The sequence below is a fragment of the Rhinoraja longicauda genome, chromosome 1 (genome assembly GCF_053455715.1).
Source record: "Rhinoraja longicauda isolate Sanriku21f chromosome 1, sRhiLon1.1, whole genome shotgun sequence".
Lineage (NCBI taxonomy): Eukaryota > Metazoa > Chordata > Chondrichthyes > Rajiformes > Arhynchobatidae > Rhinoraja > Rhinoraja longicauda.
The window spans coordinates 73,574,418-73,646,506 of NC_135953.1; positions in this window are offsets into that span (position 1 = coordinate 73,574,418).

Sequence of the window (72,089 nt, forward strand, 5' to 3'; positions counted from 1 at the left end):
AAGATTGTTCACTGAACACCATGCTGCCAGCCTTTGGATTTCATCCCTGTAGGCTGTCTCATCTCCTCCTGAGATGAGTCCAACCACAGTCGTGTCATCCGCGAACTTGATGATGGCATTGGTGGGATGGGTGGGGGCGCAGTCGTGAGTGTAGAGGGAGTAAAGGATGGGGCTCAACACACAGCCCTGTGGTGAGCCGGTGCTCAGTGTAATGGTGGAGGAGAGGTGAGGGCCTATTTTGACGGTCTGGGGGCGGTTGGTCAGGAAGTCCTTGATCCATTGGCAGATGGTTTGGGAAAATCCAAGGTCAGAAAGTTTGGTGACCAGTCTGCTCGGGATGACTGTGTTAAAGGCAGAGCTGAAGTCTAGGAAAAGCATCCTCACATAGCTCCCCTGGTGTTCAAGGTGGGTCAGTGCAGTGTGAAGAGCAGTGGCGATGGCATCCCCTGTAGGCCTATTTGCTCTGTAGGCAAACTGGTATGGGTCGAAGGTGGGTGGGAGGCTGGTTTTGATGTGCTGCAGGACCAGCCTCTCGAAGCACTTTGTGATGACCGGTGTTAGTGCTACCGGACGGTAGTCGTTAAGGCCGCTAAAGCACAAGTAACTCCATGTTCGTACCTAAAGAACATAGGCCTGCTTTGTGATCCTGAAGATAATGACATGGTGCTTGCAGTTATAAACCCTTTGGGATGTAGATGAATATATGAATTGCACTGAAATAATGGGGAAAGGGTCTGCAGATAAAATAATAAACAAGAAAATAAGAGTATAAACAACCTCGAGAAAAGGATGTTACGCATGAGATCAGGGAAGTTTCTAAATTCAGCTGACGGCAGTGTCTCGATGTATAAAAGATCCTGTTCTGGGGAAGAACAGCGTAGTTATTTCTGCTGTCTTGGGCAATATTTATTCCCAATCAACATTACTAAAAAATGGATTATTTTTTATTCAATCTCACATTGGCAATTCATGGTTCACAGCCCGCCCTGCAATTGGCCGTTTACCCAATTTTGCAGATTGCTTCACAATTCCTGGGGGCTTCCGGCTTCTGAATTTCAGTGGAACAGCCGGCCAACTATCAATTTAGCCAGCTGTCAGACAGGTAATGAAAGAAAATATGTTATGAGTTCTTAATGTGAAATTCAGTAGGTCCTCTGTGTCCCCAGTCTTGACAAATTCCTACCACAGTTTTTCACTCCCCTCTGCTTTGCTCCCTCTAAATATCATTGCTACCACTTCCCAATTCTTGCCTATTGTTTGTAAGTATTTACTCTGAATCTCTCTAAATTAGTTCTGATCAAACAATTTCATGACCATTACACACTCACTTAAAAATTGTTTGGTATCTGTTGTTCATTATCTCTGATTTTGAGAGGACAATGGTTTTATTTTCTTACCAAATATTTGAACAAAAATAATTGTACCAAAGCCATTTGATACTCATCCTCTGTTTTTAGATTATTTGCATCTTTAAATTTTGCCAGTCACTATTAACTGTCCTGTATCATTGCTGCACTGAATGCTTTTGTTTTCTACCTTCTCCAGCATTTTTGCTCCAGCTTAGTGTCAATTTGATATGTTATTTTATTGCGTAACTTCATATTATCACCTCATGGAACTCATATTCTGCTTTATATGCTTTGATGGCACTGTTCTTTCATTGCCAAAGTCCTCATCAAGTTATACTACTAAGTCAGTGCCAGCCATCAAGCATTCATTTCTACACAAATATTTCCATACGCTAAGGAGGCTGACTAATTCACCTCTACCCCTTAGTGGACATTGGACTTTATCTATGGAACTGATGGACTGCGGTACTGAGAACTACAGTGCATTCAGAAAGTATTCAGTCCCCTTCACTTTTTCCACATTTTGTTACGTTACAGCCTTATTTTAAAATGGATTAAATTCTTTTTTTTAATCATCAATCTACACACAATACCCCATAACAAAAAAGTGAAAACAGGTGTTCAAATTTTTTTGCAAAGTAATTAAAAAGAAATAACTGAAATATTACATTTACATAAGTATTCAGACCCTTTGCTTTGACACTCAAAATTCATCTTAGGTTCATCCTGTTTCCATTGAATATCCTTGAGATGCTTCTACAACTTGATTGGAGTCCACCAGTGGTAAATTAAATTGATTGGACATGATTTGAAAAGGCGCACACCTGTCTATATAAGGTCCCACAGTTGACAATGCATGTCAGATCAAAAACCAAGCCATGAAGACGAAGGAATTGTTTGTAGACCGAGACAGGATTGTGTCGAGACACAGATCTGGGTAAGGGTATAAAACAATTTCTGCAGCATTGCAGGTCCCGAGGAGCACAGTGGCCTCCGTCATTCTTAAATGGAAGAACTTTGGAACTACCAGGACTCTTCATAGAGCTGGCCGCCCGGCCAAACTGAGCAATCGGGGAAGAGGGGCCTTGCTCAGGGAGGTGACCAAGAACCTGACGGTCACTCAGACAGAGCTCCAGAGTTCCTCTGTGGAGATGGGAGAACCTTCCAGAAGGACAACTATATCTGCAGCACTCCACCAATCAGGCCTTTATGGTAGAGTGGCCAGATGGAAGCCATCCTCAGTAAAAGGCACATGAAAGCCGGCTTGGAGTTTGCCAAAAGGCACCTAAAGGACTCTCAGACCATGAGAAACAATATTCTCTGGTCTGATGAAACCAAGATTGAACTCATTGGCCTGAATGCCAAGCGTCACATCTGGAGGAAACCTGGCACCATACCTACGGTGAAGCATGGCAATGGGAGCATCATGCTGTGGGGATGTTTTTCAGCAGCAGGAACTGGGAGACAAGTCAGGATCGAGGGAAAGATGAACGGAGCAAAGTACAGAGATCCTTGATGAAAACGTGCTCCAGAGCATTCTGGACCTTAGACTGGGTGGAGGTTTACCTTCCAACAGGACAATGACCCTAAGCACACAGCCAGGACAACGCAGGAGTGGCTTTGTGACAAGTCTGTGAATGTCCTTGAGTAGTCCAGCCAGAGCCCAGACTTGAACGCAATCGAACATCTCTGGAGGGACCGAAAATAGCTATGCATTGACGCTCCCCATCCAACCTGACGGAGCTTGAGTGGATCTGCAGAGAAGAATTGGAGAAATTACCCAAATACAGGTGTGCCAAGCTTGTAGTGTCATACCCCAGAAGACTTGAGGCTGTAATCACTGCCAAATGTGCCCCAACAAAGTATGAGTAAAGGGTCTGAATAGTTATGTAAATGTGATATTTCAGTTATTTCTTTTTAATTACTTTGCAAACATTTCTAAACACCTGTTCTCACATTTGTATTATGGGGTATTGTGTGTAGATTGATGATAAAAAAAAAAGAATTTAATCAATTTTAAAATTATGCTGTAACGTAACAAAATGTGGAAAAAGTGAAGGGGTCTGAATACTTTCTGAATGCACTGTATATTCTGCACTCTGTATCTTCCCCTTTTCGCTATCATACTTGACTTTGACTTGATTCTATGTATGTTCAGTAGTATTTGATTTGATTGGGTAGTATGCAATACCAAACTTTTCACTGTATCGTGGTACACCTGACAATAATAAACCTAAAACTAAAACTAAAACTAAAAGGTGATCTATTTTATTCTACTCGTCAACTCCATCCTCCTTCTCCACTCTCCCGCACTTCTTCAACCTCACAAACCCCTGAATTTCTCCACTCATATACTGTATACTCTAGGCGTCATTTACAGTGGCCAACTAACCTATCAAACCATACACTTTTGAGACGTGGTCGAAAACAGGAGCACCTGGAGAAAACCCACAATGAAAACATGAAAACTGCAAACCGACAATGCTGGAGGCCAGGACTGAATCAGGGTTTCAATAGCTGGGAATAGCAGTTCTACATGTTGCACTTCTGTGCTGCGCTGTTAACCAATTAATGCATACTATCTACATCAGTAGATTCTTCCATTACAAGAATCATATCAATAGAAAGGTGAACAATCTGCATGAAGATTTTGAAGGGACATTATTGAGGATAATACATCTGTTTGTATGTTACTATTTATTGCTACAAATATAAAACAGATAATTCTATTCCTTCACCATCCCAATATGTCAAATATGTCGCAGGGAAATTTTTATGTTGGTGTTGAGATCCTTCATTAATTGGCAAAGTGCATGAGAAAATTCCAGGCAATACATTGGTAGTTTTCTGAGTGGTACAATGGCTGGTAAAGTACATCACAGTGAGATGGAATGAGAAAATGTAGTTCAATGCTTCAGCTGAATAAATAGTAAACCTAAACATAGGTTTAGTGAATGTGAAATCAATCAAAACCGTTAAAATAACAAGCATAGTAAAATCTAGAAATGCCTTAGTCTGATATCTCCCTGCTCAACAGCTGAGCAGTCTTCTTTTTTTCTTCATGCCTTGCATAAAAACTACGTGTAGACAAGTTCTGGAGAGCACGTGAGGTGATCCTGATGTAGGTGGGAGGAAACTGCAGGAAGGGGCACACAGAGAGGAAGATTGAAGAAGACCCCCCCACCCGAAAAGTTGCATGTCCATGTCTCTCCACAGATGCCACCTTACCTGCTGAGTTCCTCCAACACTTTGTGCTTTGCATAACATCCTCAATGGTTCAATGATGCTTTATTTGTCACATGTGTAACTGCACAGTGAAATTCTTGTTACACAATTACACATCCAGACACTGTCATCTTTTAGTGCCATTTCCACATATCCAAAGTCCGGTCTGCCCACGTGCTCAGTCTACTGGAGCAGTTCCCGATCCAGGTGAGCCCTAGGCTACTGCAGGCCTTCTTCTAAGGCCTTCAACCGTATTGACCTATGAACCAACGTCCCTCTCCTTTCCTGGTCATCTTTGTGTCCTGAAGGCACCTCTTGCAGCCGACCTTGAAGGGGCTGGAGGCATTACCCTGGTTCACCCTGCTACTGGCCCTTGCTCCTCACAGCCGACGTCTCCAGCGGCTTTCTCCTGGTACCATGATCCACCGTGCCTTCGGGTCTTCTGAGTGGGTTCCCAGTTCCGCAATCGGCCGAGCCTTCAAGCGGGTTGTGTGGTTGGCCGAGCATTCGGTGAATGCCTCCTGGTGAATCTCCTTTCCAGCTTAATGACATCCTTCTGGTGCTGGACAACCAGAACTGCACACATTCCTCCAAGTATGGTCTCATTAACAACGTGCACCAGTCTCATGATGTCCTAACTTTTGTACCCAGTACTCTTCCCAATAAAGGCAAGTGGGTGAAATGCCATCCTCATCACCCTGATCAACTGAACTGCCACTTCCAGGGAAACATGCACTCCAAGTTCTCCCTTGTCGTCCTCATTCTCTTCCACTTGGATTTCAGTCCATTTAAGTCAATGTTGGTTCTCGTTAGACTGTACCTTCAGCAGGTGTGCAAGCATATTAAGATATGGCCATGAATAGTACATTTCTGCTTTCTTTAAAATTAGATGACATAATTTCACCTTCCCTGCAATATTCATGATATCATCTCCGGAACACTTAGATAACATGGAGACCTACATTAAAAGCTCCTTTTTTTATCAACTATTGTTCTGCCTTCAACACCATAATCTTATCCACACTCATCTCTGAACTCCTGGACCTAGGAATCAGCACCTCTCTGCCTTTAACCCAGCGACCTCGATCAGTGAAGATCGGTGACAACACACCCCTCCACAATAATTCTCAACACCGGTGCCCTGAAAGGCTGCATTCTCATTTCCTTAATATATTCAATAGACAATAGACAATAGGTGCAGGAGTAGGTCATTCGGCCCTTCGAGCCAGCACCGCCATTCAATGTGATCATGGCTGATTATTCTCAATCAGTACCCCATTCCTGCCTTCTCCCCACACCCCCTGACTCCGCTATCCCCTATACACTCACTATCTTACAGCCAAATTTGGCTCTAACTCCATCAACGAGTTTGCAGACACCATTATTGGCGGCTGGATATGAAACAAGGATGAGATGGAGTACAGAAAGAAGATAGTGAACTTAGTAACATGGTATCAGGGCAACAACATCTCCCTCAATGTCAGCAAGATGAGGAAGTGAATTATCAACTTCAGGAAGCATGGTGGAGTATGTGCCCCAATCTGTATCAATGGTGCCAAAGTGGAAATGATTGGGAGTATGGCATGAATATTTCCAATGAACTGTCATGGACCAACCACATTGAAGTGACAGCTAAGAAGCACACCACACCACTATTTACTCAGGATACTGACTCTTGCAACTTTTATAGATGCACCATAAAAAGCTTACTGTTGGATTGCTAGACAGCTTGGTTGGGGAATAGCTCAGATTGCGAAATTGCAGAGAGTTGTGGATGTTGCCCAGTCTATCACACAGACCTCACTCACCACTGTTGGCGACATTCACATTTCATGCTGCTTCAGAAAAGCAGCCGGCATAATCAAAGACGTCCCTTCCCGGTCAATTTTTCTTCTCCCCCCTCCCATGAGAAGATAGCAATCTCCAGCAATTTTTGTTTATATGCCAGTCTGAAGGAAGTACAAAGGTAGAATTCTTATGTGATTCCATGAAGAAATTATCTGATGTTTGCTGAAGAAAATGATTTTTTGTTAGATTTAATATGCTGTGTGGAAACATGCCCTTTGGTCTGTCAGTGATCACTCTGTACATTAGCACTATCCCTACACTCTAGGGACAATTTACAATTTTACCGAAGCCAATTAACCTGCAAACCAGTACGTCTTTGGAGTGTGGGAAGAGCCCAGAGCACCCAGAGAAAACCCAGGAAGTCACAGTGAGAACGTGCAAACTCCGGACAGACAGTGTCCCATCTCTGGCACTGTAAGGCAGCAACTCTAGCGCTGCGCCACTGTGCCGCCCTGTGATCTGAAAGAGTGTTTTGTAGACACCTCATCTAAAACATGAAAGGTTGAAATCAACAAAGATGAACAAGTCAAAATAGAAAGGCGAGAAAGAAAAAATATATTACAAGTTGATGCCATTACACCAGAACTGTGTGAAGTTCAAGAGTAAAGGGAAAGTTTTAATTTGCAGAGAAAACAATGGAGAGAACATAAAGTATGTGTTTGTGTTAGGACAGAGACCAGCAATAATTGAATGAAACAATGTAGTAATCATCCATTATTAAAGAGTCAGTTGTACTGAAGACCCCACATACCGATGCAATGGAATTGTTTTATTAAGATGTTAAAACGTTACTTTAGACCAGCGGTCTCCAAACTGTGGACTCCAGGTGTCTCCAAACTTTGGACCACCAAAGTGGATAACCTCATTTATCCACATTATACTGCATCTGCCATGCATTTGCCATGCTTCTGCCCACTCACCCAACCTATCCAAGTCACCCTGCGGCATTGACAATCTGGGGCCTTAACCCAAAGCTGCACATACTTATCTTGGACAGCTATGGAGTAAAGATTTGGAAATGTGGTGATGAGCTTCTGTACTTGTTCAGAAGTGGCCTGCTGGTTAAATGGGCAGTCCTCTCACTAGCCTCTGACGTGGCTTTCAAATAGACCTGTAAGGATTCAGCAAAGTCATTGTTTTCTCGAATCCCAGTCTGCTCTGGTGGATAGTCCAGATGAAAGATTTTTTCTTTGATGAAAAGCTACAGGCTCTGCGTATGCACAACAATTGCTTTTGCATTATTGTGTTTTCACTGCCAGTTCTTTCTAGAGTGACCAATTTGAATAAGTTCTGCTGCCTTCTCCTATGGATTCCTGTTCGCCTCATTTATCTTGTTCACCTTCATTGATTTATTTCCTTGTTTTTTATCAGTTAACAACCAAGACTCACTTTCACACTTGCGTTTACTTCATACGCAAATATCGCTGGTTCAGATTTATCCCATGTGGATTCAGATAATTATTCCACAGGACATCTACACCAGGTTGACCTTTAGTTCTTTTTCTTGTTCCACTGCATTCTTATTTTGATTTACACAATAATTTTTTTGTCATTTAATCTATTCAGCATCCTATCCTTTGCTCTCCTCCTTTACAGTCTTTCCCTCTCTGCATTTTGTTTTTGTTTTACTTTTGTTGAGCTCACATTTTAAATCTTGTTCCTCTCTCCACAGATACTGTCTGACCTGTTGAATATTTCCAGCAACTTGTGTGTTTCATTCAGATCGCCAGCTTCAGCGGAACATTGCTTTTGAAAGATTTCATTTGCAGTCGGATGATTCTAAATAAAGTGATTGTGAGTATAATCCCAATACTGAGATCATGAAATCGCAGAATAACATAGGTATTCATGATGTAAAAGCATTTTTTTATCACCTATTATGTCTATGTCAGAATTACTGATCTGTGGTAGAGTAACTAAATGGCTATTTGCTGGTTCCAGTAAATTCTTTACATTAATAAATCAATGAACGACAGATTAACCAGCTTCTCAAGAGCATATGTGTAAATGTTGATCATCAGTACAACAATTAAACAACAGGAATAACTTCCATTCACATGGAGACTATAATTGTGATCACATATTATCTTTCCGCTGACTGGTTCGCACACAACCAAAAGCTTTTCACTGTACCTCAGTACACGTGACAATAAACTAAACTAATTTAGAAAAAAAAGTATCTCAAAGAGATAGTAACTTGCCTGGACTGAGGAGTTCACCATTAAATTTAAGTTTGAGTTGAGTTTATTGTTACGTGTACCGAGATACAGTGAAAAGCTTTTGTTGTGTGCTAACCAATCAGCGGAAAGATAATACATGATTACAACCAAACCATTCACAGTGTACAGAAACATGATAAAGGGAATGACATGAATAACATTTAGTGCAAGATAAGGCCGGTATTGTCCGATCACAGATAGTTTGAGGGTCTCCAATGGGGTAGATAGTAGTTCAGGACTTCTCATTAGTTGTGATAGGATGGTTCAGTTGCCTGATAACAGCTGGGAAGAAACTGTCCCTGAACCGAGAGGTGTGCATTTTCACATTTCTGTACGTTCTGGATGAACAGGCACTTGGAGCTTGGTATTTGTAGTTGTAACAGTTGTCACCATAAACAAACAAGCAGGGTAGACCGGATGGAAGAATCTCCATGAAACTCAAATATGTTGCGTTTTGTACCCTTTAGAAACATTGTTGATAAGTGACTGGTGAATGGGAACCCATCAAATGCAACAAAATAATTTCTAGTGAGTCTAGATGGTCAGGCAGCCATCAGGGACCTTCCATGATCATGTTCATAAGATTCAGATAGAGGATATTTGTGTTTCAGTGATGCCAAATAACTCTAAAATGTCCAGAGGTTCTAGTGCCAAAATCCTACATCTCTTATTTCCTTGCATCAACAGGTACTCTTAGGCACCTGATATATTTCACATCTCTCTCTATCTCTCCTTATCCTGATCTCATTGTGGCTAAAGGATCTGAATACTTATGTAAATGTGATATTTCAGTTATTTCTTTTTAATTACTTTGCAAAAATTTCTAAACACCTGTTTTCGCTTTTTTATTATGGGGTATTGTGTGTAGATTGATGATTTTTTAAAAAAATAATCCATTTTAAAATAAGGCTGTAACGTAACAAAATGTGGAAAAAGTGAAGTGGTCTGAATATTTTCTGAATGCACTGTACATAAATGTCAAATCACCTCCTGATGGTTCATTCAGCAGGTGTTTTATTCAGCCATTCACCAGCCCAGGTATCCATATTCTTATAATTCTGACCGTACATAAAATATCGATGATTTATTTAAAGAACTTCACGCTTGCGAAGAACCTCACTATCATTGAGCCAAAGAAATAAGGAATTCCCTGTTAGAGTTGAATTATTTCTATAATACATTAATTTATTTGCCAAGGCTACACATCTGCCATCAGTTTGATTGCTTTATGAAACCCTTTGAGACAAATTGAAAAGTCATTGAAATGAATGGAGTTGTATCTATTTATCTTTCCTTTGAAGAACTCCAAAGTAGCTGATATTTGCTCAAATATCATGAATAGGATTTCCAAGTGTCTTGTACAAATGTTGCCTGGTACAATGACATGCCAACTCCTATCTTTGCCAGCATTCTACTTTCATGTGACAAAATCACTCATATAAACTCATATCATGAGTAATCATATAAGTTAAATATGCATTGTAGTGCAGTGGTCTCTATTTAGATCTACATCTGAGCCATCAGAGGGAAATGGAAATAGCATTGGAGAGCAAGGTCAGCAAACTGAATTTACCAATATCACTTAAAAAGAGGAGTATGTAGGGACATAGGGATTGGCCAGGTAGTAGAACCCTCGGATTGGTTTACGGTCACGGGGTGAGGGAGCGCGGGGTATTTAAATGCCTGGCGCCAAACTGTAGATAGAGATTAGATTAGTGAGCGAAGTTAGTGTAGTCCAAGTAGAAGTGCGTTGCGTTTGTCACGGGTTTTATACCAATAAAGTATTTGGATAATACCGCTCGTTTGGACTCACTACATTGGTGACCTCGAACGTAAGAAGCAAGCAGCAGCATGTCGCAGGCGGGAGCGAGCGCGGGCGAGATTCATCTACCGCCATTCTGGGCCCATCAGCCGCACCTGTGGTTTGTGCAGGCGGAATCACAGTTCCATCTTAAAAAGGTGGAGGAAGACCAGGAGAAGTACCACCACCTGGTGAGCTGTCTGCAGTCAGAGGTGGCTGCGCGGGTCAGCCGATACCTGCTGCGGACCTTCGGCTGGGCCCAGAATCAGCGGGCTCTGAAGCTCCTCCATTTGCCAGACCTGGGGCAGCGGCTGCCGTCGGAGTTGATGTCCGAGATGCTGACTTTGGCGGACTTTGGCGGGCGACCATCAGCCATGCATGATATTTGAAGCGGCCTTTCGGGAGAAGCTACCTGGGGACGTCAGGTTGGTGTTGGCGGACGTCTCTTTTGAAGATCCGGTAGCGTTCGCCGAGAAGGCCGACACGCTCGTTAGGGAGCACAACACCCGAGACGGCTCCGTTAACCGGGTCTCGAGGACCAGCGGCAGTCGGGGGTACGGCCGGGAGAGTGACGCATCGGCCGCTATTTCGCAGTCGGCCCGCCAAGAGAGGGCGGCGGCGCCTGTTCATTGGCAGCGGGCTCGACCAACAGAGCCGGATAGGCGTGGCTGGTGCTCTTTCCATCGGCGGTGGGGCAGCGAGGCATGAAGCTGTAGATCCCCGTGTTCGTTTCCGGGAAACGCCTGGGCCGATCGACTGTAGAGGCAGTCTCGATTGGCCGTAACTACCGCCTCTACGCTACAGATCAGAGTACCGGGATCATTTTCCTAGTGGATACGGGAGCGGTCGTAAGTATTGTGCCCCCCTATGACTGTGAAGTTCGAGTGGGGGAAAAGGGCCCGCCCCTAATTGCAGTGAATGGTAGCACCATCCGTACATACGGTAAAAGGACTATGTCCCTGTCCTTCGAGTCCAGGACTTACCGTTGGGAATTCATTGTTGCGGATGTGGGCCAGGCCATATTGGGTCCAGATTTTCTATGGGCGTTTTCTTTGGTCGCAGACGTCCGAGGGAGGGGCCTGCAGCCCTCGGCTGATGTACGGCCTCGGGGTACTGGACCAGAGGCTTCTACAAGCGCCGCCCCACCCAGCCTAGTTATCCAATCCATTACCACGGCTCCCGGTCAGTTCGATGCGGTCCTAGCCGACTTCCCGCAGCTCCTCGTCCAGCGTTTTGATTCACCTTCGGAGAAGCACGGGGTCGTCCATTTCATCCCAACCGAGGGGCTGCTGGTTTTTGCCCGGGCACGGCACCTCCCACCCGACAAGCTGGCCAGGGCGCGAGAGGAGTTCCTAAACTTGGAGAGGTTGGGAATTATTCGGCCTTCGAGTAGTCCGTGGGCCTCCCCCTTGCACATGGTTTCCAAAGCGTCTGGGGGGTGGAGACCATGTGGTGACTTCCGTCGACTCAACGCGGCAACACGGCCGGACCGCTATCCGATTCCACACATTCAGGACTTTTCAGCTAGCCTGGAGGGGGCGACAATATTTTCAAAAATTGATTTGGTGCGGGGATACCATCAGATCCCGGTCCACCCGCCGGACATTCCAAAAACAGCGACCATTACTCCGTTCGGACTGTTTGAGTGGTTGCGTATGCCTTTCGGCCTTAAAAATGCAGCTCAGGCATTCCAGCGTCTGATGGACCGGGTGGGTCGAGGTTTGCCGTTTGTCTTTATTTATCTTGATGATATTTTGATTGCCAGCCGTTCGGTCCAGGAGCACTTGGTCCACCTCCGCACGGTGTTCCAGAGGCTGCAAGACCATGGCCTGATTCTCCATCCGGACAAATGCCAATTCGGCCTGTCCGCGGTGGATTTTTTGGGTCACCGGGTTACTCCGGCCAGTGCCACTCCTTTACCAGCTAAGGTGGACGCGGTCCGCTCTTTCCCCCGCCCGACTACCATCAAGGTCTTGCAGGAATTCGTGGGCATGGTCAATTTCTATCATCGGTTCGTGCCTGCAGCAGCTCGGGTTATGCGCCCCCTTTTTCAATGTCTCGCAGGTAACCCCACGGAGTTGGTATGGTCCGTAGCTGCGGAGACGGCTTTTGTTGCGGTCAAACAGGCCCTCGCCAATGCACCATGCTGGTGCACCCGCGCTCCTCCGCCCCCACAGCTCTGATGGTGGATGCCTCAGACGTGGCGGTGGGTGGGGTTTTGGAGCAGCAGGTCGACGGTAATTGGCAGCCTCTGGCGTTTTTCAGCAGGCAGCTCTCTCGAGCGGAGCTCAAGTACAGTGCGTTCGATAGGGAGCTCCTGGCCCTTTATTTAGCAGTCCGCCACTTCCGTTATTTTTTAGAAGGCCGTTCTTTCGTGGCCTACACGGATCACAAACCTCTGACATTCGCTTTTGCTAAGGTTTCTGATCCGTGGTCGGCTCGCCAGCAGCGGCACCTAACCCTGATTTCGGAGTTTACGACCGATGTCCGTCATATTGCGGGTAGGCTGAATGCCGTTGCTGATGCCCTGTCCCGGCCGGCCATTCCCTCCGTAGCCGTGGTTGGTAAACAGGTGGATTTCCAGGAGCTAGCGGAGGCTCAGCGCCTGGAAGGGACTGCCGCGGTGTACGCCTCCACAACCTCGGGACTGCGTTTGGAGCAGGTGGCGTGTGGCCCCACAGGTACCAAGTTGTGGTGTGACGTTTCCCTCCCACGCCCTCGCCCGGTGGTGCCTGCAGCTCTGCGGCGTAAGGTTTTTGAGGCCATTCATGGCCTGGCACATCCGTCCATCAGTGCGACTTCAGCCATGGTGGCTGACCGGTTTGTCTGGCATGGCCTGCGAAAGCAGGTGGCAGCCTGGGCACGCGCCTGCATTCCGTGCCAGACCTCCAAAGTCCATCGTCATGTCCAGCCACCATACCAGAGATTTGAGGTTCCCCCCGTCCGTTTTTTCCACATCCATGTGGATTTGGTGGGTCCATTGCCCTATTCTAGGGGTTACACTCACCTACTGATGGTGGTTGATCGGTTCACTCGTTGGCCGGAGGCGCTCCCGTTGTCGGACACCTCGGCGGCCTCCTGTGCACGGGCCCTGGCGTTGCATTGGGTGGCTCGTTTCGGGGTCCCGGCTATTATCACTACGGATCGGGGGGCCCAGTTCACCTCGTCCCTCTGGGCCGCGCTGGCACAGCTGTATGGCTCGCGCTTACAGCAGACCACCGCCTATCATCCCCAAGCCAACGGGATGGTTGAGCGTTTCCATCGGCAGCTGAAGGCGTCCCTCTGTGCTCGCCTGACTGGCTACGATTGGGCTGACCAGCTGCCTTGGGTCCTCCTCGGCATTCGTACGGCCCCGCGGGCTGAGCTGGGCACATCTTCGGCTGAGCTCGTCTACGGTTCGCCCCTGCGGGTGCCGGGCGACATTCTCCCTTCCACTCCCGCCTTGCCGCCATCCGTCACGTCAGTCTTGGGCTCCCTCCGGGAACGGGTGGGTTCTCTGGCTCCAGTCCCGACCTCCAGTCACGGAAGCACAGCAGTTCACGTTCCGTCGGAATTGCGGAGCTGTGATTTCGTGTTTCTTCGGAAAGATTGCCACCGCCCCCCTCTCCAGCCGGTTTACCAGGGCCCGTTCCAGGTGCTCAAAAGAGGGACTGTAACCTTCACCTTGCAGCTAGGAAATCGTCAGGAGCTTGTTTCAGTGTCCCGTCTCAAGCCGGCCCATTTGGACCAGGACCTCCCCGTGTCGGTGGCTCAGCCGCCGCGCCGGGGCCGGCCTGTGGCTGCTCGACTGGTCCCGCCAGCGGCGCCCAGTTTACCACCTCTTGGGCCTCCGCCGCCTATGTTTGGGCCCGGGCTGCCGTTGTTGATCAAGTGCCCCCCGTCACCTACACCCTCCGCTCCAGTGGACCCCCCGTCGCCTCCAGTGGCAGCGTCCACCCCGCCTCCTGTCACGCTGGGGGTATCGGTTTCCCCCCTCCGTACACGTTCTGGGCGGGAGGTTCGGGCGCCCGTGAGGTATGGTTTCGAGGGTTCTGGGGGGGGTCATGTAGGGACATAGGGATTGGCCAGGTAGTAGAACCCTCGGATTGGTTTACGGTCACGGGGTGAGGGAGCGCGGGGTATTTAAATGCCTGGCGCCAAACTGTAGATAGAGATTAGATTAGTGAGCGAAGTTAGTGTAGTCCAAGAAGAAGTGCATTGCGTTGGTCACGGGTTTTATACCAATAAAGTATTTGGACTCACTACAAGTATTTATTTGGGAAAGAAATATGTTCCCTCTAATTCAATTATATTCATGCTGAAATGTTTGTGTAATCTTCCAGATTAAACCTGTCCCTGCAAGAGGACAAATATACATTTTGCATTTGCAGGTTCCCACACAAACTTACAAAGTACCAAGTCACTTTAGATTAAATAATTACTTCTTTAATATATGTAATTAATACAGGATAGCTCTGAGGCCAATTTATCTAGAGTGATGACCCACAAAGGCAGCATGGTGGCACAGTGGGAGATTTGCTGCCTCACAGCGCCTGCAGCACCAGAGACCCAGGTTCAATTCCAACTACAGGTGCTGTCTGTACGGAGTTGTACGTTCTCCTCATGACCGCATGGGTTTTCTCCGTGATCATTGGTTTCCTCCCACATTCCAAAGATATACAGGTATTTAGGTTAATTGGCTTGGTATATGTGTAAATTATCCCTAGTATGTGTAGGATAGTGTTAATGTGTGGGGATCGCTGGTCCAAAGGGCCTGTTTCCGCACTGTATCTCCAAATTAAAATAAGCTAAAAAAGAGCAAAGACGCAAATGATTAAATAATCTGTTTTTCTGATGATGGTTGTGGAAAGAGGTTGACAAGTAGAATGCATGAGGCTTGAGTAAAGAAATAGGCGGCATGGTGGCACAGCGGTAGAGTTGCTGCCTTACAGCGATTGCAGCACCAGAGACCCAGGTTGATCCTGACTACAGGTGCTGTCTGTTCAGAGTTTATACGTTTTCCTCGTGACCACGTGTGTTTTCTCCAAGATCTTCAGTTTCCTTCCACACCAAAGACGTACAGGTTTGTAGGTTATTTGGCTTGGTATAAAGATAAAAGTGTCTATAGTGTGCGTAGGATAGTGTTAATGTGCGTGGATCGCTGGTCGGTAGGTTGAAGTGCTTGTTTCCGTGCTGTATCTCTAAACTAGACTAAATGCAATGATATGCAGAGACAGCAAACACACCAAAGAAATGATGTGTGCATTTCTATTTGATCAAAGCAACCTCATAATCAATCTTTGTACAGGTATATCCTAAGGCAGAGAGTGCAATGGTTTATCATGGCTGATGTTAGGCTCCTGACAGGGATAAATTGACTATTTTAAAATCTGGCCTTCATTTCAGTATGAATGGAAAATTGCAAGCATAAAGATATATGAAACAGAAGAATTACACCAAGTGTAACAGTTCTGGGCGAAAATTAATTTAGGTTTTTCTAAAAATGAAATGTCAAGAAAGTGAATGAAACTTAAGAAAGAAAAATGTGCAAGATCGTAATTATCCCATCTTACACCTCATTCTCCCCAGTGACCCCAGCCACTGGACAATCAGTTACAAACTTGCAAGTAATGATGAGTCAGAGTATGGGAGATCGATCGTCTGTTTCAATATTGCCAGAGCAACAACCTCACTCTCAACATCAGTAAGGCCAAGGAGCTTATTGTTGACTTTAGAAGATGAAGGCCAACGATCCACAGACCTGCGTGTAGGAAGGAACTGCAGGTGCTGGTTTAAACTGAAGATAGACAACAACATCCTTCTCTACAGAGATGCAGCCTGTCCCGTTGAGTTACTCCAGCTTTTTGTGCACGGTGGCGCAGTGGTAGAGTTGCTGCCTTACAGCAAATGCAGCACCTGAGACTCAGGTTCGACCTGACTACGGGCGCCATCTGTACGGAGTTTGTACATTCTCCCCGTGACCTGCGCGGGTTTTCTCCGAGATCTTTGGTTTCCTCCCACACTCCAAAGACGTACAGGTATGTAGGTTAATTGACTGGGTTAAAAAAAAATGTTTAAAAAAAATTGTCCCTAGTGTGTGTAGGATAGTGTTAATGTGCGGGGATCGCTGGGCGGCACGGAATCGGTGGGCCGAAGGGCCTGTTTCTGCGCTGTATCTCTAAATCTAAATCTTCGAATCACAGACCTGTCTTCATTGATGGGTCAATTTATTCACAAAATGCTGGAGTAACTCAGCAGGTCAGGCAGCATCTCGGGAGAGAAGGAGATGCTGCCTGACCTGCTGAGTTACTCCAGCATTTTGTGAATAAATCGATTTGTACCAGCATCTGCAGTTATTTTCTTATACTTCATTGATGGGTCAGTTGTGGAGAGAGTCAACAACCTCAGGTTCCTTGGTGTTCATTTCTCTGAGGATCTGTCCTGGACTCAGCACATTGATGCACTCATAAAGAAAGGCCTTCAACTCCTCTATTTTCTTAAAATATTGAGGAGTTTTGGTATGTCATTGAATACTCTCTCAAACATCTACAGTTGTATGGTAGACAGCATATTGACTGGTTGCATCACAGTCTGGTTGCATGACTGAAATGCCCAGAAATGGATATTATGAAAGGTGGTGGACACTGCCCAGTCCATCACGGGTACAGGCCTCCCCACCATTGAAGGGTTCCATAGGAGGCATGGCCTCAAATACGTAGCCAACACATTTAAGGGCCCACACTACCCTGGTCACGCTCTCGTTTCACTCCTGCCATCAGGAAGAAGGTATAGGGGTTTGTAAACAGTAACATCCAGATTCAGGAACAGCTTCTTCCCAACAGCCATCAAGCTATTGAACACTGCAAACACCAACTAAACTCCAAACCATGAACTGTTTTGGTTGCATGAGGGACTTTGGGCTTTTGTTATGTTTTGCACTAAATATAGTTTTTTAAATTATTTATTGAACTTGTTTTTTTTGCTTGTTTTCTTATGTTATCTATTGATCACGGTGTATACAGACCTGCTTTGCTGCTTTCATTGTTCTGTTTCTTATGAATCTCTTGATTCTTGATCCAATGGATGGTTGGACTATACAAAGTGGGCATAGTTTTATGAAAGGGGAAATATGATGTGCTGGCTCTGGAGAAGGTCCAGAGGACGTTTTCAAGAATTATTCCAGGAATGAGTAGGTTAACCTATGATGAGTGTTTGATGCCACTCGCTGTAGTTTCGATGAATGAGGGGGGACTTCATTGAAACGTACAGAATATTGAAAGGCTTGGATAGAGTGGATGTGGAGAGGATGTTTCCACTAGTGGGAGAGTCTAGGACCAGAGGTCATAGCCTCGGAATTAAATGATATTCTTTTAGGAAGATCAGGAGGAATTTCTACAGTCAGAGGGTGGTGAATCTGTGGCATTCTTTACCACAGAGGCTGTGGAGGCCATCAGTGGATATATTTAAGGCAGAAATAGAAAGATTCTTGATTAGTATGGGTGTCAGAGATTATGGGGAGAAGGCAGGAGAATAGGGTTGGAAGGGAGAGATAGATCAGCCATGATTGAATGGCGGAGTAGACTTGATGGGCCGAATGGCCTAATTCTATTCCTATCACTTATGATCTTATGATAAACAAATATTTGAGTTCTTTGTTGAAGAACTGATAGCCAGAGTCTTTTACCCAGACGAAAGGGCCTGTCCCAGTTAGACGATTTTTAAGGTGACTGCCGGCGACTAGGCTGTCGCCTCACGTTCACCAGGGTGTCGCGGGCGTGGTCGTGGATAGTCTCCAATGAGTCGTAGCAGTTCTCGGGTCGTCGCGGAAATTTTATTCTGTTCGAAATTTTTCGGCGACAGCTGACTTGACGCCAATGATCGTAGCTTGTCGTATCCTGTGATGGGCGCTGTCGTAGGTTGTCGCCAGGTTGTCGCCAGGTGAATGTGGTTGTCGCTGGTGCTGATCCACCTTTTATAAGAATTTTGTTTGTTTGAATAAAGTAAATTTGATGTTTGAAGTTATTGTATTTCAGAGTAGTTTCTCATGGCATCTGTTTCAAATATTTTAATTTCATTTATTTTGACCAATAAAACAAAATAAAACAAAATAAAACAAAATCAAATAATTCAATTTCAGATGCTGGTTAAACCAAAGACAGGCACAAAAAGCTGTAGTCAGGCAGTGGGCCAGGCAGCATCTCTGGAGAAAAGGAATAGGGGACTTTTGAAGAAGGGTCTCGACCCGAAACGTCATCGATTCCTTTTCTCCAGAGATGCTGCCTGGCGCTTTAAATTACTCCAGCTTTTGTGTCTGTCTCAGGTGTATAGGTTAATTGGCCAGTAAAATTGCAAATTGTCCCTAGTATGTAGGATAGTGCTAGTGTATGGGATGATCGCCGGTCGGTGCGGACTCCGTGAGCCAAAGGGTCTGTTTCCACGCTGTATCTCTGAAGTCTTCTTGTCCAAAAATGACCACCTTGCGTAAAGCGGCAAATCTCCATTCTTTCATGGGTCAGGAAAGTGTCGCGGATGAGCACCTTGTGTGGACCGCCGTTGCTGTCGAATAGTTTTTTCTCATGTGTGTTTGTCATGCAAAGTGGCCGAGCAGAGCACGGCAGTCACTTGTGTAGGTGTGTAATGGTCGATTCTAGATGATCTTGGCATATAGCCACCCTCGGGAAATGAAACAAAGACATGCTGCATCCGAGTGATAATTCTATCCGCCCATAATTGTCAAATGGATGAATATTGTGTGAAATGGGAATTGTGTTATCTCCTACAATCCTCGTGCCTTTTTTGTGAGATAGATATACTGACTGGTACCATTATCTTATCGTGGGTCGCCGGTTGTCGTAGCTTGCCTTCGTCTAGGTGGTAGGTTGTCGTAGCTTGCCGTAGGCATTGTCGTGGTCATTGTCGTAGACATTGTCGTAGGGTTTAAAAAATCAAAGGTTTTTCAGCGATCTGCTACGACTTTGACAGTCGCCGGCAGTCGCCTTAAAAATGTCCGAAGTGGGACAGGCCCTCAAGAACCAGAGGATAAGGGTTAATGTGAGGGGAGAAAGATTTAATAGGAGGGGCGATGTTTTTACACAAAGGGTTGTAGGTATATGAAACGGGCTGCTGGAGGAAGTAGTTGAGGCAGATACTATCACAATGTTTGAAAAAGCTTTTGGACAGATACATTGATAGGTTAGGTTTAGAGGGATTTGAGCCAAACAGACAGAAGGGAGTAGATGGAGCATGTTGGTCAGCATGGGAAAGTTAGGCCAAAGGACCTGTTTCCACACTCTCTGACTCTAATTAACTAGGAGCATAGTGTGTCGGAAAGAACTGCAGATGCTGGTTTAAATCGAAGGTAGACACAAAATTGGGAGTAACTCAATGGGACATACAGCATCTCTGGAGAAAAGGAATGGGTGATGTTTCGGGTCGAGGCCCTTCTTCAGACTAGAAGCATAGAATTAGAACTAGAACTATAATATAGTTATAAATGAACCTGTGGATGATATGCATTTTTATTTCAAGATGCATTCAGAAAAGTGCAAGCAAAAGATCATGACACATAGTATTGAGGACATTATAGTTATGGCTAACACACAGAAGAGTTGTCAGCTAAAATTGCCAATGGTAAAGGACATTGTGGCCAGTGAATGTGTGGAGATCAGACAAGATTAATGAAGTCAGTGATCATAGTCCCTGTGACAGTTTGTTGGATCAGTGATCTCATGAAGAATAGGGAGATTGGGAGCTGTATGACCTTAGGGAAGAGGTTAGGAGAGATTGGGAGCTCAATAAATACAGGATGCCAGGAGAGGTCTTAGGGTTGGAAATAGTTTGGGAGTGGATGGCGATGATGCAGTTCAGTGATTGTGAAGGGTCAGAAGGAGATGGTTGTTATTTTAAGTAGTCTAAAGGGGGTTTAAGTGAGGTTAGTGTTGGTTAGGAAAGAGAGTTTGGCAATTATGAAAGGTTGAGGAGATTGGGGGAATTGGTAAGTATATTGGATCAAGGAAAGTTGGGGAAGTGAATGATTAAATCGGGAAAGTTAGGGGAGATTGGAGAAGTTGGTGATCTCAGGTGTCTCTAATAAAGATAATACAATGATTGCAAACATGATTGTGAAAGATCAGGGGGGATAGCAACTGTCAAGTGATTTTAGGGAGTTCAGGGTATCATTGATCACACATCCAAGAGAGATTGCGTTGTGGGGAATGCAAGTGATAACAACAGTTTAGGGGATGAATGTGAGCATCAGTGATTTGAGGTGGAATTTCTAGAGAGACTGTGAAGATGTAATGGTTTACAGAGAAACTTGGTGAATTTTGAGGAAACATTTGTCTTCTCCTTGGCTCACAATCTAGATTGTAATGCCCCCGAGCTTCATGTCTCTCTTGATCTGTTGGGTATAAGGAGTAAACATGAGAAAAGGATAGGAAAATTATTGAAGGATAGAATTCTCATTTCAGGATTTAGTTTTTATTGTTAGAGGTCTGACCACAAAAGGAAGAGGAAAGCAGAGGTATAAACAGTGGACGGGATACCTCCGGGCCTGGTATTAGCACTGCTGCTGCTTCTGCTTTGTAGTAAAGGGCTAGAATTTTTTTAAAAGGTTGAAAGTTGCTGTGGTTACCAAGTAAGAAAGGCAGGCTCAGAATTAGTTGGACAAAAGGCTTATATGCACACAACAAAACCAAACAAAATTCAATGGTGAAAAGTGTGAGGCGATTCATGTATGAATGAAAATTAGATGGCATGTTTTTCAAGAACAGTGTTGAAATAACTAAAAATGTTGCTGAAAGAGACATACGACTCCGAAGTGATATTGTCCAACAAAGGCAGAGCAACAATCAATCCGGTGAAGGGAATACTGAGCTAGATTGCCAAAACAGTAGACCATAATTCAGATGGGCAGATGAAAAAACTCTACAGCTTTTCAATCAGGCTGTAGCTTGAGAACTGTGGATAATTGTGATTCCCAAAAAAACAGTAAGGCAGTGCAGAGACAGACTATTAGGATGATAACCAGGCTCCAGGACTCGTTCACTAAAGGTAAATATTTGCACTTCAGAGATTAAACGTTAGATACTTGAAGTCCTTAAACTTATAGCAAATTACCCTGCTCATTAAACTAGAGATGCAAAGCTGCTAGAAAAGGGCATGACAATGCTGCAAACGAATGGGCTTGACATTTTACCTTGGCCGTTGTGTTAATTTTCAAGGAAACATGCTTTGGAAGCAGAAAACAATGTACTGCTACATTTTGTACAGTGCATTTGGGGCAAGTAATAGAGGATGAATGTGTACATCTGGTGTCAGAGATGGTTCAGTGTGTTGCACAGTTACTCTGGACGAGAGTATTATGCATTCAAATCCTTATCCTTGAGTCTGAGTGAAAATCTAGGGTTACACTCCCATGTAGCATTGGCAGAGACAGTAAACCGAGGTCAAGTCTGTTGTCTTAGGTTGGTACTCATTCATGGAAGACCATTGAAGTTATTCATGATTTTCTGGATTATGCCTATTTACTCAGTCAGTGATCTCTGCCAACCAATATGCTCCTGACACTGAACTCTCTACAGTGGTCATCTTAAAGAACTGGAGAAAATATTACCAAGGACATCTCTACAAAATCCTCCAAATTCACTTTAAAAACAAATAGAGAAGGGTCAGTGTCCCCTTCCAGGCCAACATCCCCAGCAGCATAGAGGCCCTGATTACACTTAAGACCATAAGGCAGAGGAGCAGATTTACACATTCAGCCCTTCAAGTCTACTCCACCATTCAATCATGGCAGACCTGTTTTTCCCTCTCAACCCCAGTCTCCTTCATTTCCCTGTAATCTTTGACACCCTTACTCATCAAGAACCTATCAATCTCCGCTTTAAAAATACCTAATGTCTCACCTCTACTGCCGTCTGTGGCAATGAATTTCACAGATTCACCACCCTCTGGCTAAAGAAATGTCTCCTCATATCCATTCTAAAGCTAAGCCTTTTTGTCCTGAGGCTGTGCTTTCTGGTTCAAGACTCTCCCATTGCTGGAAACACCCTTTACACGTCCGCTCTAACTAGGCTTTTCATTATTCGGTATATTTCAATGAGATCTCCCCTTATTGTTCTGAACTCTCGTGAGTACAGGCCCAGAGACATCAAATGCTCCTCATACATTAACCCAAACATCCCCGGGATTATTCTCGTAAACTTCCTTTCCAATGCCAGCACATCCTTCCCCAGATATGGGGCCACATAAATGCTCACAATATTCAAGCATTATACATTCTATACATTCTAGTTCTACATTCTAGTTCTACATTCTACATTCTAGTTCCCTCTAAATGAATGCTAGCATTGCATTTGCCTCCTTTACCACTAACACAACCTGCAAATGAACCTTTTGGGAATCCTGCACCAGCACTCCCAAGATCTTTTGCACCTCTGAATTTTGAATCCTCTCCCGATTTTGAAAGTAGACTGCGTCTGTATTCCTTCTCCCAAAGTGTATGACCTTGCACTTTGCCACACTGTGTTCCAATTCCCACCTTTTTGCCCGCTCTCCTGACCGGTCCAAGTTATTCTGTGTACTTCCTGCTTCCCGAACACTACTTGCCCCTCCATCTATCTTCGTATCATTCTCAAATGTGACCATAGACCATCCACTTGCTTAGTTATGTTGGACAGCCCATGTTGTTTGACTTTCAAAACAGACACTCAGTTCTGCACTTGTTGAGGGAAGAGATTAGAAGATGGACAGATGAAAAGATTTAAGGATGAGTTCAAATACACCTTGAAATAATGCAACACTCTTCCCATATCTAGAAATCTCTAGCCCATGACCATTCAAAGTGGAGGAGCATTCCAACTGGCATTGGGAACCTTGAAACCAAGCAAAGAGAGCACACAGATGCCTTGCCTCAGTGACTGAAGGCACACATCTCCTCAGCCACGCTGACAGCCATCTTCTGCAGATCTCAAGAAAGTTCTTACAATGGTATAATCATCACCAGAACCAGTGGTCACAGTTTAAGAAATAGGGTTGGCCATTTAGGACTGAGATGAGGAAAAACCTGTTCACCCAGAGAGTTGTGAATCTGTGGAATTCTGTGCCACAGAAGGCAGTGGAGGCTAATTCACTGGATGTTTTCAAGAGGGAGTTAGATTTAGCACTTTGAGCTAAGGGAATCAAGAGATATGGAGAAAAAGCAGGAACGGGGTACTGATTTTGCATGATCAGCCATGATCATATTGAATGGGGATGTGCTGGCTCAAAGGGTCGAATGGCCTACTCCTGCACCCATTTTCTATGTCTTTCACATTCGAACCCACAAAGATCTTGTGCAAATAAGTCATCCTCGATCCCAAGGTACAGCCCAAGCATAATGATTATACAAGCAAAAAACAATATCTGGTCAATATTGTATCACTATTTATTGGATTTTACTGCAATGAAACAACTTACAGCATAATTTATTGACCATAAACTAATCTCTGTTGCATGTTGTGAAATGTGCATTAAAATTCTAGTCTTTACATCTGCAGACAGTTGGTGAGAAAAGGATAGAAGGGGCATATTCTACAGAATTTAAAATTATTCATTTTGATACAAAGAATAAAATGAAAAGTATTCTTTAAAAATGAGATGACCAGGTATTCAGAGTGAGTTTGGAGTCCTTGTAGACAAATCAAAATTGATCTGTAAAAGGGTCTCGACCCGAAACGTTACCTATTCCTTTTCTCCATAGTTTCTCCAGTTTTTTTTTGTCTATCTTTGGTGTAAACCAGCACCTGCAGTTCCTTCCTGCACAAAAATAATAATCTGCAGATACCACAAATAATTAAGAGAGCATATGGCAGTCAGATATTAACATTAAGATACAAGGAGAGTGATTTGAATACATAATAATCATAATAATCAATAATCATATTAATCATAATTATTGATCCAAAGTGTCAACTTTATCATCCCCTTCCCCTCAGAAGCAGCTCTGAAATACTTTGACAGTATTCATGGAATATTTCAACACCTGTCTGCTACTCCTAATTCCCTCATCAAATGGGTTATATTATTGAACTGACTTTGATGGTCACCATGTACCATTCAATCACTTGAGTTCTGTCAGTAGTTAATGGGCCTGGGGAGGCACACTTGGTCTTTGAAATCAAAGTATGGCTGACTGGGTACTGGAACAGAAAGTGATCGCATATAAAGAACATCAGTTGCTTTTAGCTGTGGAGTGTAATAATAGAAACTAATGCAATCGGTTCTCTCAAGAATTATTTTGGAAACCATTAAACTGAACAACTAAAAAAACAACTACCTCTTTCAAATACATTTTCCAGTGGTCTATTTTGTGAGTCTTATGCTTGTTCAACCAATTTTATCCATATTGCATTGTGTAAGGCAAGAAGGACTTCGAAATGAACCAGAGGCACTAATGAAATTCGGAGATTATTCAAGCATGCAGTTGCCTATGCACTTGAGTCTCTTGAAATTGATATTTAATAAATATAGAAATAATGGTTTCAAGGTTTTCATTAAATTCTATCCCTTTGGGTAATCAAGGTCACAACTGCAAAGTTAAAATTTGTTAGCCTTATTTAATGCTATTTGGAATGTCAGAATCTAATAAATGTTGTACATGTCTTCTTGAAAACAATGTTGGACAGTTTGTTAAGTGATAGGAAAAGAATAATATAAGTGCATGTACCTGAAATAGGTAACAATGATGATTCATTTTTAATACATGATCAGAAACTGAGTCTGTGAGAAAATACTGAGCTCTCTCTCTCTCTCTCTTTTTTTTTTTTTTTTCAAAGACTTTATTCAGCACAATCACATGATACATCACATCAAAACCACAATCAGAGGTTACAAAACATCAGGTAATCATTATAATACAACATTGCCTTCATTATTTACAATGCTCTCAACCCCCCGCGGTGACCAGCGTTCACGGAAAGCCTCCATAGTCCCCGTGATCACTGCGTGTTCCCTCTCTAGGGACACGCGCGCACGGACATAGGCCCGGAAGAGGGGGAGGCAGCCGACTCTGGCAAGACCATCGACCGCCCGCTGCCTGGACCCACGAATGGCCATCTTGGCCAGGCCCAGGAGCAAACCGACAGGGAAATCCCACCCTCCTGACCGGCCCTCCCCACTCCCAGCCCCGAGCCCAAACACCAGGATCGTAGGACTGAAATGCAGCCAAAACCTGAGGAGCAACCCCTTCAGATACTCATACAGGGGCAGCAACCTCACACACTCTATGTACATGTGGAACACAGACTCTTCCTCACCGCAGAAAATACAGGCGGCCGGCGAGTCCGTGAACCGGCTCAAAAATTTATTACACACAATGGCTCTGTGCAACACTCTCCACCCCAGGTCCCCGATGTAAAGGGGGAGGACACCCTTGTAGAGAGACCTCCACTGGGGACCACCCCCGCCATCAGGTGGTCTCTCTCTCTCTCTCTCTCTCTCTCTCTCTCTCTCTCTCTCTCTCTCTCTCTCTCTCTCTCTCTCTCTCTCTCTCTCTCTCTCTCTCTCTCTCTCTCTCTCTCTCTCTCTCTCTCTCTCTCTCTCTCTCTCTCTCTCTCTCTCTCTCTCTCTCTCTCTCTCTCTCTCTCTCTCTCTCTCTCTCTCTCTCTCTCTCTCTCTCTCTCTCTCTCTCTCTCTCTCTCTCTCTCTCTCTCTCTCTCTCTCTCTCTCTCTCTCTCTCTCTCTCTCTCTCTCTCTCTCTCTCTCTCTCTCTCTCTCTCTCTCTCTCTCCCTCTCTCCCTCTCTCCCTCTCTCCCTCTCTCCCTCTCTCCCTCTCTCCCTCCCTCCCTCCCTCCCTCCCTCCCTCCCTCCCTCCCTCCCTCCCTCCCTCCCTCCCTCCCTCCCTCCCTCCTCTCCCTCCTCTCCCTCCTCTCCCTCCTCTCCCTCCTCTCCCTCCTCTCCCTCCTCTCCCTCCTCTCCCTCCTCTCCCTCCTCTCCCTCCTCTCCCTTCTCTCTCTTCTCTCTCTTCTTCTCTCTCTTCTCTCCCCTCCTCCCCCCACCCCCCACACACATACTTTCTCTGCCTCTGACCCCCCTCTCTATATATCTGTTTCTCTTTCTCCTGCCTATGTAGCAAATTAGGGAAATAATACTACAAAGAGTATTACAGAATTCAATTAAATGTCACAACTTTAGTAAAGTTCAAGCACTGCATAAAATATGACACCTAATTACAATATTACAATGGAAGAGACCCGGGACAGAAAGGTCTCAGTATGATAATGGGAAGGTGAGTTGAAATAGTTAGCAACCAGAGATCCAGTGGGCCTCGGTGGACCAAGCATAAGGCTTTGGCGAAACAGTCGCAAGTCTATGCTTGGTCTCGCTGATGTACAGGAGGCTGCATCAGAAATATCTGATGCAATAGATGTTAGAGGAAGTGTACGTAGACCTCTGTCTTACCTGGAAGGACTGCTGTAGTCACTGTATGGATGTGAGGAAGGAGGTATAGGTACAGGTGTTTCATCTCCTGTAGTTCCAGAGAAAGTACCTGGGGAGGGGGTGGTTTGGGTGGGAAGGATTGAGTGAACCATGGAATTGTGGAGGAAGTGGTCTCTGCCAAATGTGGAAATGGATGGAGATGGGAAGATGTGACTGGTGGTGGACTTATGCTGGGCGTGGCGATACTGTCGGAGAACCGTTGGGGTGTACGTAGAATATGAGGGGCTGTTCCTACAGTTTGTGTGTGGTCTCACTGTGGCAATGGAGGAGGCCAAGGACATAATGGTCAGTATGGGAAAGGAAACACGATGGTTAGCAACAAAAAGATCCAGCTAGCTTTGACGCAACGAGAACAAGTGTTCAGCGAAACAGTCACCTAATCTACACTTGGCCTTGCCGATCCAAAAGAGGCCAACCTATGTGGCACCAAATACAGTCGATGAGGTTAGAGGAGGTGCATGTGATCCTCTGTCTCATTTGAAAGAACTGCTGGGGTCCCTGGATGGAGATTAATGAGGAGGTATAGGGATAGGTGTTACATAGAAACATATAAACATTGAAAATAGGTGCAGGAGTAGGCCATTCAGCCCTTCGAGCCAGCCATTCAATATGACATTGGCTGATCATCCAAAATTAGTACCCATTCCTCCTCTCTCCCCATGTCCCTTGATTATGTTAACCCTAAGAGCTATATCTAACTCTCTCTTGAATACATCAAGAGTCCTGTGGTTCTGTGTACATGTTCTGTGGTTGCAGGTCAAAGTACTGGCGAGGGTGTGTGGTTTGGGTGGGAAGAGATGGGTGTATCAAGGACTTGTGAAGGAAGAGGTCTCTGCAGCAAACAGAAAGTGGTTAAGATAGGATGATGAAATTTGTGATGGAATCACATTGAAGGTGGTGGAAATGTCAGGGAATGATATGTTGGATGCGGAGGCTGGTGAGATGCAAGGTATGGATCAGGGGACTCTATCCTTATTCCATCTGGGGAGAAGAGGAGCAAAAGCAGAACTGCAGAACACAGAGTTGAAGCGGGTAAGGGATCCATCTACGATAGCAGGAGGAAAATCACGTTTACTAAAGAAAGAGGAACTTGAGTTTGTTTGAGTTTGATTCCAGTATATTGTCACGTGTACCAAGGTATCGTAAAAAGCATTTCAGGTCAATTACTTTTTTTATCAGACCTAGGGTGGCACAAAAGCACGGCAGGCACTGTTGAGGGAGAGGTTGTAAATCTCGGCACCAAGCTATCAGGATCATTATCTCCATCCTGTACACCATCTCATTATTGTTTAGTTATGAGTCAAGTCAAGTCAACTTTATTTGTCACATACATATACAAGATGTGCAGTGAAATGAAAGTGGCAATGCCTGCGGAATATGCTAAAACTACAAAACAGAATAGAATTTATTTTTTAACACAAAAAATAAATTAATACAGTAATTAAATTAGTCCCTGGTGATATGAGAGTTAACAGTCCTGATGGCCTGTGGGAAGAAACTCCGTCTCATCCTCTCTGTTTTCACAGCCTGACAGCGGACGCGTTTGCCTGACTGTAGCAGCTGGAACAGTCCTTTGCTGGGTGGTAGGGGTCCCCCATAATGTTGCTGGCTCTGGATCTGCACCTCCTGATGTATAGGTCCTGCAGGGGGGCGAGTGTAGTTCCCATAGTGCGTTCAGCCGAACGCACTACTCTCCGCAGAGCATTCCTGTCCTGGGCAGAGCTATTCCCAAACCAGATTGTGATGTTTCCGGACAAGATGCTTTCTACAGCCCCAGAGTAGAAGCACTGAAGGATCCTCAGAGAGACTCTGAATTTCCTCAACTGTCTGAGGTGGTAAAGGCGCTGCCTTGCCTTACTCACCAGTACGGCAATGTGTGTTGTCCATGTCAGATCCTCTGTGGTGTGGACTCCCAGGTATTTAAAGCTGCTCACCCTATCCACAGTAATCCCATTTATCTCCAGTGGCGTGTACGTCCTCAGATGTTGAGCCCTTCTAAATTCTACAATCAGCTCCTTAGATTTTGTGACATTCAAGAGGATAGTGGATGTCAGAACCACAAGGCAGCAGTGCTAAGGTATAGTACCATGTCTTTCTTTGGCACAGGGGCGATCATGGAGATCTTAAAGCAGATTAGTGCCTCAAATTGGAGTGGGGAGAGGTTAAAGATTTTCTCAAATACTCCAGCCAGCTGGTCCACGCAGGTTCTAAGGACACAGTCGGGAACTCCACACGGGCTGCTCGCTTTCCATGAGTTCACTATCAGGAAGGCCAATCTGACCGTCAGTACAGGTGCACCCGAGGCTGTCGGTGCAGGGGATGTCACTGAATGTGGAATGCATGTTGAGGTTTGGGTTTACATTTATTATTGTCATGCGCACTGAGATATAGTGCTAAGCTTTGTTTTGCATGCTATCCAGACGGATCAGATAATATTATACAAACTCAAGAACAATAGATAGAAAAAAAGAGATTTAAAAGAGTAGAGCAATTGTATCAGATGATAGAAGATTCCTCGAATAGAGTCGGCATGCTCTGACCTGGCACCATCTTTGGTGTCCCCCTCTTGTCCCCTCAGTGTTGAGAGAACACCCAGATATGATGGTAACGGGACTTTAGTCAATCTCGGAGTTTGGCACTTAGCTGAACATACAAGGTCATGCTAAGTCTTCCTGAGCTGAGAAAAGCCATTATCAGTCAGCCCAATTTGACCGTCAATAAAAAGGTTATATCTTTAGACAATAGACAATAGGCACAGGAGTAGGCATTCGGCCCTTCGAACCAACACTGTGATCATGGTTGATCATGCACAATCATGGTTGATCGTCCACAATTAATACTCCATTCCTGCCTTCTCCCCATATCCCTTGACTCCGCTATCTTTAAGAGCTCTATCTAAGTCTCTCTTCAAAGCATCCAGAGAATCAGCCTCCACTGCCTTCTGAGGCAGAGAATTCCACAGATTTACAACTCTCTAGGTGAAAAAGTTTTTCCCATCTCCGTTCTAAATGGCCTACCCCTTATTCTTAAACTTTGGCATCTGGTTTTGCACTCCCCAACATTGGGAACATATTTCCTGCCTCTAGTGTGTCCAATCCCTTAATAATCTTATATGTTTCAATAAGATCCCCTCCCATCCTTATAAATTCAGTGTATATAAGCCCATTCGCTCCACTCTTTCAACAGATGACAGTCCAGCAATCCCAGGAATTAACCTAGTGAACCTATGCTGCACTCCCTCAATGGCAAGAATGTCCTTCCTCAAATTTGGAGACCAAAACTGCACACAGTACTCCAGGTGCGGTCTCACTAGGGCCCTGTACAACTGCAGAAGGACCTCTTTGCTCCTATACTCAACTCCTCTTGTTATGAAGGCCAACATTCCATTGGCTTTCTTCACTGCCTGCTGTACCTGCATGCTTCCTTTCAGTGACTGATGCACTGAGACACCCAGATCACGTTGTACGTCCCCTTTTCCTAACTTGACACCATTTAAATAATAATCTGCCTTCCTGTTCTTACCACCAAAGTGGAGAACCTCACATTTATCCACATTAAACTGCATCTGCCATGCATCTGCCCACTCACACAACCTGTCCAAGTCACCCTGCATCCTCATAGCATCTTCCTCACAGTTCACACTGCCACCCAGCTTTGTGTCATCTGCAAATTTACTATTGTTACTTTTAATCCCTTCATCTAAATCATTAATGTATATTGTAAATAGCTGCGGTCCCAGCACCGAGCCTTGCGGTACCCCACTAGTCACCCCCTGCCATTCCGAAAGGGACCCGTTAATCCCTACTCTTGGTTTCCTGTCTGCCAACCCCAATTTTCTATCCATGTCAGTACCCTACCCCCAATACCATGTGTTCTAATTTTGCCCACTAATCTCCTATGTGGGACCTTATCAAAGGCTTTCTGAAAGTCCAGGTACACCACATCCACTGGCTCTCCTTTGTCCATTTTCCGAGTTACATCCTCAAAAAACTCCAGTTTAGTCAAGCATGATTGTCCCTTCGTAAATACATGCTGACTCCGACTGATCCTGTTACTGCTATCCAAATGTGCACACTTTTTCATCTTTTATAATTGACTCCAGCATTTCCCCCACCACCAATATCAGTCTAACTGGTCTATAATTCTCTGTTTTCCCTCTCCCTCCTTTCTTAAAAAGTGGGATAACATTAGCTACCCTCCAATCCACAGGAACTGATCCTGAATCTATAGAACATTGGAAAATGATCACCAATGCGTCCACAATTTCTAGAGCCACTTACTTAAGTACCCTGGATGCAGACCATCAGGCCCTGAGGATTTATCAGCCTTCAGTCCCATCTGTCTATCCAACACTATTTCCTGCCTACTGTGAATTTCCTTCAGTTCCTCCATCACCTTAGGTCCTTTGGCCACCAGTACATCTAGGAGATTTTTTCTGTCTTCCTTAGTGAAGACAGATCCAAAGTATCTGTTCAACTCGTCTGCCATTTCCTTGTTCCCCATAATAAATTCACCTGTTTCTGTCTTCAAGGGACCCACATTTCTCTTAACTATTTTTTTCCTCTTCACATACCTAAAGAAGCTTTTACTATCCTCCTTTATATTCTTGGCTAGCTTACCTTTGTACCTCATCTTTTCTCCACGTATTGCCTTTTTATTTATCTTCTGTTGCTCTTTAAATTTCCCCAATCCTCTGGCTTCCCGCTCATCTTTGCTATGTTATACTTCTTCTCTTTTATCTTTGTACTGTCCTTGACTTCCCTTGTCAGCCACGGTCTCCTCTTACTCCCCTTAGAATCTTTCTTCTTTTATGGAATGAACTGATCCAGCATCTTCTGTATTATTCCCAGAAATGCCTGCCATTGTTGTTCCACCGTCTTCCCTGCTAGGGTCTCTTTCCAGTCAACTTTGACCAGCTCCTCCCTCATGTCTCCACGGTCTGCTTTGCTTAGCTGTAATACTGACACTTCCAATTTTCCCTTCTCCCTCTCAAATTCTAGATTCAACTTATCATATCATACTCCCTCCTAATGGCTCCTTTACCTTGAGTTCCCTTATCAAATCTGATTCATTCCACAACACTAAGTCCAGAATTGCCTTCTCCCTGAGAGGCTCCAGTACAAGCTGCTCTAAGAATCCATCTCGGAGGCACTCCATAAACTCCCTTCTTTGGGGTCCAGTACCAACCTGATTTTCCCAGTCTACCTGCATGTTAAACTCTCCCATAACCACCGTAGCATTATCTTTGCTACATGCCATTTTTAACTCTTGATTCAACTTGAGGGCGGCACGATGGCGCAGCAGTAGAGTTGCTGCCTTACAGCGAATGCAGCGCCAGATGATCTGGGTTCGATCCCGACTACGGGTGCTGTCTGTACGGAGTTTGTATGTTCTCCCCGTGACCTGCTTGGGTTTTCTCCGAGATCTTCGGTTTCCTCCCACACTCCAAAGACGTACAAATTTGTAGGTAAATTGCCTTGGTAAATGTAAAATATAAAAATTGTCTCTCGTGGATGTAGGATACTGTTAATGTACGGGGATCGCTGGTCAGCACTGACCTGGGGGGCCGAAGGGCCTGTTTCCACGCTGTATCTCCCAACTAAACTAAACTAAGCTAAACTCAACTTGCACCCTATATCCAAGCTACTGTTTGGGGGCCTGCAGATAACTCCCATTAGGGTATTTTACCCTTACATTTCCTCGGTTCTATCCATACTGACTGTACATCTCCTGATTCTATGTCACCTCTCACAAGGGACTGAATTTCATTCCTTATCAACAGAGCTACCCCACCCCCTCTGCCCACCTGTCTGTCTTTTTGATAGGATGTATACCCGTGAATTTTCATTTCCCAGCCCTGGTCCTCTTGCAGCCATGTCTCTGTAATTCCCATAACATCATACTTGTCAATTTCTAACTGAGCCCCAAACTCATCCAGTTTATTCTTATAGTTCGCGCATTCATATACAACACTTTAACTTCGGTATTCACGTCCCCTCTCTCCCCTCTATTGCCCCTGACCTTACTCTCTTATCCCTTTTCGAACTTTCCTTCTCATTAATTCGGGAGTCTTTTGTAGCTTTTCTTATACTCACTTCCCCTTTAACTCCATCTTTATACTCCCAATTTGTCAACCCCTCCCCCCCGCTATTTAGTTTAAACCCACACGTAAGGCACTAGCAAATCTGCCTGCCAGAATATCAGTTGACAAAATGATCTGAAAAGTGGTTTGATCAAGGGAATTATAAAACAAAGAAGCTAACTTTATTTGGAACCTTGATTAAACCATAAACAAAGAACGGAGTACATTGGATGAAAAACTAAAATAAGATTTTTACGACAGTAACCATCAGGAAGTTTGAATAGGCTGAAGTATTTCCCTCTGGAAAGAGAAGTGAAAGAGGTGACTTGATAGATAAATTTACCATTTTGAAGTTGTATGATTGGGTTGCGCAGAAATAAATTACTGCATGTGAGAAAATCTGAAACGTGAATTCGTAAGTATGAGTTTGTTAGTGATAAATCTAATAAGGAATTCAGCAGAAACCTTTTAAATCAGCGAGAAATGCATTAGTGGGGGACTGTCTAATAGAGGTCGAGGCATCAACGATGGATGCATTTAAGGGGTACTGACATGGATAGAAAATTGGTTGACAGACAGAAAGCAAAGAGTGGGGATAAATGGGTCCCTTTCGGAATGGCAGGCAGTGACCAGTGGGGTACCGCAAGGTTCGGTGCTGGGACCCCAGCTATTTACGATATACATTAATGATTTAGACGAAGGGATTAAAAGTACCATTAGCAAATTTGCAGATGATACTAAGTTGGGGGGTAGTGTGAATTGTGAGGAAGATGCAATAAGGCTGCAGGGTGACTTGGACAGGTTGTGTGAGTGGGCGGATACATGGCAGATGCAGTTTAATGTAGATAAGTGTGAGGTTATTCACTTTGGAAGTAAGAATAGAAAGGCAGATTATTATCTGAATGGTGTCAAGTTAGGAGGAGGGGGAGTTCAACGAGATCTGGGTGTCCTAGTGCATCAGTCAATGAAAGGAAGCATGCAGGTACAGCAGGCAGTGAAGAAAGCCAATGGAATGTTGGCCTTCGTAACAAGAGGAGTTGAGTATAGGAGCAAAGAGGTCCTTCTACAGTTGTACCGGGCCCTGGTGAGACCGCACCTGGAGTACTGTGTGCAGTTTTGGTCTCCAAATTTGAGGAAGGATATTCTTGCTATGGAGGGCGTGCAGCGTAGGTTCACTAGGTTAATTCCCGGAATGGCGGGACTGTCGTATGTTGAAAGGCTGGAGCGATTGGGCTTGTATACACTGGAATTTAGAAGGATGAGGGGGGATCTTATTGAAACATATAAGATAATTAGGGGATTGGACACATTAGAGGCAGATAACATGTTCCCAATGTTAGGGGAGTCCAGAACAAGGGCCACAGTTTGAGAATAAGGGGTAGGCCATTTAGAACGGAGATGAGGAAGAACTTTTTCAGTCAGAGGGTGGTGAAGGTGTGGAATTCTCTGCCTCAGAAGGCAGTGGAGGCCAGTTCGTTGGATGCTTTCAAGAGAGAGCTGGATAGAGCTCTTGAGGATAGCGGAGTGAGGGGGTATGGGGAGAAGGCAGGAACGGGGTACTGATTGAGTGATCAGCCATGATCGCATTGAATGGCGGTGCTGGCTCGAAGGGCTGAATGGCCTACTCCTGCACCTATTGTCTATTGTCTATTGTCTATTGAAACTAGATAAGTACCAGTGGGTGAAAGGGATTAAAGCATGGATTGATAGGAAAGGATATGTCATGGGGAAGGAGGTGCTCAAGGCACATAACCAGTTGGACCAAATGGTGGGTTTATAGACGGCAAAGTGGCTAGGCGGTAGAGTTGCTGCCTTACTGCAACAGAAACCTGGGTTCGATCCTGACTTCGGGTGCAGTCTGCACAGAGTTTGTACGTTCTCCCCGTGACCACGTGGGTTTTCCCCAGGTGCTCTGGTTTCCTCCCACACTCCAAGGATGTACAAGTTTGTAGGTTAATTGGCTTTGGTAAAAATTGTAAATTACCCCTAGTGTATAGGCTAGCGCTAGTGTACGGGGATCACTGGTAGACGTGGAATCGGTGGACCATAGGATCTGTTTCCGCACTGTATCTCCAAACTAAAGTGAAACTAAAAAATCTAATAAAGTGGCTTTGTAGTGAGTCCAGACGAGTGGTTTTATCTGAATCCTTTATTAGTATCAAACCCGTAACAAACGCGACAGACTTCTTCCTGGACAAACACTACTTCACTTACTAATCTAATCTCTAATCTGGTTTGGCGCCAAGCATTTAAATACCCCACGCTTCCTTACCCCGTGACCGTAATCCAATCCGAGGGTTCTATTACCTGGCCAATCCCTATGTCCCTACATGACCCCCCCCAGAACCCTCGAAACCATACCTCACGGGCGGCCGAACCTCCCGCCCAGAACGTGTACGGATAGGGGAAACCGATACCCCCAGTGTGACAGGAGGCGGGGGGGACGCCGCCGCTGGAGGCGATGGGAGGTTCACCGGAGCGGCGGGTGCAGGTGACGTGGGGCACTTGATGAACAACGGCAGCCCGGGACCAACCATAGGCGGCGGAGGCCCAAAAGGTGGTAAACTGGGCGCCGCTGACGGGACCAGTCGAGCAGCCACAGGCCGGCCCCGGCGCGGCGGCTGAGCCACCGACACGGGGAGGTCCTGGTCTAAATGGGCCGGCTTGAGACGGGACACTGAAACCAGCTCCTGACGATTTCCTACCTGCAAGGTGAAGGTTACAGTCCCTCTTTTGAGCACCTGGAACGGGCCCTGGTAAACCGGCTGCAGAGGGGGACGGTGGCAATCTTTCCGAAGAAACACGAAATCACAGCTCCGCAATTCCGAAGGAACGTGAACTGCTGTGCTTCCGTGACTAGAGGTGGGGACTGGAGCCAGAGAACCCACCCGTTCCCGGAGGGAGCCCAAGACTGCCGTGACGGATGGCGGCAAGGCGGGAGTGGAAGGGAGAATATCGCCCGGCACCCGCAGGGGCGAACCGTAGACGAGCTCGGCCGAAGATGTGCCCAGTTCCGCCCGCGGGGCCGTACGGATGCCGAGGAGGACCCAAGGCAGCTGGTCAGCCCAATCGTAGCCAGTCAGGCGAGCACAGAGGGACGCCTTCAGCTGCCGATGGAAACGCTCAACCATCCCGTTGGCTTGGGGATGATAGGCGGTGGTCTGCTGTAATCGAGCACCATACAGCTGCGCCAGCGCGGCCCAGAGACACGAGGTGAACTGGGCTCCCCGATCTGTAGTAATGATAGCCGGGACCCCGAAACGAGCCACCCAATGCAACGCCAGGGCCCGTGCACAGGAGGCCGCCGAGGTGTCCGACAACGGGAGCGCCTCCGGCCAACGAGTGAACCGATCGACCACCGTCAGTAGATGAGTGTAACCCCTAGAATAGGGCAATGGACCCACCAAATCCACATGGATGTGGAAAAATCGGGCGGGGGGAACCTCAAATGTCTGGTGCGGGGGCTGGACATGACGATGGACTTTGGAGGTCTGGCACGGAATGCAGGCACGTGCCCAGGCTGCCACCTGCTTCCGCAGGCCATGCCAGACAAACCGGTCGGCCACCATGGCTGAAGTCGCCCTGATGGACGGATGTGCCAGGCCATGAATGGCCTCAAAAACCTTACGCCGCAGAGCGGCAGGCACCACCGGGCGAGGGCGTGGGAGAGTAACGTCGCACCACAACTTGATACCTGTGGGGCCACACGCCACCTGTTCTAAACGCAGTCCCGAGGTTGTGGAGGCGTACACCGCGGCAGTTCCTTCCAGGCGCTGAGCCTCCGCTAGCTCCTGGAAATCCACATGGTCACCAACCACGGCTACGGAGGGAATGGCCGGCCGGGACAGGGCATCAGCAACGGCATTCAGCCTACCCGCAATATGACGGACATCGGTCGTGAACTCCGAAATGAGGGTTAGGTGCCGCTGCTGGCGAGCCGACCACGGATCAGAAACCTTAGCAAAAGCGAATGTCAAAGGTTTGTGATCCGTGTAGGCCACGAAAGAACGGCCTTCTAAAAAGTAGCGGAAGTGCCGGACTGCTAAATAAAGGGCCAGGAGCTCCCTATCGAACGCACTGTACTTGAGCTCCGCTCGAGAGAGCTGCCTGCTGAAAACGCAAGAGGCTGCCATTCACCGTCAACCTGCTGCTCCAAAACCCCACCCACTGCCACGTCTGAGGCGTCCACCGTCAGAGCTGTGGGGGCGGAGGAACGCGGGTGCACCAGCATGGTGGCATTGGCGAGGGCCTGTTTGACCGCAACAAAACCCGTCTCCGCAGCTACGGACCATACCAACTCCGCGGGGTTGCCTACGAGACACTGAAAAAGGGGACGCATAACCCGAGCTGCTGCCGGCACGAACCGATGATAAAAATTGACCATGCCCACAAATTCCTGCAAGCCCTTGATGGTAGTCGGGCGGGGGAAAGAGCGGACCGCGTCCACCTTAGCTGGTAAGGGAGTGGCACCGGCCGGAGTAACCCGATGACCCAAAAAATCCACCGCGGACAGGCCGAATTGGCACTTGTCCGGATGGAGAATCAGGCCATGGTCTTGCAGCCTCTGGAACACCGTGCGGAGGTGGACCAAGTGCTCCTGGACCGAACGGCTGGCAATCAAAATATCGTCTAGATAAATAAAGACGAACGGCAACCCTCGACCCACCCGGTCCATCAGACGCTGGAATGCCTGAGCTGCATTTTTAAGGCCGAAAGGCATTCGCAACCACTCAAACAGTCCGAACGGGGTGATGGTCGCTGTTTTCCGAATATCCGGCGGGTGGACCGGGATCTGATGGTATCCCCGCACCAAATCAATTTTTGAAAATATTGTAGCCCCCTCCAGGCTAGCTGAAAAGTCCTGAATGTGTGGAATCGGGTAGCGGTCCGGCCGTGTTGCCGCGTTGAGTCGACGGAAGTCACCACATGGTCTCCACCCCCCAGATGCTTTGGAAACCATGTGCAAAGGGGATGCCCACGGACTACTTGAAGGCCGAATGATTCCCAACCTCTCCAAGTTTAGGAACTCCTCTCGCGCCCTGGCCAGCTTGTCGGGTGGAAGGCGCCGTGCCCGGGCAAAAACCGGCGGCCCTTCGGTTGGAATGAAATGGACGACCCCGTGCTTCTCCGAAGGTGAATCAAAACGCTGGACGAGGAGCTGCGGGAAGTCGGCCAGGACCGCATCGAACTGACCGGGAGCCGTGGTAATGGACTGGATGACTAGGCTGGGTGGGGCGGCGCTTGTAGAAGCCTCTGGCCCAGTATCCCGAGGCCGTACATCAGCCAAGGGTTGTAGGCCCCTCCCTCGGACGTCTGCGACCAAGGAAAACGCCCATAGGAAATCTGCCCCCAATATGGCCTGGCCCACATCCGCAACGATGAATTCCCAACGGTAAGTCCTGGACTCGAAGGACAAGGACATGGTCCTTTTACCGTACGTACGGATGGTGCTACCATTCACTGCAATTAGGGGCGGGCCCTTTTCCCCCACTCGAACTTCACAGTCATAGGGGGGCACAATACTTACGACCGCTCCCGTATCCACCAGGAAAACGATCCCGGTAGTCTGATCCGTAGCGTAGAGGCGGTGGTTACGGCCAACCGAGACTGCCTCTACAGTCGATCGGCCCCGGCGTTTCCCGGAAACGAACACGGGGATCTACAGCTTCGTGCCTCGCTGCCCCACCGCCGATGGAAAGAGCACCAGCGACGCCTATCCGGCTCTGTTGGTCGAGCCCGCTGCCAATGAACAGGCGCCGCCGCCCTCTCTTGGCGGGCCGGCTGCGCAATAGCGGCCGATGCGTCGCTCTCCCGGCCGCACCCCCGACTGCCGCTGGGCCTCGAGACCCGGTTAACGGAGCCGTCTCGGGCGTTGCGTTCCCTCACAAGCGTGTCTGCCTTCTCGGCGAACGCTACCGGCTCTTCAAAAGGGACGTCCGCCAACACCAACCTGACGTCCCCAGGTAGCTTCTCCCGGAAGGCCGCCTCAAACATCATACATGGCTGATGGTCGCCCGCCAAAGCCAGCATCTCGGACATCAGCTCCGACGGCAGCCGCTGCCCCAGGTCTGGCAAATGGAGGAGCTTCAGAGCCCGCTGGCTCTGGGCCCAGCCGAAGGTCCGCAGCAGGAGCTTCTTAAGCCCCACGTACTGCTCCGTTTGGGGTGGACTGGTCAGGTATCGGCTGACCCGCGCAGCCACCTCCACCTGCAGACAGCTCACCACATGATGGTACTTCTCCTGGTCTTCCTCCACCTTCTTGAGATGGAACTGTGACTCTGCCTGCACAAACCACAGGTGCGGCTGATGGGCCCAGAATGGCGGTAGATGGATTTCGCCCGCGCTCGCTCTTGCCTGCGACATGCTGCTGCTTTCGTCCTACGTTCGAGGTCACCAATGTAGTGAGTCCAGACGAGTGGTTTTATCTGAATCCTTTATTAGTATCAAACCCGTAACAAACGCGACAGACTTCTTCCTGGACAAACACTACTTCACTTACTAATCTAATCTCTAATCTGGTTTGGCGCCAAGCATTTAAATACCCCACGCTTCCTTACCCCGTGACCGTAATCCAATCCGAGGGTTCTATTACCTGGCCAATCCCTATGTCCCTACAGCTTATTATTATGATGCTGTTTGTAAAATGTTATGGATAGTAAAGGTTTAAAGTTCTGTAATTTAGCATTTTGTCTTTTGTTTCTTTGCTGGAATGAAGAACTCATAATTGTTACAACTCATTTCTTTTAAAAAATTGCTCAATTAGAAATGAGCATGGAAAATGATCTGAAAGAGGATTTGCACTCTCCAGAGCTGCATCTTTCAGCATTCTTATTGCAATTAATTTCTGAACTCCACGTTATCTCTAAGGTTGGTGAAATTCTTGCTCATCCTTCCCGGAATTCCTGTTCAAATCCTCAAGTCGGAAGTTAGGAATGGGATTCCAGAGATTTAGGTGTGTGGCCAATTTAGTCACCATCACCAAGGTTATCCATCTCATCTTTCTCTCCCTGTTTACAGCCTCCGACAAAATTGGCCACACACCTTAAGCTCTCCAAACCCATTCCTAACCTCTCTTCTCTTTTTTGAGACACACTATTTCTTTAATTAAGCTTTCCCAACCCCTTTCCCTCACCCTCATTCATTTATTTTGATTCTTACCTTTCCAAACATAAACCGAGAATCACAGGTGATAGTGATTCTTTTCCCACGATATCATTGACATCCTTTGAGCATCTATAATTGGATCCCTTTGCCTTTCATCTACATGATGCCCATGTCAAAACTGACTGAGGAAGTTTGAGGTTATCCATACGAGCTGAAGGCATCGTCAACTTTCTTGATCTGTTTGTCCCAAAATCAGCAGGCTGCTTGCCAGCAACGAATAAGCAGAAATATCTTTCAGCTTGGGGAAGGGTATGCCCATTTAATTCATGAAACGTTTTCAATCAGTTTTCATGGACTCCATCCACACTCTTGACAATTATATTAAACTGAGCTGTGCAATTTATAGTTCTGGTATCATGGTTGTCACCAAGATGAGATCTGGACCACTTATTTATCTCATCACAAAGACCACCTAATTTACCTTTACAATACTCTGCCCTGCCTCAGATCATCAGTTGCTGAGATTCTCAACCATTCCTTCCTGCCTTAGGTCTTAACTATTTCAAAGTATTTTGACTGATGTTCTGCGTCCTGCACCCTAAGACCAGTAACTATGATCTTTGATGAGAATGATCCCAGGGATGAGTGAGTTAATATATGATAAGTGTTTGACAGCACTGGGCCTGTACTCGCTGGAATTTAGACGGATGAGGGGGGATGTTATTGAAACTTACCGAATAGTGAAAGGCCTGGATAGAGTGGATGTGGGCTGGATATTTCAACAAGTGGGAGAGTCTAGGACCAGAGGCCATAGCTTCAGAATAAAAGGATGTATCTTTGGAAAGGAGATGTGGAGGAATCAGAGGGTGGTGAATGTGTGGAATTTATTGCCACAGATGGCTGTGGAGGCCGTCATTGGGTATTTTTAAGACTCATATTGACAGATTCTTGATTAGTATGGGTGTCAGGGGTTATGGGACGAAGGCAAAAGAATGAGGTTGAAAGATAGATCAGCCATGGTTAAATGGGCCGAATGGCCTAATTTTGCTCCTATAACTTGTGAACTTATGAACTATGTTGCCAGTGACCTGATTTCCATTTTATCCAGTACTTGGTGCTTACTGACCTATATTAGCTAATAGTTAACAAATGCCAAGGCTTTAAAATTGTGGCAGAGACAGAACGTGGATACGGTGAAAGAACGAGTGTTTTACTGAGATGAGATAATATTGGGGGAAGAGATGAAAATCGTCACATCAGCCCTGGGCGTTTAAGGCGCAGCATTGTGGCGCAACAGTAGAGTTGTTGCCTTACAGCCCCAGAGACCCGGGTTCGATCCTGATTATGGTTGCTGTCCATACGGAGTTTGTATGCTCCCACTGTGGGATTTCTCCGGCTCCTCCAGTTTCCTCCCACACTCCAAAGATGGACAGCTTTGTAGATTGATTGGCTTCTGGTAATTGTCAATTGTCTCTAGTGGATAGGATATCTTTATTTGTCATCCAAAAAACAAGTTTTTTGGACGAAATTTAATCACCCACAGTCCAACAATAAAAGTAGTAAAATAAACACATTACACAACTCCAACCAACACAAAAAAAAAGAAACATCCATCACAGTGAGTCTCCTCCAGTCCCCTCCTCACTGTGATGGAAGGCCAGAATGTCTTTTCTCTTCCCCTGCCGTCTTCTCCCGCGGTCAGGCTGGTGTCATTGCCACGTTCCAGGCCGCGCCACAATGACACCAGCCTGACCGCGGGAGAAGACTGGCTGTGGGTAGAATATTGCGAGTGTACAAGGTGATCGCTGGTTGGTGTGGACTCGGTGGGCCAAAGGACCTGTTTCTATGCTGTATCTCTAAAGTCTAAAGGGCTGCATGGACCAGAGGTGGTTCTGATTGTCAGCCGGCCGGTTTGCGTTCTTTCCCCTCTGGGCTACCGACTTGCCTCCTCTTCCTTTCTGTGACAAAATTGTCACCTTTCATTTTTCAGTGTCAACGTGACATTATTCCTCCAAATAATAAATTCCTCCAGGGCAGCACGGTGGTGCAGCGGTAGAGTTGCTGCCTTACAGCGAATGCAGCGCCGGAGACTCAGGTTCGATCCTGACTACAGGTGCTGTACTGTACGGAGTTTGTACGTTCTCCCCGTGACCTGCGTGGGTTTTCTCCGAGATCTTCGGTTTCCTCCCACAACCTAAAGACGTACAGGTATGTAGGTTAATTGACTGGGTAAATGTAAAAATTGTCCCTAGTGTGTGTAGGACAGTGTTAATGTGCGGGGATCGCTGGGCGGCGCGGCCTCGGTGGGCCGAAGGGCCTGTTTCCGCGCTGTATCTCTAAATCTATAAATAAATCTAAATCTCTAACCTGCAACTTGACGAATGTAACCCCGAGTGTCCAAGTTCCTCTTATTGTAGCCTCTGGAACACTCCCTACTCACGAGTAGAGATCCCATTCCCAACATCTATTTGTTCTTTTCAGACACACCATTCTCTAAATAAGCCTTTGGTCATCTGCTGTAATATTTCTTTGTGCTAAATTTGATGTGACAATAGAAATGTGAGGGTGAAGCAGGCTTTTCAGCTAAAATGGGTGGCACAGTGAGGCAGTGGTAAAGTTGCTGCCTTACAACGCCAGAAACCCGGTTCGATCCTGACTACGGGGTGCTGTCATTTGTACATTCTTCCTGTGACTGCATGTGTTTTCCCCAGTGCTCCGATTTCCTCCCACAATCCAACGATGTGCAGGTTTGGAGGTTAATTAGCTTCTTTTTTTAAAAAAGTTTCTTTAGTGTGTGTAGGATAGTGCTAGTGTACGGGGTGATCGCTAGTTGGCGAGGACTCAGGGGGCCGAAGGACCCGTTTCCATGCTATATATCTAAAGCCTAAAGTAAAGTTAAAAAATGGGTTTGACTGCTAACAGCCCTAATGTCAAGCAAGCGGATTCAATTAAAAAAAACTAGTCCACATATCATGTAGCTACAAAGACATTTAGTAATAAATCAGGACAAACATTTCTTCCCAGAGATATCCAAGATTAGGTTGACTTCTGATGAAATAATTAACTCTCGTTTTCCGCATTAGGGAGGTCAGCTAGTTTTATGACACAGTTGACTGTTGCCCTGTAAATCTGGCACAAAGCAAGGGTTATTGAGTATATAAATGTATGTACATGTGAGCTCACTGGGAATCCTCAAGTTTTCCAAGCCAAACCATCATCAGGAGTTCCTGACTGGAAACTCATAATTTTATTGCTTTTTATTGCTGTTTTAATAAATGTTTCATTTGCTTGGTTGAAATGTTTTTTCTTTGTCATTGATATGAATGCTCGAAAACCTGTTTGTATCATTACAATAATGCTTGCAATATTCTGCAGGGTCATATAAACGCCTTCATATTGTTACTATTGATGCACTGGAAGAAAGAATGGCTACTTAAATTGTTAATCAGCAAATGGCAACATTTGTCATACTGACGTATGTAGTTAAGATTATGACCCATTTGAATTTTTAACTAAAAACAAAATTTGTGATAATGACAACACCAAATACATTTTAAAACAAACATTGCGATTTTCTAAGCTTCCTTTCAGTCTGTGAGATATTCAGAAAAGTTACACATCAAAGAAACTCATGAGTTTGCTGAGCTGATTGTTATGGTAGGTCACTCTTTATTTTAGGTGCTACTTAATTGAAATGATTGTTCAATACAGCCATAGCATAGTTTGATATTTTAAGTGGTCATTTGACGGCTCTTCACCAACATTGACTTAAATGAGCATTCTATCAGAATAATAAGTAGCAATACTTTAAAATTGAGATTATAGTATTGGAACATTCCCTTGACATTGGGACATTGGTGAACATTGTTTATTTGTTATCAGTTTGTATTTAACCACAGTTATAATATAATTAAGAATCAGGTTTATAATATAAAAATATCATGCATTTACAGACTTATACCAACATTTAAAATAGACCAATAATAAATATATTTTGAAACTTTAAATGAGCCACTGTGTTTATAACTGTTTTGAATGTAACATTTAACATTTTATAACATTTTAGATTAAATTAAACATTATTACATTTTAGATGAATAGGATAACATATTTATTTATTCCTTTATCCCTCTTAATTATTGTAAAGCGTGCTTGTAAAACCACTGTATCCCTGTTGAATTATAAATTCCAAACAAAAGGTACTATTTTGGTTTATCCACAAAGTGCTGGATTATGAATTCAGGACACTTTGATAAAATGTGGGAGGTGTTCCACCAGCAACATGCAGTCTGCTTGCTATCTCGCTACACAATGCTACGGAACAACCAGAGTGGCATTTTCTATGAAGAGCCATATTGAAGATCAATCTTTTGATTTTATTCAATACTTGCATTCTTGATGGCCTCTAATGGTACAGCTTTTTTTAATCTCTTTGATCCAAAGCAAGATTGCTCACCATCTTCTCTATTGTTTGTTCTTGCAATAGAGCTCTTAGCCATTGCTAGTCAATGTAACAGCAGAAAAGTGAAATCCAGGTCACTGATCAAGAGCAAGAGATTTTCTTATGCATGGGTGTCCTTTTGTAAAATTTCCCCCTGCAATTCTGGCTTTTATCAAACTATGTGAAATTCTCTTGGGGCATTACATTATTTATAACAATACAGATGTTAAGCCTTAGTGTGCTTGCACTCTCATAAATAAAACTCTTTCCCACATTTAGTGACCTGCTTTATATTTGAAGTATTGGGTGATCTCCAAAACATTACAACTGCACTCTAATCATGGAGAAAGCTGACTGATGCTGCAATGTAAATCCTCAGTATGAAAGTGAAGAAAAATAACAATATAGAAATATTCTGAAAACAAAATGCACATGAAATTGTGTTAATGTTTCAAATTGATGACTTCATCATCAACAAAGAGGTTCTGAGCAAAGGGATATAAACCTTTTGTTCTGACGAAAGGTCAACAATTGCAGATGGAAATATCTTCATTAATGCTGCTTGACGCAAAAAAATGGATCACAACTGGGTTTCACGCCTTTTTTTGCAGAAACATGCTATTTCCCATAAGTTATCTGAATCGCTAATATTTTGTCCAAAGTGGCCATGTTTTAAAATCTGCAAAAGAAAACTACATTTTTATTTCGCAATTGCAGCGGTTTAGTTTAGTTTACTTTAGAGAAACAAGCCCTTCGGCCCACCGAGTCCATACCGACCATCAACCCCCGCACATTAACATTATCCTACACACACTAGGGACAATTTATATTTATACCAAGCCAATTAACCTACAAACCTGTACATCTTTGGAGTGTGGGAGGAAACTGAAGGTCCTGGAGAAAAGCCACGCGGTCATGAGGAGAACGTAAAACTCCGTACAGACAGCATCCGTAGTCGGGATTGAACCCGGGTCTCCAGAGCTGCAAGTGCTGTAAGGCAGCAACTCTACTGCTGCGCTATCGTGCTGCCCCAGGTAAGTAGGTAACAGGAAAAGTTACCCTTTTGAGAAACATCTTCAGGAATACAATGATATGCAAGATGTATTCATGGTTTTTCTACCAGTAACAAATAGAAGGGAATCAAACTTCTAGCACATTCCAGATGACCCTCAAGGGCAACAGCGAATTTGGTATCTACAGATAGATCAGGACTCTGCTGTTTGCTTCAACTAGCCCAGTACTTTCACCCCTATTCCTGTTGCCTAGCAATATTAGTATTACAGAGTTGCAAGATATCTCACCGGATTGTTAGTTTTCCCAAACTACATGGAATGGCTGATGTGGCACATATCAGGTCATTATTTGCAATGTAATGGACGACATGAAGAGAAAGATATTCTTCTCATATGTTTTGCGACACATTATCACTGTATGAACAGTTGTTTCAGAGAGAGTACCCACTTTTTTATTTTAGCTTCTTTGCATCAAATTCTTTCAAAGTAAAGAAAAAATTACCAAGTTCAACTCAAGGGAATAAGACTCTCTTTCACTAAACCAACAGATTCTGGAGCAAAACACAAACTGCTGGAGGAACTCATCGGGTCAGGCAGCTTCTGTGGAGGGAAAAGGTTGGGATCCTTCTTCTGACTGATTCCTGACACAGATTGTGATGCAGAGACAACTATGCAATGATCAAGGTATTGTAATGTAAAGAGAACGCTGAAACATATTTTATTTTTTTGCAAAGAGCACTGTGAATTCTGAAAGGTTTGTACTCATGGATAAACAGAACTGCACTAAAAACATTGTTATGGGAAAAAGCTTCATTGTGGAGAAAAATAATTTCAAAGCATTTACTACGCATGAAACTCAGTATCTTGAAACATTAGTGGAGGTTGGAAGACTATTGTAGAGATGCCTATCTGTGATGTGCCTCTGATCAGACCTGACTCAGACATTTTAGTCGACAAGTACAAAGCAATTACTTCACCAGTAATGTCCTTTGAACTCCCTGTAATGCTATATCATTTCACATAATTGGAAAGGATTTTCAGCAAAGTGGAGGTGACTCCTTGCATTATTTTATTCTCTGTGATATGTGCATGATATTTGTCCGTATTTGAGTGTCCGCACTGTGTGCAGTTTTTGTCTCCAAATTTGAGGAAGGATATTCTTGCTATTGAGGGAGTGCAGCGTAGGTTCACTAGGTTAATTCCCAGAATGGCAGGACTGTCTAATGTTGAATGAATGGAGCGACTGGGCTTGTATACCCTGGGATTTAGAAGGATGAGAGGGATCTTATTGAAACATATAAGATTATTAAGGGATTGGACAAGCTAGAGGCAGGAAACGTGTTCTCGATGTTGGGGGAGTCCAGAACCAGGGGCCACGGTTTAAGAATAAGGGGTAGGCCATTTAGAACGGTGATGAGGAAGAACTTTTTCACCCAGAGAGTTGTGAATCTGTGGAATTCTCTGCCTCAGAAGCCTGTGGAGGTCAAATCTCTAGGTGCTTTCAAGAGAGAGTTAGATAGAGCTCTTAAAAATATCGGAGTCAAGGGATATGGGAAGAAGGCAGGAACGGGGTACTGATTGTGGATGGGCCAAATGGCCTATTCCTGCACGTAGTGTCTATTGTCTATTGACATAATTTTTAAACTTCCTGTCAGTGCAGTCTCTCGCCCCTATCTTTCTGCATTTTCATTTTCTGAGCAATTCTTCCACAGAGGGAAAATTATCTTTTGTTTGTGTGATGGATGGTCACAGTTTTTTTTTGTTTGACTTAGACTTAACTTGTTTGACTGTAGATGGGGCATATTGGCCGGCATGGGCAAGTTGGGCCAAAGGACCTGTTTCCATTCTGTATGACTCTATGGTTATGTCAACAGTTTTAAGTGGTTGCAAAATACTGAGCAGTAATGCAAATCCGTGCTCCGAGCTTAGTTTAGTTTAGTTTAGTTTAGAGATACAGCGTGGAAACGGGCCCTTCGGCCCACCGGGTCCGTGCCAACCAGCGATCCCCAGTATCGTGGATCAACACTATCCTACACCCACTAGGGATAATTTAAAATCTGTACCAAGTCAATTAACCTACAAACCTGTACGTCTTTGGAGTGTAGGAGGAAACCAAAGATCTCGGAGAAAACCCACGCAGGTCACGGGGAGAACATACAAACTCGGTTTGTACCCATAGTTGGGATTGATCCCGGATCTCCTGCACTGCATTCGCTGTAAGGCAACAACTCTACCTCTGCGCCACCAACAAAACAGAGCTTCTCTCAAACCGTTCACGCAGCATGTTAAAGATGGGCAACATAAAAACCTTCTTAATTGTAGCCCAGGGTTTTGGCAGCTGTTCTCTGAACAAAGAGAGTATGTATGCCCTATTGTGCAAATTACTTTTGCCACTGGGATCTTCAGATGGTGCAGGACTACAGCACGATCCACCGCAATTCACTCAAGCACCCACCAATCTCTCCCCAAATGTAGAAGGCATTTTTCTATAATCCCGAGTAACTCGATCAAAAATCTCTATTAACAAGATCGATCAGATCCTTGTTCCCAGAGTTACAGCAGGCAATACAACTTAAGAAAGAAAAACTTGCAATTTGAATCCAACTTACTTGCCAATAATAGAGAGAGCAGGTGGTGATGTTCACCCAGTAGGACATACACGTGGCATTCTCGGCCCTTTCCATTACTTCAGTTCTTTCTTTGCAATGTCTTGCCACCTGGCATTGTGCCCATGGCTGGCAGACTGAACTGCTTTCTGCTGGTCCTGGGTGAAAACTGACCACATGTAGCAAATAAGGTTGTGGAATTAAAATATTCCACACTTCAAAATGCTGAATTCAGGACAGATGGTTACCTGATTCCCTTTGCTTGTTATAATCAGGACTGAGGTATCTGCTGTATGCTTATTATTGTGACTCAATCATAGCCAGATGCCCACACTCATGATCATCGTTTTCCAGGTTAAGTGAACAGGGTGGCACAGTGGCGCAGCGGTAGAGTTGCTGCATTACAGCGCCGGAGACCCAGGTTCGATCCTGAATACGGGTGTTGTCTGTACGGAGTTTGTGCATTCTTCCAGAGATGTATGGGTTTGTAGGTTAATTGGCCTCGATACAAATTGTAAATTGTCCCTAATGTGTAAGATAGTGTTTGTGTACTGGGATCGCTGGTCGGCTTGGACTCGGTGGGTTGCAGGTCTTGTTTCCACGCTGCATCTCTAAACTAAACTAAACTAAACTAAACTAAAAAGTATTGGTATTTGTCAAAGCTGGTGGGAGTAACGCAGATATTTGAGGTGTGGGCTTGCGTGGAAATACTGATAATATTGCTAAGACCACAACTCTTCCAAGCCTGAAAATGAAAAGATTATCAATGTGTCAAATTTCTGCCCAAAACAGCTTGTTTGGGGAATTCTCTCACTAACTAATGAACCGAATAACATCATTAAAGTTGAATTATCTTCTAATAAACAACTAGGGGGGGAAATACACAAGGTTGCTGCTGAACTACAGTAATAGTGTAAAGTTTAAATTATGATTAATTAAAGAAAAACTCAAAGGACATTATAGAAAAAATCTCATAATCCTTACTTGATGTGCGTATAATTCCAGTGACTGCATGTGTTTCTTCCAGGTGCTTAAGTTTCTTCCCACATCCCTAAGATGTGTGGGTTGGTAGTTTAAATGGCTTTGTAAATAGGCCCTTGTGCAGGTGAGTGGTCGATTCCACGGAGGGGAAGGGTTGTGGGGAGGGAGGGGGGGGGGGGGGGGGAGTTGGGGGTCGGTTAGAGTGAGCTGATGACCATTCTTTAGACCAGACTGCAGAAAAAATCAGAATCCTCAGAATTTGTAGAAGAATCCTGACCCAAACATCATTTATCCATGCTCTCCAGAGATGCTGCCTGACCAGCTGAGTTACTCCAGTAGTTCCTTGGATTTTTGACAATTGTTCCTAACTCAAGGAGACCTGTGGGTGTTTAGTGGTCACCATGGACTCGGTGGGTCAAAGAGCCTGTACGTCTATCTAATCCAGTCAAATATCTGGCAAAATTTGCCTGGGTCACAACGTGTCATGAAAAGTAAGGGCAACACTACATCTATCTGAAGGAGAGCATTTGGTGTCACAAGAGTTAAACTCTGTGACTGGCTTCTGCCTAGGCTAGGCACCCAATAAACTTTCTCCCTTATACTCAATACACTCACAAGTAATAAATTGGTGTCCACTGTTCGGGATTATTCAGGGGTTATACAATTATGTGGAAGTAGTATCCATGAATTCAAAACAAGTACCAATCTTCAGAATTTCTGTTCCAATGTACTTGAAAACAATAATTAGTTTGAAATTAAATGGAAACAGACAGGCTGTCTACTTACATGACCAAGACTAGTTCTTGTATGAATTAGTCGAGTGTAAAACAATGAGCAATGTTTACGCAGTTAAAAGACCTCAACAGCATTGATTGCAGAGGGATCTTGGAGTCCAAACTTGATAAACTTGAAGCTGGCAGCACAAGTAGATATGGTGGTAAAGGTGGATGGTATGCTTGCCTTCGTTGTTTGGGGCATTGAATATAAAAGTCAGGAAGTCATGCTGCAGCTCTATAGGACTTTGGTTAGGTCACATTTGGAGCATTGCTTACAGTTCTGGTTGCTCCATTGCAGGGAAGACGTGAAAGCTTTGGAGAACTGCAGTGGAGGTTTATCAGAATGCTGCCTGGGTTAGAGGGTTTCAGCCACAGGAAGAGATTGCATAGACTTGGATTAAATACCCTGGATCGTCGGAGGTTGAGGGGAGACTTGAAAGAAATATATAAAATTATAAGAGGCATAGATAGGATAGACGGTCAAAAACCTTTTCTCCCAGGGTGGAAATGTCCAGCAGGAGAGGATGTAGTTATAAGGTGAGAGGGAATGGAAATGTATGGGGCAAGTTTTTACATAGAGAGTGGTGGCAGTGTGGAACACATTGCGAGGTGTTATGGTGGAGGCAGTACAATAAACGCATTTAAAAGATATAGACAGGCACATGGAAGTGCAGGGAATAGGGATATGAATGAGAATGAGTCTGAAGAAGGGTCTCGACCCAAAACGTCACCCATTCCTTCTCTCCAGAGATGCTGCCTGCCCACTGAGTTACTCCAGCATTTTGTGTCTACCTTCGATTTAAACCAGCATCTGCAGTTCTTTCTTACACAGGGATATGAATCATGTACAGGCAGATGAAATCAGTGCTGGCTCGAAGGGCCGAATGGCCTCCTCCTGCACCTATTGTCTATTGTCTATTGATAACTAGGTCTCATGTTCAGTACAAGCATGGCTGGCTGAAGGACCCGCTCTCATGCTGTACTGTTCTATGTTCTATGTTAATTGATCTACAAAAACAAAAGGAAACTTCATCTTAAAATATTTCACACCATTGTGACAGAGTTGAAGGAAGCTTCTGAACCAGACTTATTTGTCACTTGGCACATAAAACATAGTCATAAGCATATTTGTCTGCCTATCAATATTGGGGTATTTGTGTACTCTAGTGTCAGCCCTCAGGATATATTGTTGCAGCTGAAGAGGAAGTGGATCTCAAAAAAGGTATATTAGGTGAATTGGGAATACATCCTTAGTTAGTTAGTAAGACATCTGTTCAAAGAGTCTGATAACAGCAAGGAAGAAGCTATCCTCAAATGTGTTTGAAACTTTTGTAAACCAGGGATCGAGTGGTCCTTGATTATGTTGGCTCCTTTACTGAAGCAGAATGAAGTGTAGATGGAGTCAAGGGGGGTTTCAGGAATTATGATTTGTGTGATGTACTGGACTGCGTTTAGATTTCTTGTGGGAGAAATAGATAAAAAAAGTGCTGGAGTAACTCAACAGGCTGCATTTCTGGAGTACATGGGTAGGTGACATTTTGGGTCAAGACCCTTCTTCAGATTTACTGCAGTGGGGGGGAGAAGGCTGGAAGAGAGGTGGGAGCAGGACAAAGCCTGGTGAGTGAGAGGTGGGTACAAGTGAGGGGGAGGGGGTTATTTGGCAAATGGTTAGACAAAGGATAGAGATAGAAAGACAAAAAGGGTGAGATTAGGAGATACGGATAAATGAGGTATGAATTTTCAAGCCGTAGGAAGGAATATAGGTGGAAGGGAGCAGGGGGAGGGGGAAAGGGGAACAATGATTGTGAATCCAGAGGGAGCAAAAGGAAGAAAGGGAGGAAGGATGGGAGAGGAAAGGGGGTTGTTTGAAGATAACCAGCCCCCCACACCTGTATCTGTCTATCGCTTGCTATTCTTTGTCCCGCCCCTCCTCTCTTCCAGCTTTCTCTCACCCCACCACACAATCAGTCTGAAAAGGGTCACAATGCAAAATGTTACCTATCGATGGTCTCCAAAGATGCTGCCTGACCCGTTTCTGTTACTCCAGCATTTAGTGTCATTATTTTTGTAAACCAGCATCTGCAGTTCCTTGTGTCTGCAATTTTTTGGGGTCTTGGTCAAAGCAGTTACCAAACCAAGCTGTGATGTATCCTAATAGTTGTGATAGTAGGCAAACAGTGAAGCACGGAAGAACAAATTATCTGTTAGTTGTGTCACGGAATCAAATCCTGGAGAAAGGCAGTTTAGAGTTACAAATGGAGAATGGCATCGTTAGCAGTATTGATTTCTGATATAGTTTTGCTATTCAAGACATATCTATAACATGCGGACGTCAAAGAATTGAACGTGCATTTAGAATCCACAAGTTCCTTCAGCTGCAGGTTTTCAGATTTAATCTCTTCATAAATATTTTGCTTATAGTTTAGTTTAGTTAAAAGATATAACATGAAAATAGGCACTTCGACTCAATAAGTCCACACTGACCAAACTAGTTATAGACAATAGAAAACAGACAATAGGAGCAGGAGTTAGACATTCAGACCTTCGAGCCAGCACCACCATTCAATGTGGTCATGGCTGATCATTCTCAATCAGTACCCCATTCCTGCCTTCTCCCCATACCCCCTGACTCCGCTATCTTTGAGCTCTATCTAGCTCTCTCTTAAAAGCATCCAGGAAATTGGCCCCACTGCCTTCTGAGACAGAGAATTCCACAGATTTACAATTCTCTGATAGAAAAAGTTTTTCCTCATCTCCGTTCTAAATGGCCTAACCCTTATTCTTAAACTGTGGCCCCTGGTTCTGGACTCCCCCAACATTGGGAACATGTTTCCTGCCTCTAACGTGTCCAATCCCTTAATAATCTTATATGTTTCAATAAGATCCCCTCTCATCCTTCTAAATTCCAGTGTATACAAGCCTAGTCGCTCCAGTCTTTCAACATACGACAGTCCCGCCATTCCGGCAATTAACTTAGTGAACCTACGCTGCACGCCCTCGATAGCAAGAATATCCTTTCTCAAATTTGGAGACCAAAACTGCACACAGTACTCCAGGTGCAGTCTCACTAGGGCCCTGCACAACTGCAGAAGGACCTCTTTGCTCCTATACTCAACTCCTCTTGTTGTGAAGGCCAACATTCCATTGGCTTTCTTCACTGCCTGCTGTACACGCATGCTTCCTTTCAGTCACTGATGCACTAGGACATCCAGATCTTGTTGTACATCCCATTTTCCTAATTTGACATCATTCAGATAATAATCTGCCTCCCTATTCTTACCAGCAAAGTGGATAACCTCACATTTATCCACATTAAACTGCATCTGCCAAGCATCTGCCCACTCATACAACCTGTCCAAGTCACCCTGCAACCTTATTGCATCTTCCTCACAGTTCTCACTGCCACCCAGCATTGTGTCATCTGCAAATTTGCTAATGTTACATTTAATCCCTTCATCCAAGTCATTAATGCATATTGTAAATAGCTGCGGTCCCAGCACCGAGCCTTGCGATACCCCATTAGTCACTGCCTGCCATTTATCCCCACTCTTTGCTTTCTGTCCGCCAACCAATTTTCTATCCATGTCAGTACCCTACCCCAAATACCATGTGCTCTAATTTTGCCCATTAATCTCCTATGTGGAAACTTGTCGAACACTTTCTGAAAGTCAAGGTACACTACATCCACCGGCTCTCCCCTGTCCATTTTCCTAGTTACACACTCAAAAATTTCCAGAAGATTAGTGAAGAATGATTTCCTCTTTGTAAATCCATGCTGACTCGAAACAATCCTGTTACCGCTATCCAAATGCTCCACAATTTTGTCTTTTATAATTGATTCCATCATCTTCCCCACCACTGATGTCAGACTAATTGGTCTATAATTTCCTGTTTTCTCTCTCCCTCCTTTCTTAAAAAGTGGGATAACATTAGCTACCCTCCAATCCACAGGAACTAATCCTGAATCTATAGAATATTGGAAAATGATCACCAATGCGTCCACGATTTCTAGAGCCACTTCCTTAAGTACCGTGGGATGCAGACCATCGGGCCATGGGGATTTATCAGCCTTCAGTCCAATCAGTCTACCCAACACCATTTCCTGCCTAATGTGAATTTCCTTCAGTTCCTCCGTCACCCAAGGATCTCTGGCCACTAGAACATCTGGGAGATTGTTTGTATCTTCCTTAGTGAAGACAGATCCAAAGTACCGGTTCATCTCATCTGCCATTTCCTTGTTCCCCATAATAAATTCCCCTGCTACTGTCTTCAAGGGACCCACATTTGCCTTAACTATTTTTTTCACTTCACGTACCTAAAGAAGCTTTTACTATCCTCCTTTATATTATTGGCCAGCTTACCTTCGTACCTCATCTTTACTCCCCATATTGCTTTTTTAGTTATCTTCTGTTGCTCTTTAAAAGAGTCCCAATCCTCTGGCTTCCCACTCTTCTTTGCTTTGTTGTACTTCTTCTCTTTTTTTTTTTTGCTGTCCTTGACTTCCCTTGTCAGCCACGGGTGCCTCTTACTCCCGTTAGAATCTTTCCTCCTCTCAAACTCCCTTTCCTAGGGTCCAGTACCCAACCAGATTTTCCCAGTCTACCTGCATTTTGAAATCTCCCATAACCACCATTACATTTGTTACATGCCAATTTTAATTCTTGATTCAACTTGCACCCTATGTCCAGGCTACTGTTTGGGGGCCTGTAGATAACTCCCCTTACAATTCCTCATTTCTATCCATACTGATTCAACATCTCCCGATTCTATGTCACCCCTTGCAAGGGACTGAATATCATTCCTTACCAACAAAGCAACCCCACCCCCTCTGCCCACCTGTTTGACTTTTCGATAGGTCGTATACCCCTAATATTCAGTTCCCAGCCCTGGTCCTCTTGTAGCCATGTCTCCGTAATTCCCACAACATCATACTTGCCAATGTCTCACTGAGCTTCAAGCTCATCCACTTTATTTTTTATACTACGCACATTCAAATACCACACTTTAACCTCGGTATTCGCCTCCCCTCTCACACAGGTCACCATTGGCCCTGACCTTTCTCTCTTATCCCATCTTGAACTTTCCTTCCCATTTATTCGAGAGTCTTTTGCAAATCTTCCTGTATTCCCTTCCCCTTTAACTCTTTATACTCCCAATTTGTCAACCCCTCCCCCCCCCCCCCCCCCCCCACTACTTAGTTTAAACCCACACTGGTAGCACTAGCAAACCCACATGTTCACATTTGTGTAGCACTAGCAAACCCACATGTTCACACTAGTTCCACATTATTTCACTTTCTCATCCACTTCCTGCACACCTGGGGGCAATTTACAGAGGCTAATTAACCTACAAACCCAAACGTCTTTGAGGAAACTGGAGCACCCGGAGGAAGCCCACTGAGTATCAGGGAGAATGTGCAAGCTCCACACGGACAGCATCCAAGGTCAGAATCGAACCTGGGTCTCTGGAGCTGTGAGGCAGCAGCTCGACCAGCTGCACCACTGTGCCACTCTAATCTGTGGTACTTGATCATAAAGGGAAGTTGCTGGTAGCTGTTCACCAAGTAGACCCATGAAAGTCACATATGTATTAATTATAATTATTCTTCTAAAACTCAAAAGATTTAGATTTAATTCTATGAAGACTCTTTATAGATCTCGTGGTCGATTCTCTCTGATGCAGATTTCATCTTGAGAATTTGTAAACAATTCATAAAAATACGGCATCCCGTTTGTTCCAATAGCAATTGCGGTGCTGGCTCGAAGGGCTGAATGGCCTACTCCTGCACCTATTGTCTATTGTCTATTGTATTTCAAGGTCCAGGCTTCTGAATTAAGGTACCAATGCCGAAAAATTAGAATATTTTTGAAATGTTCTGATGAGGTTATTGAATATCTTTTTATTTGTCCAAGATTTTTTGCATTGCCGGATGTTACTGGATCAAGGTATATCCTTCTACTAACCTCTTCAGTGACAGATGGAAAGAATCTCACCAAGTGCACATTCTTTGGTATTTTAATAGATATTCCATTGATTGATGGAGTCTGATCTCTATCTAGTATAGAGTGGAGAACCTTATCCTTCAGACCCCATTCTTCACAAACCTTCTAAAGTTGCTATGTGAATAACTAGAGTTTGTTTCTGCAAAAGGTCGATGAATCCTTTAAAATTCACATAGATTTGATCAATCACATTGCTACTCCCAATTTAATGTCATATGCTATTTCCCCAATTTTTCATTAATTTTTTGAGAAAGCGAATGAACAGCAATCCGAAAGGTGATGTCCATTATTTTCTTCAACTTTACACATAAAGGCATTTATTAAAAATGCCCTTTATCGTAATATCATTTTGAAAAGATTCTATGCAGGTGTAGAATGATTGACAATAACTTGAAGTCAATACCTATTGATATAAATATTTGCCTCAATGCCTCTCTCTATATTATATTTCAAGATGGTTTCAAATGAATGATTTAGAAGTGCAGTGATATTTTAAAATATGCTACAATTTGCAGTTGTGTGATGTTTCCTCCTACTGATGTAGCTCATGAGTAGTGAAATCAGAATGGTGCATTTTATTTTTCATAATGTATATTTACTGTTTCTTTATGTTTTGGATTACTTTTATTAATTATTTTGTAGAGGACAGATGACAGAATGTGAGGCTGCCCTCAAAGAATCAGATATTCTTTCAGTGAATTTCCCTCAAGCCAAACAATTAGAAATATACTTCCACTTGGTTTGCAAGCAAGTGGATTCAAGGGTGAATGTCAGGCAATCTGAAACAACTAAATATTGAACAGCTCTGCATTGCTGTAAACTGTAAACACAGTTACAACTGTGCAACTATTGTTCTTTACTGACATTTATTTTGTGATACAGGTTCAATAATTCAATAACAAGTACTATCTTTTGAGTCGCAAGAGAACACTATAACAACTTTCAGACGTGCTGCTGTATTTCTGGGTTTTTCAAGCAATTATACTTTTGGCTACCTGTTTTCAACTTTATATTTTGAAACACTTCCTGCAATATCTGGTTAATTTAATGCAATCTAAATTTTAGGAGAGATTGGGTCAAATTCTGGATAAATGCCAAGTAGCACAGAATTAATGCAACTAAACTTCAAATTACATTTTCCAATTTACTTCGCTAAATCAATAGTGCAGGAAGTATTCAGCCAGTTCGAGTCAGGGAAAAAAACCCTCTTCCATTAATGTTCTTAAAGCACTTCGAACTTCTCTTCAATATGTGTTTAGTTAACCCATTAGACGACCAATTTAATTTGGCTGCCCAGGTGAAGCAGGGAGTTTAACTGATAGTGAGAGATTTTTCTTGGACAGTTTCAATGGAAGATATGGTGTTCTAGGTAGCATAGAAGTAGAATAGAAAAGCTGAATTCAATGGAAAGGAGGAAGTGGAAAGCATTTTTCAGACATACAATAAGATAGGAAATAGATAAACTGTAAGTCTGAGTCTAAAAATTTTGAAAGCATTCAGAGTGCATTTGCGTGTGGAAGTCAAAATGACTCAGTCACTTTGCGATCATTGTGTTGAGACAAGTTTCCACTGAAAAGGTACAAATGAGGCAAAAATAGAAGAAAAAATATGGGCTATGTTATGAATGATAACAAGATTTGCCTGACATTAAGTTCAGCAAACACTTGAACACTGGACTTTAGGACCACTCATGTTTGGTCATTTAGTTCCCCATCACAGCAAAGGTCATGCAAATATTTGAGTGGTTTGAAGTGAGCTCTGAACACTTTCAGCAGAGAGGCAGCATTTATCCAGGTGTAAAAAAAAAATTAAGGTGTCAAATTAACAGAATGGTCAGTATTTCAAGTGGAGTGGGGGATGGGGAAGGGGGGATGGGGAAGGGGGGATGGGTAAGGGGGGAGGGGAAGGGGGGAGGGGAAGGGGAGGGGAAAGGGGAGGGGAAAGGGGAGGGGAAAGGGGGAGGGGAAAGGGGGAGGTGGGGAGGGAGGGGAGGGAGGGGAGGGGAGGGAGGGGGAGGGAGGGGAGGGGAGGGAGGGGAGAAGGGGGGGATGGAGGGGGAGGGAGGAGGAAAGAGGGGAGGAAAGGGGAGGAAAGGGGGGAGGAAAGGGGGTGGAGGAGGGAGGGAGGGAGGGAGGGAGGGAGGGGGAGGAGGGAGGATAAGGGGAGTTGAGGGGGATGGAGTGGGGGGAGGGGGAGGGGAAGGGGATGGTGAGGGGGGAGGGAAAGGGGTAGGGGAAGTGGGGGAGGGTAGGGGGTGGGGGAGGGGAGGAGGGAGGTGGAGGAGAGGGGGGTGAGGGGAGGTTGAGGGGGGAGAGGGGGGTGAGGGGAGGTTGAGGGGGGAGAGGGGAGAGGGGAGGGGGAGGGGGAGGGGGAGAGAGAGGGGGAGGGGGAGGGGGAGGGGGAGGGGGAGGGGGAGGGGGAGGGGGAGGGGGAGGGGGAGGGGGAGGGGGAGGGGGAGGGGGAGGGGGAGGGGGGAGGGGGAGGGGGAGGGGGAGGGGGAGGGGGAGGGGGAGGGGGAGGGGGAGGGGGAGGGGGAGGGGGAGGGGGAGGGGGAGGGGGAGGGGGCTGCACCAATGCCGGAGAGGTTAGGGCCCAACGGGTCCACTTGGTCTAGTTTATCATTATTACTCAAACTTATCAGGATTTCACCAGCTCAAATCACATTGTAACTTCTCTCAAACTGAAATTCATCCATGCAATTTTCACATGTCCATGATTTCCATTTACATGGGCGGCACAGTGTCGCAGCGGTAGGGTTATTGCCTTGCAGTGCTAGAGACCGGGAATCAATCCTGACTACGAGTCCTGTCTGTACAGAGTTTGTGCGTTCTCATTGGGACTTGCGCGGGTTTTCACCTAGTGCTCCGGTTTCCTCCTACACTCCAAAGATGTATAGGTTTGTAAGATTTGAGAAGTTTTCCCTCATTCTGAAATCAACACAAAACCAAAGAGCTGCAGTTTGGACATTTTAAACGGGAGACTGGGGCTGATAGCGGAGAAAGGCTGCAGTCAGTTTACCAAAGGATGTCACAATCTGTGGGTCCTAAAATGGCTGCAGGACCTCGTGACCAGCCACAAAAAAGGTAAAAACCTTACATCCCAGTCTCTAGGTTTTCTGCAAAGCCATGGCCAGAACAAAGGATGGGTATTGGCCATGCAGAAACCTACGTAACCAGGTCGGAGTCCAGACACTGGGGCGCTGACATCAGCATACTCACAATGCCCCAAGCCGACCTAAACAGTTCATCTCAGTGAGGGGGCACAATAGCCCATAGAAAACTACCTGGTAGGTGATGGGAAACCAGTTAACACCCATTACCTCACAATGAAATCCCAATTTACACCGTCTGGCCATCCCCGGTATCCCCGACCATAAGGCAGATCAGAAGAAAACCTCATACATATCTTTTTGAACAAAGAGATTCCAAGATCTGGCGGGAGATAGGACGGGTCAGAAACAGTATAACTGGCCACTACTTTTGGGTTTTAAACGCAGAGAAGAAATACTGGAAGAAGAAGCTGAAGCTAGAAGAAAACCTGCAAGAAACGCAAGCAGGCAAGAAAACGAATGCAGGAGGAAGAAAAGACAGGCAAGAAAAACGGATGCAAGAGAGAGGAACAGGCACGCAACTCGAGGAGAAATACTGCCAAACGAACAGCCAGTAACCCCAGTAATAGCCCCATGGTGAGCATGCATTCCAAATCCTACATATCCTGGACATAGTTTAGTGTAGAGGGGAGGGTGGTTGTGAATAAACGTTGGGTGTGTACTAAAATATGTGTTGGTCAAGGTTGCGATGCGTCGTGCGTTCCCCATCTTACAGTCATGTATGTGTCTTGCAGAACTGTGTTTAAGAATTCATAAGTAAAAGGTATTCGTGTATGTGTCTTGCAGAACTGTGTTTAAGAATTCATAAGTAAAAGGTATTCGTGTATATGTCTTATAGAACTGTGTGTGTTTTATGATTCATAGTTATAAGTATTCGTGTGATTCGGTATGTGTTTCATAGACATGTATTATAGAACTGTATAAGTATTCATGGACAATAGTCCCAAGTGCTGAATAAAAGCCTTTTTCATTTAAACCCTGGTTTTGAAATCTGGTCTGGTTGAATTTTTTCTGCACTATAAGAGCTCCTGCATCTAAGCCCAGTGTCTAGAACCGTAAGGGGTGAGTGGGTCGAACCACTCACGGGGAACCAGTGTGCTCGGCCTGGTCAAGGGATCAGAGCAAGGCACGGGGACCTTAGGTCGGGCGAAAGCTCGGCGCTGAAACCCCTTACAGGTTCATAAGCTAATTAGCTTGGTGAAAATTGTAAATTGTCCCGAATTGTGTAAGATGGTGTTAGTGTGCAGGGATCGTTGGTCAGCGTGGACTCGGTGGGCGGAAGGACCTGTTTTCTCAAGGGAATCAAGGGATATGGGGAAAAAGCCGGAACGGGGTACTGATTTTGGATGATCAGCCATGATCATATTGAATGGCAGTGCTGGCTCGAAGGGCCAAATGGCCTACTCCTGCACCTATTTTCTATGTTTCCTCGCTGGATCTCTAAACTAACTAAACTAAAAAAATGTAAAGAGTTTCAAGATTTACTTTATGTATTATATATTCCACATCTTTAAGTGTTCAATGAAAGTGGGTAACCATTTGTTCTCATAATTTTCACAAATTCCCAGAAAGATAAAATGTAATGCTTTAACTGAGAATGGTGCAGTAAAAGACTAACTGTTAGGTGCCAAATAAATGAGCAAATGTCCTTGTATCATCTGCATGTCTTTGCCCTGTATGTTTTGATTTGCTGGGATTAAATGGCTGCCTCGTCAATAGTCTCTGTCCCTTTCCTTCTTCGTTGTTTTTTTAATATGTGTTAAATGTATGTTTTTAATATTCTTTAGCTTGTTATATGTGGGGGGTTGGGGAGGGGGTTGGGGGAAACTTTTTCTAATCTCTTACCTCGACGGTAATGCAATTTCTTTCCGTATCGTATCTCCGTCCGCACTGCAGCCTAACATCCAGGAGTTGGCGGCCTTTGCTGGAGACCGTCTTCGAGAGCTCCACTGCGGAAGCCTGCAGACTTAACATCACGGAGCTTGCGATCCCTTTGCCAGGGATCGATCTCTGAGCTCTACCCGGGGTGCTTGTGGACATAACATCACAGAGTTCGCGGTCTCTGGTCAGAGACCGACATCGGGAACTCTAAGCCGCAGGAGCTTCGATCGCCCCGACGCGGGGGCTTCGATCGCCCCGACGTAGGAGCTTCGATCGCCGCGACACAGGAGCTTCGACCACCCAGCGCAGGAGCTTCGATCGCCCCGACGCAGGAGCTTCGATCGCCCCGACTTGGGAGCTTCGACCACCCAGCGCAGGAGCTTCGATCGCCCCGACGCAGGAGCTTCGATCGCCCTGATGCAGGAGCTTCGACCACCCAGCACAGGAGCTTCGATCGCCCCGACGTGGGAGCATCGACCATCCAGCGCAGGAGCTTCGATCGCCCCGACGCAGGAGCTTCGATCGCCCCGACGCAGGAGCTTCGATCGCCCCGACGTGGGAGCTTCGACCACCCAGCGCAGGAGCTTCGATCGCCCCGACGCAGGAGCTTCGATCGCCCCGACGTGGGAGCTTCGACCACCCAGCGCAGGAGCTTCGATTGCCGCGACACAGGAGCTTCGATCGCCCTGATGCAGGAGCTTCGACCACCCAGCACAGGAGCTTCGATCGCCCCGACGTGGGAGCATCGACCACCCAGCGCAGGAGCTTCGATCGCCCCGACGCAGGAGCTTCGATCGCCCCGACGTGGGAGCTTCGACCACCCAGCACAGGAGCTTCGATTGCCGCGACACAGGAGCTTCGACCACCCAGCGCAGGAGCTTCGATCGCCCCGACATGGGAGCTTCGACCGCCCCGACGCAGGAGCTTCGACCGCCCCGACGCAGGAGCTTCGATCGCCCCGACGCAGGAGCTTCGATCGCCTCAACGCGAGGGCTTCGATCACCCCGATGCGGGGGCTTCGACTGCCGGCTGTGGGAACTTCGAGCACCCCGACGGATGGTTCAACTGCCCCGACTGCGGGAGAATAAAGAGGAAAGTAGATTAGACTTTATTGCCTTCCATCACAGTGAGGAATGTGGGGGATCTGCTGTGGTGGATGTTTATGTTAACTTTGATGTAGTTGTGTGTCTTGTTGCTTTTTTAGTATGGCTGTATGGTAATTCGCATATCACTGTACCTTAATTGGTACTCGTGACAGTAAAATACCTTTGAAACCTTTAAAAGAGAAGTTGATTATGTCCATAAACCCTAATATTAGCTCACGTCCATGACAATTGTTCTGCTTTCTATTTAATAAAGGTTTGCAGGCCACAGTAAAATAATTGTGTGCTGGGATTACCCTGTGCTCTATGTTTCATGCAATTCTACTCCAACTCCAAATTAATTATCTCCCAACTCACAGAAATATTAGAGCAAAGCAACTATTAAACACCACCATGCTCTCTTAAACAAGTTAATAGTGAAACTATTTACACCTTTTTACATATAGAAGAAGGAAACTGTAATAGACACAAAATGCTGGGGTAACGTGATGGCTTACAGCGCTTGCACCCGGAGACCTGGGTTCGATCCCGACTATGGGCGCTGTCTGTATGGCGTTTATACGTTATACCCGTGATCGCGTGTGTTTTCTCCAAGATCTTCAGTTTCCTCCCACATTCCAAAGACATCCAGATTTGTAGGTTAATTGGCGGTGCATGTGTAAATTGGCCCTAGTGCGTGTAGGATAGTGTTATTGAGCGGGGTGCGCTGGTCGGTGCGGACTCAGTGGGCTGAAGGGCCTGTTTCCGTGCTGTATCTCTAAACTAAACTAAACTAAACTAAAAACTGCGGGTCAGGCTACATCTCTGGAGGAAAGGAATAGGTGACTTTTTTTGTCGAAACCCTTCTTCAGACTGAGGTAGGAGATTTTGCAATGTAGCAGACAAAATGTGTAGGAAGGAACTGAGGTTGCTGGTTTACACCAAAGATAGACACAAACTTCAGTCTGAAGAAGGATCTCGACCCAAAGCATCACCTGTTCCTTTTCTCCAGAGATGCTGCCTGACTCGCTGAGTTACCCCTGCATTTTGTGTCTATCTTCTGTGTAAACCAGCAACTGCAGTTCCTTCCTACACAAGGAAATTGTAATGGTTTTCATATTGTGAATGTAATCCATATGTGCTAACAACATTTCTGTGAATTGTTATTATTTTACATTTAAAATAAGCATTCAAAGCTTTATGAGAAAGAAGTCCCAACAGAAAGATAAGAAGCCAAATTGGAATTCAGAGACTACAGAGTGTACTTTAGGTCTGCCGAGAATCTCCATCACCTTTTTTTCACTATTATGTTCAGACAGTGGATATACTGGTAAAAATATGTCATGAAGTATATGTGTGAGCATTAAAAAGTACAGGTGAATGTGTAAAAAGGAAGGTTGGAGAGCTAGGTATTATTAAAGAAAAACTGCTGAAATGTAAAAGGATCCTTGAGCTTGCAGTTGTAGTAACAAGCTATTATACCAAGTTTAAAAATATAACATAGGATGGATTTCATCTCTGAAGTTATCTGATGCTGAGGCACTGTTTTAGCTCCATCATCTGCATTGTACTGTGGCCAGACATCTCAAGACACTTCACAATTGGGAGATCACACCATAGGTCATGGAAGCATTATCAGTTAGAAGAGCGGGCCATAGGAGCAGGTTGAGGAGTTAGGTTTAAAAGGGTTTCAATAATTTTGGAGAGATGCAACACAATATTGGAGTTTAAGATAAAATTCCAAAGAGTAAGGGCAAAATGGATTGTAAGACCTCCTGTTCTTGATGGATGAGAAGAAAGGTTGGAATCCTAATGTAATGCCACACATTAGCAGGAACTTTCATTGGATTTTTAAAGATTGGAACCTATCCCAGAAGTTTAGAGACATGATAAAAACTTATATTGGAGCACAAGGGAAGGGGAGACATTATTCCTGTGTAACTATTCCAGTGTGGTACTGGACAGCATCCACCCAGCAAAAACATCAGTTTGTTCAAATCTTTTCTTTATGCAGAGCATTGTGCACCAGGTCCTCTTTGCCATCACCATAGATCTTTTATATTGGTGCTCAAGATCTCAAAACAATCATTGAGTTTCATTACTTCATGGCCTCTTTCTACTTCAAGAACTTCCTTCATGTCTACCAGCCATCAGCTCTTCCATCACCCGCCTATCTTGTCTGCATTTAAGATGAGCATCTTATGCCTCACCTGCTCCATTAACCCCCAAAGTGACCACTGTATCTTTAGTTGCATTACTCCACATTATTGACTTCTTTTGTAAGGTTCTCTTCCATTTACTCCTTCTTAAAATGGTGTCAAGTTAGGAAAAGGGGAAGTACAACAAGATCTGGGTGTCCTTGTACATCAGTCACAGAAAGTAAGCATGCAGCTACAGCATGTTGTGAAGAAAGCTAATGGCATGTTGGCTGGACTATCATATGTTGAAAGAATGGAGCGGCTGGACTTTTGTACACACTGGAATTTAGAAGGATGAGAGGGGATCTTATTGAAACATATAAGATTATTAATGGTTTGGACACGCTAGAGGTAGGAAACATGTTCCCGACGTTGGGGGAGTGCAGAACCAGGGGCCACAGTTTAAGAATAAGGGGTAGGCTATTTTGAACGGAGATGAGGAAAAACGTTTTCACCCAGAGAGTTGCGAATCTGCGGGCACAAAATGCTGGAGTAACTCGGCGGGTCAGGCAGCATTTTGAGATGCTGTCTGACCCACTGAGTTACTCCAGCATTTTGTGTCTACCTTCGATTTAAACCTGCATTTGCAGTTTTTTTTCCTACACCTGTGAATCTGTGGAATTCTCTGCCTCAGAAGGCAGTGGAGGCCGATTCTTGGGATGTTTTCAAGAGAGAGTTAGATAGAGCTCTTAAAGATAGCGGAGTCAAGGGATTTGGGGAGACGGCAGGAACGGGGTACTGATTGTGGATGTTCAGCCATGATCACAGTGAATGGCGGTGCTGGCTCGATGGGCCAAATGGCCTACTCCTGCACCTATTGTCTATTGTCCACCCCTCTATTGCACACTACTTCTGGTCTTCCATTGACCATTGAAGACTTGGATTGCATCTCTCAATCATCATTTTGTAAATGAGCTGAAAATGAACAACTATGCTGAAACGTGTATCATCTCCTTTGGAGAGGGCATTTCCTCTAGTGGGAGAGTCTAGGACCAAAGGGAACAGCCTCAGAATAATGGGAAGTACCTATAAAAAAGGGGATGAGGAGGAACTTCTTTAGCCAGAGGGTTGTGAATCTGTGGAATTCATTGCCGCAATGGAGGCCAAGTCATTGGGTCATTTTAAATTGGATATTGTCGGTTCTTGATTAGGAACGCTGTCAAAGGTTACAGGGAGAAGGCAGGAGAATGGGGTTGAGAGGGAAAGATAAGTCAGTAATGATTGAATGGCAGAGTAGACTTGATGGGCCAAATGGCCTAATTATGCTGCTATGACTTATGAACTTTGCATCCATTATCCCTGGATTGATTCACCTGCTCTTGGTTAAGTCAAGCCCTAATGGTAAAATGTTCTTCTTTGTTTCCAAATCTGTCCATCGTTTCACCTCTCCTAATATCTGTAAGCTTCTCCAGTCTTTCTTACTTCTAAGCGTATCTGTGGTCTTCCAATGTGGCCATTGATCATGCTCTCTTTTGGGTTGATCTACCATCAGTAACCAATATTAAACATCAGCGACCCTTCATCAAGTCATTCTTTTAATCCAATTCTTAATTGGCCTCATTTTTTAGTCACCTAATATCTCATTTTGTGAACCAGTGTCAAACCTTTTTTTGGAACAACCCCAGGATTTTTCACCTGTTTAAAAGTGTTTTATCAATGAGAATCATTACTGCTGCTGAAATGTGGTTCTATCTTTATGGTGCTGCTGAAGCAAATGACAGGGACCGAAGCAGAGAAGGAGTTTGGAAAATATGGGCAGATTGCAGAGCTGGCAAGAAATAAATGTGCAGATGTACCTACTTCAACAACCCAAGGCATCATCTCTGCATCAAGGTTGTCAGGAGATGGTCAGAATTCCAAGCTCTACCTGTAATAGCCACAACTCATCCAGGAAGATATCTGATGAAGGCACTCCTGGCATGGCTTCTGGTATCCAAGTTCAGGTAATAAAGCTCAGCATACTGTAGACTTACCATAAACTGAACAGTTATCCTGGCTGAGGGATGCGTAGGTGTGCCAGGATTTTCAGAAATAGTGTAGCACTAATGTTCTCTCAGTCTTGCTTTACCTTAAAACACTTCAGTCATGAAATAGTGTAATTGAAATGCATTTAGAGATGACCAGCTGTAAAGAATAGATAAATATTATCTCCTTTAAAGATTATTTTAAAAATGCATTGCTGAAGCATTTTTTAAAAATTGCAATCATCTCTCTACGGAAAGTAACATTTATCAAAAGGGCACTTTGCAATCATAATCAACAGCTATATATTTGAATTAGATGTTCATTTAAAGTTGTGGAGCAAATCAGAAATCTTGGCTTGAAATAAAGAGATGGAGAAAAGCTTTTATCTATTGGCTTTTTTGGCCTCAGCATTCCAAAGTGCTTTTCTGTCATGTAAGTCCTTTTTGAAGTGTAGTAGCTGATACATTGTTGGAAGAGTGGCACACAATTTGCTTTTGCAAGGAACTCATCCATGAAATTAGAAATTGCATATTTTACAATGTCGCGTTTCCTCATTACTGCTCTGGAGCTCCCAGCAAATCATGAAATGCAGCACCCTGCAAAACTATAGCCCAGAAATGTATATGCTCACCATTGTGGCCTCTTTTGTGTCCCGTCTCTTCATCTACTGACCTCTTGCAGAATCAACCTGATTTGTAAGTTCAAGTGAAATTCATACTTGAAATGGTCAAAATTTTGTTTAGTTTAGAAATACAGTGTGGAAGCAGGCCCTTCGACGCACCGAGTCCATGCCAACCAGCGATCCCTGCACATTAGCACTATCCTACACAGACTAGGACAATTTACAATTTTACCAAGCCAACCTGTGTGTCGTTGGAGTGTGTGAGGAGACTGAATCACCCGGAGAAAACCCACGCAGGTCACAGGAAGAACGTACAAAGTCTGTACAGACAGCACCTGTAGTCAGGATGGAACCCGGGTCTCTGGTGCTGTAAGGCAGCAACTCCACCACTGCACCACCATGTCGCCCCAAGTCACTTTTCACAGGATCACAAATAACTACATATTTTTCTTATATGGTTCAGAAATTCTGCAGCAATGTTATTTGTAACTGAAATGGAATTGTGGTGATGTGTGGCAGAACATCATTATTTCAACTTCATCTTGAATTTTGCAACATTATGCTAATGGAGAGGTAGTTCACTGGCATTTACCGGGTAACTGCGTCTGAACCATTTGGGAGATGTTTTTGTATGATAAATAGTCATCTACTTGTAAATCTAATTTATGGCAAACTAGATGCAAGGATTGTTTCATTAGGTCGGGAAGCATTAGTGAGAATTGTGCCTTAAGCCAAGCACGAATGTGTACTTCCCATTGTTGAGTAAACGCTGATCACTCCACTGATGGGCCTGGATTTCTCCTAGAATAAGAGGTGGCCTTTGCCCTTTATCTCTAAATACAAGCCATAACATAGGTGCTACCTTAATTGTGGATGCACTTTAAAAAAACGTGACAATGCTGTGAAAAGAGGGACTTGATTGTGGAAAAATTTGACATTCTTTCTATTAGTTGGTGTAATTTTCAAAAGCAGGTCAGAGGAAGGAACATCTTAAGGGCTGGCAAGAGTGTGGTCAGAAACCCCAGGAATAGGTGTGTCAGTGACTATCCAAAATCTGGGGCAGGTGAGTCAGGTGAACAGTTCCTTGCAATAGAGCCTAATATTATTGGGATTTGCAATTTTAACAATATCACAAATTAAATAGGAAACTACCTGCATATAAAAGCTACACTAGATTGTGGGAATAGATCTGTCGATTCCTTTTCGCGAAAATCACAGTTCAGTAATACAAGAGTTAACTGTAGCTGAAGTGTGTACTATTTGCATGTATTATTTTGTGAATCTGACACTGTTCAATGTTGGAAACCTGTTGGACAGCAAGGATAATAAACCTTGCAAGGAAACATTCAGCTGACAGTAACCTGATTCAAACAGCAAGTGATCTGATGATGTGAAGGCAACTTAAACTCCCACAAAATTGCACCAGCAGTCTCTGCAAAATATAATTACGCATTTCAGTGTTTTATTGGCATGTATTTCATCTTGAATTTTCTGAGATAAACAGCAAGATATTGGCTTAGTGTTCCACTGCTGCCATTTCTTCCTTATTGAACATTTTTACTAATGTGAAATTGAAAGTGACAATAAAAGGACTCCAGTGCACTCATTTAGCAGCATGTTTATGTCTTGCCCCCTCTAGCATTCTGGCTCTAATATGTTGAAGTATAATCCTGCTGGCAGAGTCTTTGGAGCATTCCCCTTAAAAATTGATCTGGAGTTTGTTAAGGAATTAAACTCTAAATCGTAGGACTTGGGCTCATTCCTCAAACCTCTAATCCCAAAAAGGCAGAAATCCCCACAGACTGAGGCAGGAATTTTTCATCTTGTAATAATTTCCTCTCAAGTTATTTCCTGAGCAATGAATTGTGTATATATGGATCAACATGTGCCAGTTGACTTTGGAGCAAAAGACATATTGGAATTATTTATGACACCTCACAACTAACTGGAAAGCCCCTGAACCCCATGTAAATATTCTGGTGCTTGTAATGTCTGTTTGTCCCAGTGGTGAACTGAATTTTTGTATTGCTTCTGACACCAGCTATTGTTTGAGCAAAGTTCCTGAGGAAGAGATGGATGCAAGGCAGTTGGGAACACTTCTTGTGCCAGATGCTGGATTTTTTTTTAAAAAGCAGAAATGCTGAGAGAGCCTGTTGAGAAAAATATAGATAACATTTCAGGTTAATGATATTCATCAAAATCGGTTTTGATGAAGTAACAATTTGAAATGCTGCAAGTATTCAATGTTTCCAGCATTTTCCAATTACTTTCAGATTTCCAACATCTGCAGGTTTATGAATTTTTATCGTTTAATTTGGGTGACAGGTCAGAGAGTAAAAATTGATGTCCTTTTCCCCTCTTACTGATTATACCCAGCATTTCTAGTTTCATTGGAATTGTATACATCTGGAATAAGTATTGGTTTTTATATTGGTATTGGTTTATTATTGACACATGTACCGAGATACAGTGTTAATTGCTTGCATGTTGTCCAGTCAGATCAAGTCATACCATGCATAATTGCAATTAAGTCATACACACATATAATGGGCAGATCATAGAGAAAAATAAAGAGAGTGCAGAATATAGATACAGCATTATAATGTTATAGTTTCAGAGAAAAAGTCCAAGGTCCACAAGGAGCTAGGTTGGAAGATTGGAACTACACCCTAGTTTACAGGATGACCGTTCTGTAGTCTGATAACAGCAGGGAAGATGTTCTTGAATCTGGTGGTATGGGTTTTCAAGCTTTTGTCCCTTCTGCCCAATGGGAGTGGGGAGAAGAGGGAATGGCCAGGGTGAGAAAGGTCCTTGAATATGTTGACTGTTTTCCCAGGGCAGTGTAAAGTGTAGATGGAGTCGATGATGGGGAAGCTTCCCTGTGTGATGGACTGAGCTACATTCACAGATCCCTGCAATTTCTTGCGGGTTTGGGCAGAGCTGTTCCCAAACCAAGCTGTGATATTACAGTATGCTTTCAATACCACAGCTCCACATCAAAAGAAATAAGGCCATCAGGTGATTACAAAGGTTAATCACAATTGATTGCACATTTAACCAGAATTTTATTTATTTTGTTAAACAATGTAAAGTGCTTAATCTTTAGTCTGAATGGACCAATACAAACCATTTTGCTTTTTGTGATGGTCCATTGAAGTAAAGTGGGGGGATAGTGTTGAAAGGCTACATGACAAATAGGTCCAAGGAAACATGATCTGCTCGATTTAGACAAAATTAGATGACAACATGACTTTGAAAATCTGTACCATTTTTGTTGAAGAGTTAAAAAAATAGAAGTGTTAAAGTGTGACAGTGTACTAGATTCATTGACAACAGATTAGCTTTTTGATAACTTTACTTATCTTTCCCCTGCAGTAAGAACAGGGCACAGAAGATTAATCAAAGTTTTCACATTCATCTCAACTCTGGAGGTCAGTGAGACATCAAGTGCACGATACAACAACACACAAAACTTTCTGGCCTTTTTGTGCAACTCTGTGATTCAATGAATGCTCACTGTGACGTTATCCTACTGGCCATGCACAGTTAGACACAAAGTGCTGGAGCTACTCAGCGGGTCGGCAGCATCTCTCAAGAAAAAGGACGGGTGACGATTTGGGTTGGAACCCTTGCACAGTGCACAGTGATGGCTATGCACTGTGTTGACTTGCAACAACAGCAAAGTGTGTAACATCAGAGGAACACATCTGCTTACCACACAAGGGCGGCACGGTGGCGCAGCAGTAAAGTCGCTGCCTTACAGCTCCAGGGACCTGGGTTAGATCCTGACTACGGGTGTTGTCTGTACAGAGTTTGTACGTTCTCCCCGTGACCGCGTGAGTTTCCTCCTGGATCTTCGGTTTCCTCCCACACTCCAAAGATGTACAGGATTGTTGTTTAATTGGCTTTGTATAAATGTGAAATTGTCCCTAGTGTGTAGGATAGTGTTAATGTGCAGGGATCACTGGTCGGCGCAGACTCGGTGGGCTGAAGGGCCTGTTTCCGTGCTGTATCTCTAAACGAAACTAAACAAAACAATTTTGTCAATGCCATTTCTTTGCAACAACAAAAGCTGCAACCTGTTTCATTGCAAATGTGCTCCATACCTGTGCTGTACATTTGTGAAAAGTTATCTTCATTTGTACCCTAGTTTACATCATCGTGTGCAAGCGAACTTTAAATTTACTACAACACGCATACCCTGAATGAAAATGACAGTACAAAAATAAATAACAGGTTTTGCAAAGCCAACTAACTAAATCATTGACACAAAGATGAATCAATTTGAACTAAGTGCACAATTCAGAGCAAATATTAAGATTAAAGGCAATTGAAATCTTATTGCGAGCATATCTTCTTTCAATGATTGGGCAAAAATCTGTCATTTGCAATATATTTATAAGCTCTCTCTTTTATGAACAGCTTTACAATTTGTCATGCCTGCTGGGCTAAGGAAATCTTCCTTCAATAACAAAATTGAATATTGAATGAGTGGAGACAAGGTAGACAGAATCAAAATACTCCAAATGAAAGCATTTCCTGTTAAAGTGACAGCATTTAGAACCAACTGAGCTGATACGTATATAAAAAGCAGCTTTATTTGCAATATGTAAGCACAAGGGGTGTGCTGCACATGATTAATAATTATTCCACATTTTGCTGAAAGGAAGGAGGAGGATTTATTTGATGGAGTGTTTTCCATCAAAGCCTGGTGATTCACCATTCCACTTCTTTCTATATTACCACACATTTATACAAATTAATATCTATCTGCTATTCATCAGCTCATCTACTTAATTCATCTTGATCTCTTTGGAAGCATTAATCGTCCTTAAATGAGGCATTTGGATTCACTGCTTGACTTTATGAGTAAATGTATTTATGTTCATAATGTAAATAGCTGAAGACCAAGAACAATGCAATAGTGTGATGTTTGCTCCTGGCCATTATGAAAAAGTGAAATAAAACTAATTGTCTTTCAAAAAAAGTATTTTTTGTTCATTTGATATGAGCTAGGGCAACTTTAATAACCATCTTGTACTTTGTTGAAAATGAAAAATAGCTCAGGACGTGTTGAACTTAACAATTTCATGTAAATTAAAGTATGTTACCAAGTTGAAATAAAATGGTAAAATATGAATTCATCCTGGGAGCTATATTGGATTGTACTAGGTCATCTTTGGATCCTTAATTCTGCTTTCAATGTTGCCGATGTTATTATTTCATGTGAACTGTATTTATAAAATGAATGGAACGAAGAACTGTCCACCCAACATCAGAGTTCAACATTTTTTCTTCAGTTTACCATACTGTATAATACCACATAA